The 72,089-nt window shown below is 43.7% G+C and overlaps 1 protein-coding gene and 1 long non-coding RNA gene across 11 annotated transcripts; one reads left to right on the forward strand and one right to left on the reverse strand.

Annotated features, from left to right (window-relative positions):
- Nucleotides 1–17,715: 17,715 nt before the first annotated feature.
- Nucleotides 17,716–55,725, reverse strand: LOC147016346 (galactoside alpha-(1,2)-fucosyltransferase 1-like). 10 transcript variants are annotated; one of them, XM_085844949.1, is made up of 5 exons: nucleotides 55,473–55,675; nucleotides 55,176–55,313; nucleotides 39,930–39,965; nucleotides 28,576–28,773; nucleotides 17,716–18,901 (listed from the first exon to the last, which is right to left on the reverse strand). In XM_085844949.1, exons 4-5 carry the CDS (start codon nucleotides 28,691–28,693, stop codon nucleotides 17,970–17,972), a joined length of 1,050 nt encoding a protein of 349 aa, XP_085701075.1. In that variant the 5' UTR covers nucleotides 28,694–28,773; nucleotides 39,930–39,965; nucleotides 55,176–55,313; nucleotides 55,473–55,675; the 3' UTR covers nucleotides 17,716–17,969. The 10 variants fall into 10 exon arrangements, 9 of the variants coding, with proteins under 9 accessions (XP_085701075.1, XP_085701073.1, XP_085701074.1 ...); XM_085844947.1 differs by lacking the exon at nucleotides 39,930–39,965 and adding an exon at nucleotides 46,080–46,168; XR_015049028.1 differs by having other exon boundaries at nucleotides 18,671–18,901; nucleotides 55,624–55,722.
- Nucleotides 55,726–65,266: 9,541 nt separating this feature from the next.
- Nucleotides 65,267–65,911, forward strand: LOC147016347 (uncharacterized). The gene is made up of 3 exons (XR_015049029.1): nucleotides 65,267–65,380; nucleotides 65,478–65,652; nucleotides 65,750–65,911. It is a non-coding gene; the product is annotated as an uncharacterized LOC147016347 (long non-coding RNA).
- Nucleotides 65,912–72,089: the final 6,178 nt, after the last annotated feature.

The following is a 72,089-nucleotide window of genomic DNA, read 5'->3' on the forward strand; positions in this document are numbered from 1 at the left end:
CGGACCAAGTCCAGAATTTAATGGCATGATCCTTGGACCATACCTAACCCCCCCCCCCACCAAGTTTCTTCGAAATCCGTCGAGGAGTTTTTCCGTAATACTGTTCAAAAACAAACAAACAAACAAACAGAAAGGGGTGAAAACAGCAACCTCCATCCAACTTCGAAGATGGCGGAGGTTAACTAGAGGGGGAGCACTCGGCAGAGTGCAAAACCTCTGCCGCCAATACTGCTCGGTCACTCAAGTGAACCTGATATCCTATTCATTCAATTTGACGTCAACAGTGCTCACAGAGTTATAGTTTGCAACTTTCCCTTTAACATACTCAATTCATTTGTCATAACTAGCTAGATTCCTTGAGACAGAAATTGATTTTACGTGGGTATATCCACCTGAAGTTCCAAAATCAGCCGCAATTATAATTTTGGCATGTTTTTTGTTGGAAATCACTGATAACATGAAGAAATGCAACAAAAAAAAAATCGAAATTTTGTTGAAAAAAAAGTTGCAAAAATTTTTTTCTCTCCAACAATTTTTTTTTGGGGGGGGGTTGGAAATCACTGAAAACATGTAGAAATTGCACAAAAAAATTCTCTATTTTTTGGGGGGGGGTAACAATTTTTTTTTGGGGGGAGGGGTTGGAAATCACTTAAAACATGTAGAAATGCAAAAAAAAATTCCTCCAACAATTTTTTTGGGGGGGGGTAAATTTTTTGGGGGGGGGGGGTTGGAAATCACTTAAAACATGTAGAAATGCAAAAAAAAATTTTGTTTGGGTGGGGGCGGACCAAGTCCAGAATTTAATGGCATGATCCTTGGACCATACCTAACCCCCCCCCCCCCACCAAGTTTCTTCGAAATCCGTCGAGGAGTTTTTCCGTAATACTGTTCAAAAACAAACAAACAAACAAACAGAAAGGGGTGAAAACAGCAACCTCCATCCAACTTCGAAGATGGCGGAGGTTAACTAGAGGGGGAGCACTCGGCAGAGTGCAAAACCTCTGCCGCCAATACTGCTCGGTCACTCAAGTGAACCTGATATCCTATTCATTCAATTTGACGTCAACAGTGCTCACAGAGTTATAGTTTGCAACTTTCCCTTTAACATACTCAATTCATTTGTCATAACTAGCTAGATTCCTTGAGACAGAAATTGATTTGACGTGGGTATATCCACCTGAAGTTCCAAAATCAGCCGCAATTATAATTTTGGCATGTTTTTTGTTGGAAATCACTGATAACATGAAGAAATGCAACAAAAAAAAAATCGAAATTTTGTTGAAAAAAAAGCTGCAAAAATTTTTTTCTATCCAACAATTTTTTTGGGGGGGGGTTGGAAATCACTGAAAACATGTAGAAATTGCACAAAAAAATTCTCTATTTTTTTTTGGGGGGGTAACAATTTTTTTTGGGGGGAGGGGTTGGAAATCACTTAAAACATGTAGAAATGCAAAAAAAAAATTCCTCCAACAATTTTTTTGGGGGGGGGTAAATTTTTTTGGGGGGGTTGGAAATCACTTAAAACATGTAGAAATGCAAAAAAAAAATTCTCTATTTTTTGGGGGGGGGGTAAAAAAAATTTGGGGGGGGTTGGAAATCACTTAAAACATGTAGAAATGCCAAAAAAATTTGGGGGGGGGGTGGGGGGGACCAAGTCCAAAATTTAACGGCATGATCCTTGGACCATACCGAAACCCCCACCAAGTTTCGTCGAAATCCGTCGAGGAGTTTTTCCGTAATACTGTTCACAATCAAACAAACAAACAAACAGAAAGGGGTGAAAACAGTAACCTCCATCCATCTTCGAAGATGGCGGAGGTTAACTCGAGGGGGAGCACTCGGCAGAGTGCAAAACCTCTGCCGCCAATACTGCTCGATCACTCAAGTGAACCTGATATCCTATTCTTTCAATTTGACGTCAACAGTGCTCACAGAGTTATAGTTTGCAACTTCCCCTTTTACATACTCAATTCATTCGTCATAACTAGCGAGATTCCTTGAGACAGAAATTGATTTTACGTGGGTATATCCACCTGAAGTTCCAAAATCAGCCGCAATTATAATTTTGGCATGCTTTTTTTGTTGGAAATCACTTAAAACATGTAGAAATGCAAAAAAAAATTCCTCGAACAATTTTTTTGGGGGGGGGGTAAATTTTTTTGGGGGTTGGAAATCACTTAAAACGTGTAGAAATGCAAAAAAAAAATTGGGGTTGGGGGGACCAAGTCCAAAATTTAATAGCATGATCCTTGGACCATACCTTAACTCCCCCACCAAGTTTCGTCGAAATCCGTCGAGGAGTTTTTCCGTAATACTGTTCACAAACAAACAAACAGAAAGGGGTGAAAACAGGAACCTCCATCCATCTTCGAAGATGGCGGAGGTTAACTGGAGGGGGAGCACTCGGCAGAGTGCAAAACCTCTGCCGCCAATACTGCTAGGTCACTCAAGTGAACCTGATATCCTATTCATTCAATTTGATGTCAACAGTGCTCACAGAGTTATAGTTTGCAACTTTCCCTTTTACATACTCAATTCATTCGTCATAACTAGATAGATTCCTTGAGACAGAAATTGATTTTACGTGGGTAGATCCACATGAAGTTCCAAAATCAGCCGCAATTATAGTTTTGGCATGTTTTTTTGTTGGAAATCATTTATAACATGGAGAAATGCAAAAAAATCAAAAATCAAAATTTCATTGAAAAAAAAGTTGCAAATTTTTTTTTCTCTCAATTTTTTTTTGGGGGGGGTTGGAAATCACTTAAAACATGTAAAAATGCAAAAAAAAAAACAATTCTTTTCTCCAAAATTTCATGGAGGGGGGGTTGGAAATCACTTTAAAAGATGTAGAAATGCAAATTTTTTTTTTTTTTAGGGGGGGGGTAACAATTTTTTTGGGGGGGTTTGGAAATCACTTAAAACATGTAGAAACGCACAAAAAAATTCTCTATTTTTTGGGGGGTAACAATTTTTTTGGGGGAGGGGTTGGAAATCACTTAAAACATGTAGAAATGCAAAAAAAAATTCCTCCAACAATTTTTGGGGGGGGGGTAAAAAAAAATTGGGGGGGGTTGTAAATCACTTAAAACATGTGGAAATGCAAAAAAAAAATTGGGGGGGTGGGGGGGACCAAGTCCACAATTTAATAGCATGATCCTTGGACCATACCTTAACCCCCCGACCAAGTTTCGTCGAAATCCGTCGAGGAGTTTTTCCATAATACTGTTCACAAACAAACAGAAAGGGGTGAAAACAAGAACCTCCATCCATCTTCGAAGATGGCGGAGGTTAACTCGAGGGGGAGCACTCGGCAGAGTGCAAAACCTCTGCCGCCAATACTGCTCGGTCACTCAAGTGAACCTGATATCCTATTCATTCAATTTGACGTCAACAGTGCTCACAGAGTTATAGTTTGCAACTTTCCCTTTCACATACTCAATTCATTCGTCATAACTAGATAAATTCCTTGAGACAGAAATTGATTTTACGTGGGTAGATCCACCTGAAGTTCCAAAATCAGCCGCAATTATAATTTTGGCATGTTTTTTTGTTGGAAATCACTTATAACATGTGGAACTGCAAAAAAAAAAAAAAAACATCGAAATTTTGTTGAAAAAAAAGTTGCAAATTATTTTTTTCTCTCCAACAAATTTTTTGGGGGGGTTGGAAATCACTTAAAACATGTAGAAATGCAAAAAAAAATTCCTCGAACAATTTTTGGGAGGGGGTAATTTTCTTTAGGGGGGGTTGGAAATCACTTAAAACATGCAGAAAAGCAAAAAAACAATTTTTGGGGGGTTGGGGGGGACCAAGTCCACAATTTAATGGCATGATCCTTGGACCATACCTTAACCCCCCCACCAAGTTTTGTCAAAATCCGTCGAGGAGTTTTTCTGTAATACTGTTCACAAACAAACAAACAAACAGAAAGGGGTGAAAACAGGAACCTCCATCCATCTTCGAAGATGGCGGAGGTTAACTTGAGGGGGAGCACTCGGCAGAGTGCAAAACCTCCGCCACCAATACTGCTAGGTCACTCAAGTGAACCTGATATCCTATTCATTCAATTTGACGTCAACAGTGCTCACAGAGTTATAGTTTGCAACTTTCCCTTTTACATACTCAATTCATTCTTCATAACTAGCTAGATTCCTTGAGACAGAAATTGATTTTACGTGGGTAGATCCACCTGAAGTTCCAAAATCAGCCGCAATTACAATTTTGGCATGTTTTTTGTTGGAAATCACTTATAACATGTAGAAATGCAAAAAAAAAAAAAAAAAAAAAATCGGAATTTTGTTGAAAAAAAAGTTGCAAATTTTTTTTTCTCTCTCTTACAATTTTTTTTGGGGAGGGGGGGTTGGAAATCACTTAAAACATGTAAAAATGCAAAAAAAAAATTTCTCTATTTTGGGGAGGGGGGTAAAAGAAAAATTTTTGGGGGTTGGAAATCACTTAAAACATGGAGAAATGCAAAAAAAAAATTCCTCTAACAATTTTCTTTGGGGGGGTAAATTTTGGGGGGGGTTGGAAATTACTTAAAACATGTAGAAATGCAAAAAAAAATTCTCTATTTTTTGGGGGGGGTAAAAAAAATTGTGGGGGGGGATTGGAAATCACTTAAAACATGTAGAAATGCCAAAAAAAAAAAAATCGAAATTTGGTTGAAAAAAAAAGTTGCAAAATTTTTTTTTCTCTCTTATAATTGTTATGGGGGGGGTTGGAAATCACTTAAAACATGTAAAAATGCAAAAAAAAACAATTTTTTTCTCAAAAATTTTTTGGAGGGGGGGGGGTTGGAAATCACTTAAAAGATGTAGAAATGCAAAAAAAAAAATTTGGGGTTGGGGGGACCAAGTCCAAAATTTAATAGCATGATCCTTGGACCATACCTTAACTCCCCCACCAAGTTTCGTCGAAATCCGTCGAGGAGTTTTTCCGTAATACTGTTCACAAACAAACAAACAGAAAGGGGTGAAAACAGGAACCTCCATCCATCTTCGAAGATGGCGGAGGTTAACTTGAGGGGGAGCACTCGGCAGAGTGCAAAACCTCCGCCACCAATACTGCTAGGTCACTCAAGTGAACCTGATATCCTATTCATTCAATTTGACGTCAACAGTGCTCACAGAGTTATAGTTTGCAACTTTCCCTTTTACATACTCAATTCATTCTTCATAACTAGCTAGATTCCTTGAGACAGAAATTGATTTTACGTGGGTAGATCCACCTGAAGTTCCAAAATCAGCCGCAATTACAATTTTGGCATGTTTTTTGTTGGAAATCACTTATAACATGTAGAAATGCAAAAAAAAAAAAAAAAAAAAAAATCGAAATTTTGTTGAAAAAAAAGTTGCAAATTTTTTTTTTCTCTCTCTTACAATTTTTTTTTGGGGAGGGGGGGTTGGAAATCACTTAAAACATGTAAAAATGCAAAAAAAATTCTCTATTTTGGGGAGGGGGGTAAAAGAAAAATTTTTGGGGGGTTGGAAATCACTTAAAACATGGAGAAATGCAAAAAAAATTCCTCTAACAATTTTCTTTGGGGGGTAAATTTTTTGGGGGGGTTGGAAATTACTTAAAACATGTAGAAATGCAAAAAAATTCTCTATTTTTTGGGGGGTAAAAAAAAATTTGTGGGGGGGGATTGGAAATCACTTAAAACATGTAGAAATGCCAAAAAAAAAAAAATCGAAATTTGGTTGAAAAAAAAAGTTGCAAAATTTTTTTTTCTCTCTTATAATTGTTATGGGGGGGGTTGGAAATCACTTAAAACATGTAAAAATGCAAAAAAAAACAATTTTTTTTCTCAAAAATTTTTTGGAGGGGGGGAGGCTGGAAATCACTTAAAAGATGTAGAAATGCAAAAAAAAATTCTCTATTTTTGGGGGGTAACAATTTTTTTGGGGGGGGGGGGGGTTGGAAATCACTTAAAACATGTAAAAATGCAAATAAAAAAACAATTTTTTTCTCAAAAATTTTTTGGAGGGGGGGTTGGAAATCACTTAAAAGATGTAGAAATGCAAAAAAAAATTCTCTATTTTTTGGGGGGGTAACAATTTTTTTTGGGGGGGGGGTTGGAAATCACTTAAAACATGTAGAAATGCACAAAAAAATTTCTCTATTTTTGGGGGGGTAACAATTTTTTTGGGGGGGGGTTGGAAATTACTTAAAACATGTAGAAATGCACAAAAAACAATTTTTTGGGGGGGTAACAAATTTTGTTTGGGGGGGGTTGGAATTCACTAAAACGTGTAGAAATGCAAAAAAAAAATTTTTTTTTTGGAGGGGGGGGGACCAAGTCCACAATTTAATGGCATGATCCTTGGACCATACCTTAACCCCCCCACCAAGTTTCGTCAAAATCCGTCGAGGAGTTTTTCCGTAATACTGTTCACAAACAAACAAACAAACAAACACAAAGGGGTGAAAACAGGAACCTCCATCCTCTTCGAAGATGGCGGAGGTTAACTAGAGGGGGAGCACTCGGCAGAGTGCAAAACCTCTGCCGCCAATACTGCTCGGTCACTCAAGTGAACCTGATATCCTATTCATTCAATTTGACGCCAACAGTGCTCACAGAGTTATAGTTTGCAACTTTCCCTTTTACATACTCAATTCATTCGTCATAACTAGATAAATTCCTTGAGACAGAAATTGATTTTACGTGGGTAGATCCACATGAAGTTCCAAAATCAGCCGCAATTATAATTTTGGCATGTTTTTTGTTGGAAATCACTTATAACATGTAGAAATGCAAAAAAAAAAAAAAAAAAAAAAATCGAAATTTTGTTGAAAAAAAAGTTGCAAATTTTTTTTTTCTCTCTAACAATTTTTTTTGGGGGGGTTGGAAATCACTTAAAACATGTAGAAATGCAAAAAAAAATTCTCTATTTTTGGGGGGGGTAACAATTTTTTTGGGGGGGGGGTTGGAAATCACTTAAAACATGTAAAAATGCAAAAAAACAATTTTTTTCTCAAAAATTTTTTGGAGGGGGGTTGGAAATCACTTAAAAGATGTAGAAATGCAAAAAAAAAAAATTCTCTATTTTTTGGGGGGGGTAACAATTTTTTTTGGGGGGGGGTTGGAAATCACTTAAAACATGTAGAAATGCACAAAAAAATTTCTCTATTTTTTGGGGGGGGGGTAACAATTTTTTTGGGGGGGGTTGGAAATCACTTAAAACATGTAGAAATGCACAAAAAAAACAATTTTTGGGGGGGGTAACAATTTTTTTTGGGGGGGGGGTTGGAAATCACTAAAACATGTGGAAATGCAAAAAAAATAAAAATTTGGAGGGGGGGGACCAAGTCCACAATTTAATGGCATGATCCTTGGACCATACCTTAACCCCCCCACCAAGTTTCGTCAAAATCCGTCGTGGAGTTTTTCCGTAATACTGTTCACAAACAAACAAACAAACAAACACAAAGGGGTGAAAACAGGAACCTCCATCCTCTTCGAAGATGGCGGAGGTTAACTCGAGGGGGAGCACTCGGCAGAGTGCAAAACCTCTGCCGCCAATACTGCTCGGTCACTCAAGTGAACCTGATATCCTATTCATTCAATTTGACGTCAACAGTGCTCACAGAGTTATAATTTGCAACTTTCCCTTTTACATACTCAATTCATAAGTCATAACTCGCTAAATTCCTTGAGACAGAAATTGATTTTATGTGGGTAGATCCACCTGAAGTTCCAAAATCAGCCGCATGATAATTTTGGCATGTTATTTGTTGGAAATCACTTATCTTCTTCTTCTTCTTCCTCTTTCGGCTTGCTCCCGCTAGGGGTCGCCACAGCGGACCAACTGTCTCCATTTTGCTCTATCCTCCACATCTTCCATTGACACTCCAACCACCCGCATGTCCGCCCTCACCGCATCCATGAACCTCTTCTTTGGCCTTCCTCTTCTCCTCCTGCCTGGCGGCTCCATCTTCAACATCCTTCTCCCGATATACTCCGTTTCCCTCCTGTGCACATGTCCAAACCATCGCAATCTCGCCTCTCTCACTTTGTCTCCAAACCGTCCTACCTGCGCTGTCCCTCTAATACACTCATTTCTTATCCTATCCATCCTCGTCACTCGCAGCGAGAATCGCAGCATCTTTAACTCTGCCACCTCCAGCTCTGCTTCCTGTCTTTTTGTTAGCGCCACCGCCTCCAAACCATACAACATAGCTGGTCTCACTACCGTCTTGTATACTTTCCCCTTCACTCTTGCAGCTACCCTTCTGTCACAAATCACTCCTGCAACTCTTCTCCACCCACTCCATCCTGCCTGCACTCTCTTTTTCACTTCTCTCCCACACTCTCCGTTACTTTGGACAGTTGATCCCAAGTATTTAAACCAATCCACCTTCCCCACCTCAACTCCTTGCAACCGCACCATACCACCACCACCACTCCCTCTCATTTACGCACATGTACTCCGTCTTTCTCCTACTGACTAACATTCCCCTTCTCTCCAGTGCGTGCCTCCACCTCTCAAGGCTCGATTCAGCCTGCTCCCTACTCTCCCTACAGATCATGATGTCATCCATGAACATCATGGTCCAAGAGAGACTCAGTCCTGATCTCGTCCGTCAACCTGTCCATCACCATTGCAAACAGGAAAGGGCTCAGAGTCGATCCTTGGTGCAATCCCACTTTAACCTTAAACCGGTCCGTCATTCCTACCGCACACCTCACCGCTGTCACACTGTCCTCATACATATCCTGCACGATCCTCACATACTTCTCCACCACTCCCGACTTCCTCATACAATGCCACAACTCCTCTCTTGGCACCCTATCATAAGCTTTCTCTAAATCCACAAACACACAATGTAACTCTTTCTGGCCTTCCCTATACTTCTCCATCAACATTCTCAAAGCAAACATCGCATCAGTGGTGCTCTTTCCTGGCATAAACCCATATTGCTGCTCACAGATCGTCACCTCTCCTCTCAACCGAGCTTCCACTACTCTTTCCCACAACTTCATGGTGTGGCTTAACAACTTTATCCCTCTATAATTTCCACAACTCTGCACATCACCCTTATTCTTGAAAATCGGAATCAGTACACTTAATCTCCACTCCTCCGGCATCCTCTCACTTTCCAAGACTTTATTAAACAATCTGGTTAACAACCCCACTGCCATCTCTCCTAAGCACTTCCATGCCTCCACTGGTATTCCATCTGGGCCAACCGCCTTTCCACTTTTCATCTTCTTCATAGCAGTCCTCACTTCATCCTTACTGATCCACCCCACTTCCAGATTCACTATCTCCACCTCTTCCAACCTTCTCTCTCTCTCATTTTCTTCATTCATCAGCTCCTCAAAGTACTCCATCCACCTTCTCAACACACTCTCCTCGCTCGTCAGCACATTCCCATTTGCGTCCTTTATCACCAGACCTGCAGCACATCCTTCCCAGCTCGGTCCCTCTGTCTTGCCAATCGGTACAAATCCTTTTCCCCTTCTTTTGTATCCAACTTCTCATACAGCTCGTCATATGCCTTTTCCTTGGCCTTAGCCACCTCTCTTTTTGCTTTTCGCCGCCACTCCTTGTACTCCTGCCGACTTTCTTCATCTCTCTGACTATCCCACTTCTTTTTAGCCAACCCCTTCTTCCTTATACTTTCCTGTACTTCCTCATTCCACCACCAAGTCTCCTTATCTTCCTTCCTCTGTCCAGATGTCACACCAAGTACCTTCCTAGCTATCTCCCTCACAACTTCTGCTGTCGTTGCCCAATCATCCCACCCATCTTTACCACCATCCAACGCCTGTCTCACCTCCTCCTAAATTTCACGCAACAGTCTTCCTCCTTCAGCTTCCACCATCTGGTCCTTGGTTCAGCCCTCACTCTCTTCCTCAACCTCACCTCTAAAGTCATCCTGCAGACCACCAATCGATGCTGTCGAGCTACACTCTCCCCTGCCACAACCTTACAGTCACTAATCTCTTTCAGGTTGCATCTCCTACTTAAGATGTAATCCACCTGTGTGCACTTTCCTCCACTCTTGTATGTCACTCTGTGTTCCTCCTTCTTCTTGAAATACGTGTTTACCACTGCCATTTCCATTCTTTTTGCAAACTCTACCACCATTTGCCCTTCCACATTTCTCTTGTTGAGACCGTACCTCCCCATCACCTCCTCATCCTCTTTATTCCCTTCCCCAACATGTCCATTGAAATCTGCTCCAATCACCACTCTTTCATCCTTGGATACACTCTCCACCACTTCATCTAACTCACTCCAGAAATCTTCTTTATACTCCATCTCACACCCCATATGTGGGGCATATGCACTGATGACATTCATCATCACCCCTTCAATTTCCAACTTCACACTCATCACTCGGTCAGACACCCTCCTCACCTCCAATACCCTCTTGACATGATCTTCCTTCAGGATTATCCCGACACCATTTCTCCTCCCATCCACACCATGGTAGAACAGTTTGAAACCACCTCCAATGCTCCTCGCCTTACTCCCCATCCACTTGGTCTCTTGTACACACAGTATGTCCACCTTTCTTCTCTCCATCATATCAGCCAACTCTCGCCCTTTGCCAGTCATCGTCCCAACATTCAGAGTTCCAACTCTCACCTCCACACTTCTACCCTTCCCCCTCTCCCACTGCCTCCGGACTCGCCTTCCCCCGTCTCCTTCTCCTCCTTCGCCCAGCAGTAGCACAATTTCCACTGGTACCCTGCTGACCACCGGTACCGGTGGCGGTCGTTGGTAACCCGGGCCTCGACCGATCCGGTATGGAAATTCGTTTTGTTGTCCGCATAATGATTTGGCATAGGTTTTTACGCCGGATGCCCTTCCTGACGCAACCCTGGTCGCCTCTTACGACACAGGAATATGGTACACCTATTTTAACTGGGGCATACACCGGGCCCAGTACAACTGGTACTCATTTCACCGACCTCGGAAGGATGGCAGGCTGAGTCAACCCCCCTGGTGTTTTTGACTTGGTTTTATATATATTTATATATATATATATATAGATACATATATATATATATATATATATATATATATATATATATATACACATTATATATATACACATTATATATATACACATTATATATATACACATTATATATATACACATTATATATATACACATTATATATATACACATTATATATATACACATTATATATATATATATATATATATATATATATATATATATATATATATATATATATACATATACATATACATACATATATTAATTCAGTGTCCCAACGGGGCTTGAACTCAGGACCTCTTGGGTCCCAAGCCACTGCCCTTACCACTGCGCCAACACCAGGCTGGAAATCACTTATAACATGTAGAAATGCAAAAAAAAAAAAAAATAATCGAAATTTTGTTGAAAAAAAAAAACTTGCAAAATTTGTTTTTTCTCCCTCACAATTTTTTGGGGGGGTTGGAAATCACTTAGAAGATGTAGAAATGCACAAAAAAATTTTCTCTCAATTTTTTTTTGGGGGGGGTAACAATTTTTTGGAGGGGGGTTGGAAATCACTTAAAACATGTAGAAATGCAAAAAAAATTCTCTATTTTTTGGGATGGGGTAAAAAAAAATTAGGGGGGGGTGTTGGAAATCACTTAAAACATGTAGAAATGCAAAAAAAAATTGGGGGGGGGGACAAAGTCCAAAATTTAATGGCATGATCCTTGGACCATACCTAACCCCCCACCCGGTTTCGTCGAAATCCGTCGAGGAGTTTTTTCCGTAATACTGTTCACAAACAAACAAACAAACAAACAAACAAACACAAAGGGGTGAAAACAGGAACCTCCATCCTCTTCGAAGATGGCGGAGGTTAACTAGAGGGGGAGCACTCGGCAGAGTGCAAAACCTCTGCCGCCAATACTGCTCGGTCACTCAAGTGAACCTGATATCCTATTCATTCAATTTGACGTCAACAGTGCTCACAGAGTTATAGTTTGCAACTTTCCCTTTTACATACTCAATTCATTCGTCATAACTAGCTAGATTCCTTGAGACAGAAATTGATTTTTCGTGGGTATATCCACCTGAAGTTCCAAAATCAGCCGCAATTATAATTTTGGCATGTTTTTTGTTGGAAATCACTTATAACATGTAGAAATGCAAAAAAAAATAAAAATCGAAATTTTGTTGAAAAAAAAGTTGCAAATTTTTTTTTTTCTAACAATTTTTTTTTTGGGGTCAGGTCAGGTATGGGAGCATATGCCAGAACAGCGCGTCGCTGCGTCCACTTTCCGCCGGTACTCCAGGGGCCTCCGTCTGGCCATCCCCCAGGCAGATGCCAGGCCCATCCCCATCTCCTTGAGATGATGGTCAACCTGCTGCAACCATGAGGCACGTGGTCGGCCCACTGGCCTCCTCCACTCATGAGACTCCCTCGCTGAGAGAATCTGGTGAGCAGGATCAGCGTCAGGAAAACGAGCCACATGTCCATACAGCCGCAGCTGACGCTCACGGACTATGCAGGTAACAAATCTCATCCGAGTCTCTCTCAGCAACCGCTCGTTGGACACAAAATCCGACCAGCGATAGCCAAGGATTCTCCGAAGAGACCTGGTACCAAAGGAATTAAGTCTCCGTCTCAGATCCTTGGTCAAAGTCCAAGTCTCGCACCCATAGAGCAAGACTGGAAGTACCAAGGACCTGAAGACTCGGACTTTCGTCCTCCCGCACAGGTACCGGCAGCGCCACACCCCATGATCCAGTGAATCCATGACTCCCCAGGCCCGACCCAGACGTCTATTGACCTCCGGCTCACAACCTGCGGAGACATGAATATCACTGCCAAGGTAAGTGAATCTATCCACGACCTCAACATCCTCACCACAAACAGACACAGACAGGACAGCAGCATCCAAGATGTCACCGAAAGCCTGGATCTTTGTTTTGACCCAAGAAATCCGTAATCCCAACGGCTCCGACTCCTCATTCAGCACCTCGAGGGCCCCCAAGAGGATGTCTAAAGTCTCCGCAAAGATGACTGCATCATCTGCAAAATCAAGGTCCGAGATCTTGACATTGCCAAACGATGCACCGCAACTTGATCTCTCCGACATCCTCCCAAAAATCCAGTCCATACAAGTGCTGAAAAGTGTGGGGGCAAGTACACACCCCTGACGAACTCCAGTAACAACTGGAAATAAGTCAGAGATGGTACCACCACACTTCACAGCACTCTCAGTACCAGAGTAGAGTTCAGACATCAGATCGATCAGTTTTGGTGGCACCCCACGAAGACCAAGAATCCTCCAGAGGACATCCCGATTCACTGAATCGAACGCTTTACAGAGATCAACATAGGCTGCAAGCAGCCCCTGCCGAAACTCTCGTCTGCGTTCGGTGAGGACACGAAGTGCAAGGATACGGTCAATCGTTGACCTCTTTGGTGTAAAGCCTGACTGCTCTGGACGCTGGTGCTCAAGCAGATGGTGGCGAACCCTATCAAGAATTATCCGAGCAAAGACCTTGCCCGGCACTGAGAGCAGCGTCACCCCTCGGTAGTTGTTGCAGTCTTGGCGATCACCCTTCCCTTTCCAGAGAGGGACAACAAGGCCCCTCTTCCAGTCAGTTGGGATGATGCCTGTGTTCCAGGCAGAGCACAAAACTGCATGCAACGACGCGAGTGCAGCATTTCCACCAGCCTTGAGAAGTTCGGCATGGATGCCACAGATCCCTGGAGCTTTGCCCCGTTTCAACTGGTTCACCGCAGCCCGTGTTTCCACAAGCGATGGTGGACCACAGTTGATTCGAGGGTCAGCAACAGGGATTGTAACACCCTTGACGTCCAACTCGACAGCTGGGGGATCAGCCTGGTACAACCGCTCAAAGTAACCAGCCCAGCGGGCCTTCACTTCAGACTCCTCTGTCAAGAGCCTACCACTCTCTGCTCGAACTGCAGTGCTCCGAGGGATGGGCTTGGATGAACGTAATGCGCGAATTCCCCTGTAAGCGGGACGAGAATCACCTGTCCACAGGTGATGCTCTACCCCCTCACAGATTCCTCGCACATAGGCCTCCTTGTCCACCCTCAGTGCACGTACAGTTTTACGCCTCAGCTCCCTGAACAGCTCAGCTCTGCCATTCAGCCTGGCCCTGCGACTCTGGTCAATGGTATCCAGTGTCCCTTGAGAGACAAAATTCTTCTTTGCCCTGCGGTGAACTCCAAGGCATCCACCGGCAACATCAAGGACGGTGGTCTTGAAGGTGCTCCACAACTCTTCAGGACCCCCAAAGCACCCAGACCCCCCAAGTGTCCACTCAGCCTGTTCGCAAACTCCTCAGCTACTCTCTCATCCCTGAGCTTGGCAACATCCAGCCTAGGCTGGGATGGTACCATTCTCCAGGATTTAAGGTGCAGCTTTAGAGTTGCTACAACAAGCCTGTGGTCAGTATTGAGGAACTGAGCACTCCGGTAGACCCTGCAGTTCTGGATCATCCTCCAACGACCGTCAATGAGGACATGGTCAATCTCCTTTGCCACACCGCCAGCGTTGGAATACCAAGTCCAGCGATGAGCTTGCGGGCGCTGAAACCATGAACCAGCCACCCTAAGTCCATGACTTCTTGCAAAGTCAAGGAACTTAGTGCTATTCTGGTTCATAGTTCCTGACCCATGGGGACCAACACACACCTCATAACCATCCCTATCAGTTCCAGTCGATGCATTGAAATCCCCCAAGACTAGAAGTGTATCTCGTCTGGGGCACTGATCAACCACAGACTCGAGTGTGGCGTAGAATGCGTCCTTCACGGTAAGATCACTCGCCTCAGTCGGAGCATAAATAGAGACCAGGGAAATGACACCTAAGGAGTGACGAATCCTTAATCTCATAATACGCTCGTTGACCGGTGTTACCTCAATTATCATTGGGGTCAGCTTATTGGACACAGCTACAGCAACTCCTTGGGTATGGTAACCATCAGAGCGACCAGACCAATAGTAGGTGTAACCACCCACCATTATCTCGCCGCAATCCGGTCTCCGAACCTCAGAGAGAGCTGCAATCCCGATGTCCAAACGCTTGAGCTCAGATGATAACAGAGACAGGTGATCATCCTCTCTTAGGGATAGGACATTCCAGGCACCCACCCGAAGGGACCGCCTCAGGTTAACCCAAGGAGACCGCCGTCTGGTGGACGACACCTCAGCACCACTCCGACACACTCTCCCGCAATCTGACCCAGGGATGTTACCCCGTGGTTTCCCTCCTATCAAAGATTGGGGGTCCCGAAGGCTTTGCCCCAATCCCATCATCCGGTGAGCTGCCCTGCGAAGGGAAGCTGCACAGGAGGTACTCCCACGGAGTGGGTTTTCAGATTTTTTTGCGTTTTTGCGTTTTGCGGAATGAAGCGTTTTACGGTGGCTGGAGTGCAAATCCTGCCACCAACCTCCTAATAAGAAGTAACCCAACTGCAGGAGGACGTCCGCAGACACAGTTGGGCACTAGATATGGATGGCCGTTGGCTCACAAGGAGCTCCTCCGCCCTTTGACAGGTTTTGTTTTTAATCCTGCTGGGTGTCCATATCCAAACACCCTCCTCACCAGAAAACCTGGTGGGGGAGACGGTTTAGTCGCCGACAACCCGACCATGGAACAGGTTAGTACAGGTTTACATGGTACCTGTAGCAGGTCACAGATCGAACCTGACCTGACAAAAGGTCAGGTTTTTTGGGGGGGGGTTGGAAATCACTTAAAACATGTAGATATGCAAAAAAAAAATTCAAATATTTTTTCAAAATGGCCGTCATAGCGGCCATATTTGATTTTGGACTAAGTCCAAAATCTCGTGGCATGATCCTTGGACCATACCTCATCCCCACCAAGTTTCGTCGAAATCCGTCAAGGAGTTTTTCCGTAATACTGTTCACAAACAAACAAACAAACAAACAGAAAGGGGTGAAAACAGTAACCTCCGATCTTCGATGGCGGAGGTTAATATGAAGTTATAAACATCAATTAGATACAGAAGAGGTAAATAAGAAAGCATTAGGAGCTTTTGATGATGAAAGATATATTTTAGAGAATGGAATCAATGGTCTCCCTTATAAGTGTTAGTGTTAAGATATTGGGTTGAGGATTTTAAACGGGCTACCGCCGTCTTTTACTGATTTATAAATGAAAGAACCAAGCAATAACCAAACCAAAGAGTGAAGATTTCATCAACCTTGGTATTTAAATGGGAAACATAATGAATGTGAGAAATATCAAATAAGTCTTATTGAAGAAATAACCAGGGTAAAAGTAGATAAAACAAATAAGAGGATAAATTTAACAACAAATAACGAAGTAAGCTAACAGCTTGGAGGATGTAAAAAAAATAAAAATAATAATCCTTGAATGGACTGAAAACTTTGATTGTTATCAATTGAACAATGAAAAAAACAATTTACTACAATCTCAAAATGATATGTGGCTCAGGAGGTGGTCAGACAAGAGCATTAAGAGAAGTTATTATAATTTCATCTCTGCTAAACAAAGATACTTAAACCAAGAACCAAGTTATTCTTTGTGAATATACTCGATGGAAATGTATGTTTTAAGAAAATCAAGTTATTCCCTAAAGTCGAACATGGACAAATATTTGTTGGTTCGCTCTTTGAGTATAATGAAAATATGAAAGGACTGTGATTATGTTGGGGGGAAGAAGTGCTTTAAATCAGTCTCAATTTTTCATTTGCTTGTATGGGAGGGGGAGGAAGTGAGTCTCCCATTTTGAGCTTTTGGGGTTTGGGTCAGATAGTTTTTCCCTTTTTCCCATTCATTTGAATGGGAATCCCAGAAGCAACATTTATCAACTCTTGGGCCTATGATGACCTTTTGACCTTTGACCTCAAAAACAATAGGCTTCTTTCTTATGACAAACTCTACCATGTGGTGAAGTTTCGTGAAAATCGGTTTCAAATAGTGACCTGTACGTGACAAACAGACAGACAGAATAACAAAATTGACAAACCAATATACTTGAAAAAATCTTAGATTTTGCAAGTAATAAACCGGAATTACACTTTTTGCTTTTGAAAGACGTCATGAAGTATGGCAAACGAGGTATGTTACTGTGAACATCCCACTTCGTTTAAGAGTGAAACATTTGTACATCGTCAATGATCCCATCGTGTCATAAACCCTCATCCTCACCCCATCCCTCCAAACTGAAGGGTCAAAGATCATCAACTGAGGGTGAGATTAAACATAATTACAGTTTGATTCCAGGACAACAAAACATTACCAGGTCGGCTTGTTTGTTGTGGACTTCTTCTTTGGTTAAATTTTAGTAATTTCTCAATAAAATTCCATTTTCTTGCACCAATTTACAGGAAGCGACCTTCCATGCACATGTAGGAAATCTTGGTCCAGAGTGAACCCTTTTCCCAATGATATTCCTATTGAAAACTTATCCCCTTTTGTAAGGCTCGCGGGTTCTAAATGGACTTTTGGCCCTTCGTGCTGGAGTAACCGGTTGCTGCTGCTTTTTCCTTTTCCCGATATGAATGACTAAGATGGCTCTTGCACGAATTGTCCACAAACAGATCAAAATTGACGAAGCGCAGAAGCTGTATGAGATGGAAACATGAGTTGACGGAAAAGTTTCCCAACGGTTAAACAAAGCTCGTGTGTGGCCCATCCAGATCCAGCAGTCCACATGACGTATCAAGTGACCATGGGAATAGTTGAATATCGTATGGACTGGAGGTTTTTCAAGTATTTATTTAAATCTTGTGTTATTTCAGTTCGGCATTGCAGCTTAAAAGTCTGACATATAATAAAATGGCAAAATCTCACTCTGAAATCCATAACATTAATCCCTTTGCTGTGAATCCAGTTTTGATTGATTCAAAATAAAATTTACAGTCCAAAACAACTCAACTATGCACAAAGGCCTCAATCAGCACACCTGAAGGCATTTAACTGATAACTAGTAATTGTTTCCTAAAGGTTGTTTCAACATAAATTGAACAACCACTTGAGCCCTTTACATGGGGGTCTAAAAGACAAAACATTCAAGTTGGCTGCAATTCCCATCCAGTTTGGTAAGTAGGCCTTGTCTTCTTTAAAAAGAAGCCTGAACCGTGACTCTGGGAGCGTGAAGTTTGACAGGTAAATGGCATCGCCGCCAGCAAGGTATGCTGCCCAAAAGCCGAAGGTACCGACGGTGAAGATGGTGTGGTTGCACATGGATAACACAGCGAGATCCCTCTGCGGCTCGGCTTGGTTGTTGTTGCCCACAAAGATCACGTCACCGCGAGCGACGTCCACGTGCTGCATGCACCAAGCCATGTCGTCGCTCGCCACCATGAATAGAGCATCCGCATAACGAGTGCGGAAAACATCCATGGCCTTGCGAAGGTAATCTGCGTCGCCAATGACCCCTTTCCAAACATCAGGCATCACTCTGACATAGTCCCCTCGACGTACGTGGACGCCGATAAAGGTGGCCGACTTCCGACCGTCCATGGCTTTTCGAAGGGTGGCTGTTGCATAATCCCGGAGGGGGGGCAGAAAGTTGAATTCGCGTCGCACAAACGAAGACATGTGGTGGTAGAAGGTCCATGAGCAAGGGTAGCCCGTGAGTTTGACGTATGGTGCACGGATGTGTTTGTACTCGTCCATCATCCAGTCATTGAGAGGAACTTCTTGCCAAGGTGTCCTGTACGATTCCATGGATGTCATGACCGCAGCACTTACCTCAAAGATGGACTTCAGATGGGCGCCCATTTTAGGCATGAGGAGTGGTCTCCCACCGTTTAGCATAGAAAGAGCGAGGAGGGTGGCATATTCACCCATTAAATTCCCCAGTCGGCCTTGTGGTTGGCATGTCCATGAACCAAGGGGCAGTTGTTTGCCAACCATCTTTGTTTTCCACATCATCCAGACTGTAGGATACAAAAACAATAAAATCAAACTGGGAAGAGAACCATGAAGATCTAATTGTACAATTACATGCCAACCTGTTATTACACCACTTGCATCGTAAGCCAACACGTCATCACATTACTGTGTGACACCATCTCTCCATCATCGCTGGAACCTCAGCCATTCCAAAAGCTTCGCTCAGACCGACGACAGGCACAAAGATCAATCCATCATTTTGACAACCATCTAACTCTTAGCATAACGCAGACATTCCACTTGGTGCAAACGGTCAAAACACACACACACACGCACGCACACCTCTTTGGGGTAGCTACAAGCACCGGTTTGATAACAAACACCGTCATGGCCTTTACCACCTTCCAAATGGACGATGGATCCCAAAGCACCAGCACATTAAAAGCATTCTCTTAATTATTTTGTCAATACACTCAGTCAGTCAGGTTTCTGCATGTGTTGATATGCTGTGAATGTAAAGACTGATTTGATCATCATGATTTGTTCACATATTGCCATTAGAGCAACTTGTCATCATGGTTTGGAGAACAGCACCCAACAACGTCATTTCCCACAGTGTAATGGAACTCGGGCAGGTCGATTCATCAGTGTGCGCATCGTCCCTCAGATGGACGTTAAGCTGGGCACCCCGTCTGCCAGCATGAGTTGTTGGACGTTAAAAAGATCCCAAGGTGTCCTTCGTGAAGAGTAGGTAGGTTATTGCCGGCATTCTGAACAAACTCCAAATTCCTGCCCTGACTTCGGCAGAGTGGTGACCCAACCAGGATTGTAACCCTGGTCAACAAACTGCTTCGGCACAAAAGACGCTCTGTAAGACTCATACTTGATCAGATCCGAGTTGGTGGAACACGGTATTAAAAACTTTTATATTCACACAACTCCTCAAATATCCATCAATTGTTCATCACAAAATTAGTGATTAAATGAACCAGACATTTTAACAATCACACGAGTCATTCCAAGGTTTGGTGAGGGTTTGAGTAACGATGAAATGGAGGGGTGGATGGGTTAGCACAACTATTATCCCAACACAATATTCACATCTACTCATCAAGAGCTTATGTGACCATGGATAGATTAGGCCTTTGAATCGCTGAACAATTTGCCCATTATAATTATAGATAAAAAAATAAAATAATCAAAATAAAACTCAAACATTAAATTGAACCATGCCGTTCTCCGACACTCAAACATTAAAATGAACCATGCAGTTCTCCGACACTCAAACATTAAATTGAACCATGCCATTCTCCGACAGGTCAGGTCAGGTATGGGAGCATGTGTCGGAGCAGCGCGTCGCTGCGTCCACTTTCCGCCGGTACTCCAGGGGCTTCCGTCTGGCCATCTCCCAGGTTGATGCCTGGCCCATCCCAATCTCCTTGAGATGCTGATCAACCTGCTGCAACCACGAGGCACGTGGTCGGCCCATTGGCCTCATCCACTCACGAGGCTCCCTCGCTGAGAGAATCTGGTGAGCAGGATCAGCATCAGGAAAACGAGCCACATGTCCATACAGCCACAGCTGACGCTCACGGACAATGCAGGTAACAAATCTCATTTGAGTCTCTCTCAGCAACCGCTTGTTGGACACAAAGTCCAACCAGCAATAGCCAAGGATTATCTGAAGAGACCTGCTACCAAAGGAATCAAGTCTCCGTCTCAGATCCCTCCGTGGTCAGAGTCCAAGTCTCGCATTCATAGAGCAAGACTGGAAGCACCAAGAACCTGAAGACTCGGACTTTCGTCCTCCCACACAGGTACCGGCAGCACCACACCCCATTATCCAGTGAATCCATGACTCCCCAGGCCCGACCCAGATGTCTATTGACCTCTGACTCACAGCCAGCAGAGACATGAATATCACTGCCAAGGAAAGTGAATCTCTCCGTGACCTCAACATCCTCACCACAAACAGGCACAGACACGATAGCAGCATCCAAGATGTCATTGAAAGCCTGGATCTTAGTTTTGACCCAGGAAACCCAAAATCCCAGTGGCTCCGACTCCTCATTCAGCACCTCGAGGGCCCCCAAAAGGATATCCAGAGTCTCCGCAAAGATGACTGCATTATCTGCGAAATCAAGGTCAGAGATCTTGACATTCCCAAACGATGCACCGCAGCTTGATCTCTCCAACATCCTCTCCAGAATCCAGTCCATACAAGTGCTGAAAAGTGTGGGAGCCAGTACACACCCCTACCGAACAGTAACAACTGGAAATAAGTCAGAGATGGTATCATCACATCGCACAGCACACTCAGTACCAAAGTATAGTTCAGACATCAGATTGATCAGTTTTGGTGGCACCCCATGAAGACCAAGAATCCTCCAGAGGGCATCCCGATCACTGAATCAAATGCTTTACAGAGATCAGCATAGACTGCGAGCAGCCTTTGCCGAAACTCACCTGCGTTCGGTGAGGCCCCGAAGGGCAAGGATACGGTCAATCATTGACCTCTTTCGTGTAAAGCCTGACTGTTCTGGACGCTGATGCTCAAGCAGATGGTGATGAACCTGATCACTAATTATCTGAGCAAAGACCTTGCCTGGCACTGACAGCTAAAAAGGCCTCAAAGAAGACCTATAAAGAACCCAAAAATAAAAGAAAAAAAGTCACCGAAAACCCTGACACTGAGAGCAGTGTCACCTATCGGTAGTTGTTGCAGTCTTGGCAATCACCCTTCTCTTTCCAGAGAGGAACAAGGCCCCTTTTCCAGTCAGTTGGAATGATCCCTGCGTTCCAGACAGAGCACAGAACTGCATGCAATGACACGAGTGCAGCATTTCCACTAGCCTTGAGAAATTCAGTATGGATGCCACAGATCCCTGGAGCTTTGCCCCATTTCAACCGGTTCACCGTGGACTGTGTTTCCACAAATGAAGGTGGACCATAGTTGATTGGAGGGTCAGCAATAGGGATAGTAACACCCCTGACATCCAACTCGACAGCTGGTGGATCAGCCTGGTACAGCCGCTCAAAGTAACCGGCCCAGCGGGCCTTCACTTCGGACTCCTCGGTCAAGAGCACACCACCCTCTGCTCTCACTGCAGTACACCGAGGGACGGGCTTGAATGAACGCAATGCATGAATTCCCCTGTAAGCAGGACGAGAATCACTTGACCACAGGTGATGCTCTACCCCCTCAGATTCCTCGCACATAGGCCTCCTTGTCCACCCTGGGTACACGTACAGTTTTACACCTCAGCTCTGCCAATCAGCCTGGCCCTGCGACTCGAGTCAGACAAAATGTCCCTTCAAACAAAATTCTTCTGCGCCCTACCAGGAGTTCCAAGACATCCACCGGCAACATCAAGGCTGGTGGTCTTCAAGGCACTCCACAACTCTTCAGGATCCCTCAAAGCACCCAGACCCCCCAAATCTCCATTCAGCCTGCTCCCAAACTCCTCAGCTACCCTCTCATCCTTGACCTTGCCAACATCCAGCCTAGGCCAGGATGGTACCATTCTCCAGGATTTAAGCTGCAACTTCAGAGTTGCTACAACAAGCCTATGGTCAGTTTTGAAGAACTGAGCACTCCGGTAGACCCCGCAGTTCTGGATCATCCTCCAGCGACCATCAACAAGGACATGGTCAATCTCCTTTGTCAAACCACCAGCGTTGGAATACCAAGTCCAGCGATGAACCTGTGGGCACTGAAACCATGAAGCAGCCACCCTAAGTCCATGACTTCTTGCAAAATCAAGGAACTTAGTGCTATTCTGGTTCACAGTTCCAGACCTATGGGGACCAACACACGTCTCATAACCATCCCTATCAGTGCCAGTCAATTCATTGAAATCCCCCAAGACTATAAGAGTATCTCGCATTTTTTAAAATGTTTTATGGAATGAAGGGTTTTTCGGTGGCCAGAGTGCAAATCCTGTCACCAACCTCCTAATCAGAAGTAACCCAACTGCAGGAAGACGTCCACAGACAGAGTTGGGCACTAGATATGGATGGCCGTTGGCTCACAAGGAGGTCCTCCGCCCTTCGACAGGTTTTGCTTTTCATTCTGCTGGGTGTCCATATCATACACCCTCCTCACCTCAAAACTTGTTGGGGGAGACGGTTTAGTCACCGACAACCCGACCATGGAACAGGTTCATTCATACAGATTTACAGGGTACATGTAGCAAGTCACTCTTTCATTCCTCTTTTTTCCCGCCTTTGGAATAAACTCCCTCACTCTATTCATTCCCATTATTCCCTCCAGGCCTTCAAAACAGCTGTTCACCACCACCTCTTATCATCCCCCATCCAAATCCTCGATCTCTTCTACCCCCGAAAATCCACCCAAGCCCACTTCCTTCAAATTCCCTGCTTTCCTTCCTGAAAGTCCCTGTAATGTCCATGTTGTATTCCCCATGTTCCCCGCCCCATCCCTCTCCCTTCCACAGATCTCCTGATGTCCCTGTTCCCCACCGTTTTGTCCTTCCCACTCCCTCCCCTCTTGTCTCATGCCCCCTCTTGCTGTGCGTTGTGTGTTAGCTCTCACACGAGCCTCGACAAGGTATACAAAAAAAAAGTCACATCTAATCTGACCTGACGTGACAAAATTCTCTGACACTCAAACATTAAATTGAACCATGCCATTCTACGAGATCTCTCCAATGAGTTATTTTGTTATCGACCATCATACAAGGCCACGCTGGCAGCCGGTCGGGCGATTCAGGGAGATGGTAACCCGAGTGCAAAACCTGTCGTCGTCGTGAAAATATCAACATTTGGCCGATTGCCTGTAAAAGGTACAGATTGCAAGGCTTCTTGCAAAAAAAACACGCACCAACAAGAACTTTGTTTCGAGCATGTTAAATGCCACTTTGGGACCCATTTCAACACCTTGCACTGAGGGGTCTTGGTGATCGTCACAACCAACTTCATCCGATCGCCAAATTAATCAGGAGGTGCTTGTCTACTGCTACAAATACTGCTACTGTGGATCGTACTTTAAGCGCTCCAATTGATCCCATCTTTTGTGGGGTCAGACAGGGGAAAGTTTTTCTCCCCCAGTCTTTCACGAACCAACTGGTCAGGCTTGACGATCAAATCATTTTTGGTAGGAATTAGTAATCTGTTCACGGTCCTGGTGATAACTTACCTACTCTTCATCAAAGACAATATGGGATATTTAACATTCATCAACTAATGAGAGCACACGAGACACCCGGCTTAAGATCTGTTTCAGGAATGTCACTTTGTGATGCAGTGCCCTTCCTTGGTTTACGAATCAGAAGCTGATTACTGACAGCTGAAAGGTAAGTGCAATTACCTGTTCAACATCCAGCGGAACGATGACTCACAAATTGGTGTTTGTGTCGTCGTCGCTATTATTATACACATACCTCTCAGTTGGAGAAAATTGTCCTTCATGATGGGATGCGTCCCTGTAAAGTCGGGAATCAAACACTACAGGTTCACAGAACTCCTCAAGGTAAGTGGGATACCATACAATGCCGCTTCGTCTTCACAGCTACCCTTCGGGCCTACACTGTTTTACAGCCAATCTGGAGAATGACAGATTTCCTGACTATTCAAGAAGTGTAACAATGATAGAATTCCCATGCAGGTGCAAATGTACCTTTTTTTTTGTAGGTTTACATCTAATGTATGAGTATATGATTTACCACCATGCCAGCTGGTTTGGGGCCAACTTTGCAACTAAGCAACCGTGGATTGCAGCAAAGGCCTTCTGGGAATCTGTGGGTCGACACACAATCATTAACTTCCCAACCCATATTTCTACTACTGGCATGTCCTCCCTCCTGGACCGAGTAATGATTAACCTTCCATCCAGTGTCTCCTGTTCCTCCTCTGCCCCTCCTTGTCCGACCATCTGCCATCGTAAGGGAACAACCTCAATGACGCAGGTTATGTGCACGAAAACCACCATCACGGCACACAGTTCGCCATTTGATGGGCATGGCCAGTTTGTTCTTGAAGAGCACACATTTTTGAAATGTACCGAGCACACTTACCAGGACCAAAATGACAAAAAGGGCGAGGGAATTCCGGCGAAATTAAAAATGCAAGAAGAAGTATAAATAATTTGGAATTTTCACCAAAAAAAAAATGAGTACAGGATTTATGAGCTGTGTACTGTATGTACAGTGTGCACAGTGTGCCTGAAATTAAGATATTTTTAACAACAAAAATTAAACGAAGAGCTACAATAACTCTAAATTTCTTTTTTTCTGAAAACTTGTGGATTTTTACCTCCGAATGTGGGTGGACACAGGTTGCATTTTCATCCCTATCAGTCTGTCTCTGTCTGTCTGTCTGTGCACAATATCTCAAAACGTTATGGACGGATTCAGACGAAACATGGTGGATGAGTTGGTTAAGTGACAAGAACAAGTCGATTCAATTTCGGTTCAGGTCCGGATGCAGATCCACAACGTCAACTGTTCAACCTGGCATAGGTATGTGCTCTACCGAGTGCCATTCTCGGTATTCATGCAAATTGCAAACCAGATCATGCAAATCATTAATCATTGCTACAATCAGCATTTATTTAACAACCTTTCCATTTATTGAACAAACATCCTCAAACTCATCCTCCTCTCCCCAATTTCATCACAACACCTTTCATTCATCTCTTAGTCTTCAAAAAGATCACGGTCATTATTGTTTTCAGACCAACCTTCATCTTCAGCATTATCATGAGAAAGATTTGGGACTGCGGCCATGTAGTTTGTTGTCGGGATGCTTTCCGAAACCAATCTTCCACAACCTTTCCACTGCAGTTGTTTTTGTTGAGCATAGACACTACTGTATCCAGATGTATACGAGCAGTTCCTCATCTCGCACACCAACACCATCAAATTTTACAATGACACCACTACCGCAATCAGGAAACACCGAAACAGCAGGTGGTTCACAAGAACTTCCTTGTACCTGTTATGGTGCTTTTGTTTATTTATTTTGCTCAACGCATCACTTTCACGGTTAATGCTATTATGTGACGGGTAGGGGGGGTAGAGGGGGGAGGGAAAGAGTGTTGTGGCAAGGAATTACAGAAGGCATGACAAGAGTGGCCATAACCCCAGGAATTTTGGCGAGGGAGAGGGGAGATTGAGGATGGGGACAATTCCAGCAGATGTGACATCCAGTTTAATGTCCATCTGAGAGACGGCAAACACATTGATGAATCACCCTGCCTGTGAGTATCTCTTAAACTATTAAACTAAGAGACACCGGGATGACAGCTTATTGCTGGGTCGGGATTCGAACCCAAGCGAGACAGCTTAGAGTGAGCGTGCGTACCTCTCGGCTTTCCTGCTGTGATGTGGCAATTCATTACTTCATTGCAACTGAAAACATTATTTATTCATTGTGATCATATAATTTAGTTTGCCTTCCTACCTCTGGTATCGAACCGCGGTATTGCTCTTGAAGCTTGAATAACGCACGCCAAGAGGCTTCACGAAACAGTTGAAGAAACTTTTAAAAACGAAACGTTTAATTTTTATTTGCATTTGTCTTTGCCGAAGTGACGGGTTGTATAATGGAAGATCGTACAAAAAGGGGAAACGTCGTGGAAAATATAATTTCACATTTTCAGCATGCCAGCGACCGCCTGTTTCAGCGCAGAACAACATGTGCCCAACGAATGCGAGTGACCCCTGAACTCTGCTCAAGTCGATCGACGTACAGTATTCAGTGACAGTGAAAATATTGTAGAGCACTCGTTTAAAGACTCCAACAAAACGGTTGATAAGAAATGGCTCACTTGGCACGTGATTTGTAATCACCGAACCGTCATATTAAACATACACCTCCCGGGGACGCCACAAATGTCAAATATGTCCCAATTGGACAAATGAACACTTTTCTCGGAGTCAGAACTGCTGCCAAGTTCAATTCTGGAGCTGAAATTTTGTGATTCTTCTTAGTTTAAGAGATACTCATGGTGAACTTATGTGTGGAAATTAAATAAAGCCACGTACACTGGCATCTCCAGGTGTTTATAAGCATTGCAATGTACCCAGCGACTCATAGTTATGATGAACAGGCATTCGATAATATGATTGAGGAAAGTGGAGAAAAAAAACTTCATCGTTAAGAAATCGTTGAGGCCCGTTCCAAATCAAGGTAAGGTTGAGCAGGCCAAAAAACATGGCGGCTTCAGACCCCAGTAAAGTTACCCAGGAAATGCCTTGAGACCCCATAGGGAGTGGTGGCCGAGGATCTCCTGATGAAGGATAAAATTAAATAAGGCCGTTAATTATCTTCATAAGGGGTGTTTTAATTAACCCAAACACCCAATTTTCACTCTTGCACTTCCTTGGAGTTCCCTCAGTATGCATGCAAAGTTTCAGGCTGTGAGGTTTCATGGTTTTGGAGTTATGGAGGAGACACACACAGGCCCATTTGTTAGTATAGACGAGCAAATATAACCCGTCACTTCGCTGATGGGAATATGGGAATATTGAAGGAGGGGAGGGAGAGAGGAGGAGGGGAGTTAAGAGGTGCGAGAAAGGGGGGAGAGCGACACCTCACGAAACGTCGTTATACACTATGGGAGGGGTGGGGGTGGGAGCGAAAACGAGGGGAGAATTGGCGAAGGGGAAGGTGTTTGGGATGAGGCAAATGTGAGGGGACGAGGAGTTCGAGGGACGATAGAGGGGAGGGAGAGAGGGGCGGGAGAGGAGGGGATGGGAGAGAGGGGATGGGAGAGAGGGGAAGGAGAGAGAGGGGAAGGAGAGAGAGGGGAAGGAGAGAGAGGGGAAGGAGAGAGAGGGGAAGGAGAGAGAGGGGAAGGAAAGAGAGGGGAAGGAGAGAGAGGGGAAGGAGAGAGAGGGGGCGTCACAATTCAGGAGAGGGGGAGAGAGGAGGTGGCGAGAGAGGGAGACGGGAGAGGGAGTGTGAGAGGGGGTGAGAGTGGGGGCGAGAGAGGAGGGGAAGACTAGGGGTGAGAGAGGGGACAGGAGAGGGGGGGTGAGAGTGGGCGCGAGAGAGGAGTGGGAGAGAGGAGGGGCGAGACTAGGGGGGAGAGGGGGCGTCACAATTCTTCTTCTTTGTTTGATATGATGTCACAATTGACGCTGGGGATCTGAGTATGTTTCCCAAGTTATGGCCATTTATGATACGGTTGGTCCGATCTAATTGAAACAATGCCCCAATCCAGTTGTCGTTTATGAGAGCGAAGGAACGAAGCTGCACCTACGGGCCCGCACTAGTATATATAAACATAACAGGAGATCATGGTTTTTGGGATTATTTGTGGCTTCAACAAATAATGCTAAGCCCAACTCTAGAGATTTAAAATCAGTTGGGAAAGAGCACACTGAGCTTTAAACGAAGTTTCCTTCATGGTCAGCATCATCAGCAAGATCATCCTTCATGATCAGAATAAACAACGGGATCAATTCCCCGAGAATTGCTGGCACCCACCAGACCAGCCCCCCCCCCTCTCCAAGTGCAACCACCAGTTATCGAGCAGTTTAGCAGTGCGTAAAAATCAAAACAAACACAAACACTGGATAATTATACACAGTGGTGTATTGATTGTATATACAGTCAGCCAATGTTCTGCACATTAACACCGACTGTTCAGATGTGCCCACATACCCCTCGATGGACAGTCATAACATTGCACAGACATTTGTTGTACCACTGGGTGGTGGGTCGATCGCCCTCACATATACAGTACTCTCACCGAATAAAAAGGTGAACGCTGTGAGGAGTAAACAGACGAGTGTTCGACAGCGGCGAAAAGCGAACACCTTCATCATGTTTAGGAGTAAAGTCGTTTTATGGACCGTGCGTTGCAACATCCCTCCGTCCTGCTGGTGAGAAGTCTCAAGTTCTGATTGGCTGGCTGGGGGAGTAATCCAAATTCAGCTTGACAGGTGTGCTGGTGGGTACAAAGAAAAAGTGACAGGATTAGGTTCTCAACTCTCTCGGTATAGGAAATCCAGTATCCTATGACCCCAAACCTTGATCTTCTGCAATTGTGGCTTTTTTGAGACATTTGAGCATGGCCACACCAAACTCCTTTTTTTTCTTCATACGAGTATATACAGATTACAGACTCGAGGCTCATGGAAGAGCGAGAAAACTGAACAGATCAGGAAGCAACAAAACAAAAGGAACAGTGGAGAGGGGGGAGGGATACCAACAGCAGGATTGAGGGACAAAATAGCAGGAAATTTGGACAAATGAGGGATGTGGAGTAGGGCAGGATGCATGGGGTAGACAAGATGGACACAGAAGGGAACTTTCAGGAAGTAAAAACTGGAAATTCACAAAGAAGAGGGAATGGAGTGGGGGGGAGTGGGGGGGGCTTGAATAATTCCAATAATCCAATAATCCAATAAGTTGGAATAAGATTCCAATAATCTTGAAGGCCTTGGTTTCCACAATGTCAAACTGAGCAAGATGTGAAACACGGGCACCAGCCTGGAGGGGAGAGCAGTACTCCATCAACCTGCAGATTAAAACCTTGTAGGTGGACAGGAGTTCTGAGTGCTGAGGAATGACTTTATACGACGGATGATGCTCATTCGGCAAATGGATTTGGAGGCCAACTTTGAAACGTGGTTTGCCCAATAATGATGATGGCTGATAGTGAGACCGAGGAGTTTGAATGATTGAACTTCCTCAAGAGGATTGTTCACAAAATAGATTGGAGGGTTTGCTAGCTCGTCCTTTCAGAGAGATAGAGAGTGTGAGAAATTTGTCAGGATTCAAACACATACTGTATTCCAAGTGTTTGACCAGCTTGTGAATCTATCGAGGTCTGAAGAGAGGGAAGAAGCTGCAGCCAGCCAGTCTGAAGGATGAGGGACGTCATGACAGAAGATGGAGCCATCAGCAAAGAGATAAAGGTGGTTTTCCAGAGAGTCGGAGATTGTTGATGAAGATGAGGAATATGACTCGACCCAGAACACTCCCTTGGGGCACATCAGCCTTGACAGGGAGAGGAGAGGAGAAGAAAGGATTCGGTTGAGTGCCACACGTTGGCTACAACAGTAGAGGAAGGCAGCAAGCTCGGTGTGGAGTTGGCCTTGGATGCCATAGGCAGACAGATTGGAGAGCAAGGCAGGATGCCAGACTATATGAAAAGCACGAGATATGTCCAGAGAGATGGTGTTGATCTCACGTGTGACATTGAGGGCCTCCATCCATTGTTGGGTGAGTAGAAGTAGCATGTCCAATGTGGAGTGACCAGGTCTGAAACTAAATTGGTGATCTTAGATGAGGTTGTTGGAGGAAAGATTCCATGACTTTGTTGATGATTGGAAGCAAGTTGATAGGTCTGTATCAGTTATTGCTCCTTTTTTATTTTATGTATTGCGGTGATGCTGGTAGATTTCCAAGCGCATGGAAGATGACCTAGCACAAATAACAGGATGAAAAGGTCAGAGAGAGGATGTGCAAGAGCAGCAGAGCAGGTTTTTAGGACAAGTGAACTGATGACTCTGCAATTGGACCAGATGGCGAGTGTTGAAAGAACCTTCTCTATCTTCTCCGGTGCAAAAGACAGAGTCCAGGAGCAGTTGGGCACGACAGGGAAGGATGGGCCCAGAGAGAGAGGGGGGTTAGGGATACAAGATTTGGAAGCAAACACAGAATTGAGGCAATCAGCTTTCTCATGAGCGGAGTTGGCTGTGGTGCCATTTTAAGAGAGGAAAGGCATGGAAGGGGAGCACACAGCAGAGACAGACTTATCAAGGTACCACCAGGTTTTAGAGGAGGGAGTCAAGTTTTAAAGTTCAATCTTGAGGTTGGACAGATGTTGTTTCCTGGTTCTCCTGACAGTGAACACTTGTTGCAGGCTTTGTGGAATGCACCGAGATTGCCTTCGGTCAGATTTGCCTTCCAGGTAGAGAAGGCAAGTTGTTGCAGAGCAACTGCCTCACCACAATATTCAGTATTATTCTTCTTTTCAATTCAATATTCTCTAAGCTCACCCCCTTGGGTTTTGCAAAGAAAACATTCTTGTGTTTTAGCTTCTTGGACCTTTCATGGGATCTTACTTCTACTGCCCTCATCACTAGCACATGCAGGGATTGATCTTTTTTCAGCTCTGTGTAACTTTGTGTTGTTAAATAGAAGCCTGCAACTCTCATGATATCGTGCCTTGTTTTGTCTCAAGGTTTCCTCAATCCCACCACCTTCGTCAAGTCATGCAGCTTGATTGGTAGTGCATTGAGTGAGTGAAATAGAGGAATATTCCTTGCCAAGTTCATATACCCATCATCTCCTCTTTTGGCAGGATTGGCCTGGGGGGACTTTAGATCTTCTTTCTTAACCTCCTGCAGGGGTTTCCTTAGAAGCCGGTTACCGGGGACCCGCAGCCGTCTACTCAGAGAAAAAATGTCAAAGGTCACCGCCTACTTCAGCAACGATTTTTCGTTTTTTCTTTTCAGTACCTGAAGCTGATGACCATGGATTTTCAGAGTATGGTGCAGATTACATTGACCTACTTGGTGGTCAGTTATTTGAGAAAACTGGTCAGCAGAAAGTTGTTGCTGAGTGGCAGAATTTTAAGTTTGAATTAAATTCATGGAAAAAACATGTGCCTGCTGAAGTACTTTCGTTAAAATCTAACCTCACACCAACAGAATGGGTACTTAAACAAATCTTATCCAAGAAGCAGGAGTACAATCACTTTTACCCCAAACTGGTAGAGCTTGCAGAAATTTGTATGTCTCTGCCAGTTTCCAATGCATGGCCAGAACGGGGAGCCAGGGCCCTTAAGCATATTGAGTCAAGAATGAGGTCAGCAATGAAAAATGACATGCTAGATGCCTTGTTCACAATCTCAATCAATGGTCCTCCAGTTGACTCAAATGATGCCAAATTCCTTATCCGACATAGTGTACTTGACTGGCGTAGTCAAAAACCTCGACGGAAGCTCCAAAATCAACGACTTGTTAGCGTACCATCAACTTCGTTTGCATGTCCCCAAATTCTCTTGACTGATGACTTGCCTGTCGAATCAGAATTGTCCCCTCTGACTGAAAATGAAGCAGTGCGACAATTTAATGTAGAAGACATTTCATCTGACAGTGACAGTGACCCCAATTGTGTTGCTTAACTTGCTAAATGACTATAGGTTAAACACTGTTAAACAGAACTGTAAACATCAGCTTCAAGAATTTACACAGAACATATACAATTTGTTCTTTGTTAGGGAACGTTTCTTCCTCCCAAATACATTTTAAGTTTACTACCTTTCAATCATTGATTATTCAATTACAAATAATGTCATTTGTTCATTCCTGCTAGAACAATATCATAAAGATGTTGGATATGTTTGCAACTGAAAATAGACTGTGAATTCATGGCTACTTTGATCCTGAAATTTGGACAACATTGTTTTGAAAGTTGAGGATGTTGAATGTTTGCAGCACAAAAATATCTAATAAACTTTTTGAATGTGAAATCTCATTTATGAATTAATTTTTCTTTCTATAAAACATATATAGTGACTCAGATTCCCAAAAGACTTGACTTTAATACTAAAGATTGATTGAAATATTGTTTACCTTGATATGAGTTTGTCATTGGTTTGACAGCAGAAATGCAAGATGAGTATAACTCCGAGAATGTTTTGTATAGATATCAAAAATATCACACTTCCTTGATTACTGGAATTAAATAATATCACTATACGTTTATTACTTCAATCAAACTTTAGATCCTGATGTATACAGAATTTCCAGTGTTAATAGTTTGGTTTGCACATTTCACCCAACATTATTATAATAATCTAATCCTTCGTACTCGCAGCATTCATACAGCAAACCCTGAACACTCACAGAAGTGCAATGGAATATGGTTTCCTTAATGAATGCTAGTTCATCTACACTATTATTATGTAACACACTTACTTCAGATTGCTCACTGTACTCCACCATGTGCAGCATCATCTCCCTATTAAGAACTAAGGTATGGCCCAAATGTTGCTAAAATGCCTCTCTTTTAAAGTGCTTAGATACTCCATCTTCCAGACACCTTGGTGTGCCCTAAACCATGGCCTTAAATTAATGAACCCTGTTTAAAAGCTGCTTGAACTAACTATACAGTATAGCTAAATTTCAGTCAACCAGTCAGTCAGTCAGTATGTTAATGCAACCACATCCAGTATAGGCCTAACCACCTGTTTTGTGGAGTTTTCCACCCCAACAGCATGATGATATGAGAACTATTTCATGTCAGAAATCATGCTAGAATGCATCTCCAACCATCTAGGATCCTCCGGTTTCGAGGGCCCTAGGCGGGCCCTAGACCCCGGCCATACAGCTGTGCTCGCTTTGCTTGCGGTGATGGTAACCTGCTACTTTTTAATGGTAGCCTCCTACTCCAAAAAATAAGGAAACCCCTGCTCCTGACATAGGCAACACTCGGTCCAGACAGTGTTCCATGATTTACCAGTAGAACTCACGTCCATGGCCAGTATGACGTTCAGGGTCGAGGGTTTATCCTTTTACCACCCTGTACGAGATACAACTAGGTTTATGCATCTGCCCTACACCTAGTCCGATCGTTCATCCAGTGTCATAAGTCCCGTGTGATCTGTACACCATCTAGACAACTAAAACCCCGTTATCCTTGACTCGGCTCTCCCGCGCTGGCACTTCCTGTCGATTCAGGTGCAGCTGCCTAACTGATCCGGGGTTGATTAGGCAACATTTGGGACACTAGTATGTTGTTGCAGTATGATGCCAACAATGATGCCAACATACAATTCCTACTTAACTGACACTGAACCCCATGCTGAGTTTCACAGCAGTGATGTCACCAATGTGCCTTGGTAGTGCCCGACAATCACTCCTTCAAGAAATTCTTACTTGGCGATGAACTGGAAATGTTGATTCAAGGACTGGTAAGTGGTCTGGATTCAATAAGCACATCTGTTTCATCAACTTCATACACTTCTAAAATTTGGAGCTAGATGTACTCCATCACATGCAGAGACCTTCTGTGTGCTACCCTCATCTAGTTTAGCCCGCGAGCCAACGTGGTTTACCAGGGTGTGGCCGATGCCGTGCACTAGCAACTTCTTGGAGCCATAGATGAGGGTTGGGCCAGTGATGAGGACCAGTGCCAGTAGTGGATCCAATGGATGTGGCTGACTACTGAAACAAAGGTACTACCTCTAACACTACACCCCTACACCCCATGCATAAGTAGCTACTACTACATACATGTTGTCATGCAAACATATGAAAATCATAAACAAATGTGCAAAATCAGAGAAAGTGTGTGCCGGGGGCTTTAAAAACAGGAAAATACACTCCAGCCGGCTTGAAAACATAGGAATCCACACTTAGATCATGCAAATCGGACAACTACAAATACTTCTAAGCAAAAAGTCAACTTCGGGAGCCTAACTTGGCGACCATCTTGAAAAATGGCCGCCATCTTGGATTTTCAAATGGCCAATCAGTCAGATTTGTTCAGAAAGTCCTGCAGAACAGAAATGCCAATTTGATGCTTGTATCAAAATTTGCACGATTTTTCTACTATCTACTACACTATTTGTGATTTGTCATTTGTCATTTGTCCCCCCCCTTCCCCCGCCGCTGTGTTTGTGATTTGTCCCCACCATATTTCCACAGAGCGCTCAATGTCCGCCAACAACCCCCTTCTGGTAAAACTACCAAAATCACAAATCACTGCTCACCTTCACTCTTTCATTCCTCTTTTTTCCTGCCTTTGGAATACACTCCCTCTCTCTGTTCAATCCCATTCTTCCCTCAAGGCCTTCAAAGCAGCTGTTCACCACCACCCATCCAAATCCTCGATCTTTTCTACCCCCGTTAATCCACCCCAAACCCACCTCCTTCAAATTCCCTGCTTTCTTTCCTGAAATTTCCTGTAATGTCCATCTTGTATTCCACATGTTCTCCGTCCCATCCCTCTCCCTTCCACAGATCTCCCAATGTCTGTTCCACACTGTTTTGTCCTCACTCCCGCCCCTGTTGTCTCATGCCCCCCTTGCTGTGCATTGTGTGTTAGCTCTCATACGAGCCTCGACAAGGTATACAAATAAATAAATAAATAAATAAAAATCACAGAATTTGCCATTTTCTGCCAAAAACATGTTTTCACTCATTGACACCAACAGTCAGTGCAGGCATTACCTTTGTCATCTTGCTGAATGTCTTAGCTCATCGCATATCAAGTTTGCAGGCCTCATGAGCAGTATCTTGGATGTTATTAACAATTTTATCAGATCAGAGACCGATTTCAGAAACGAGTGATTTTGACCCAAAATGTCTTGGAGCTCCATAATGTGCAAGATTTCAACATGACAACAAGCAGATTCGGATTCTTGGTGGGTCACAAGAATCGATTTCTGGCCACATTTCATGTCCAGGGCTCATGGCCTAATAGGACAATGTTGAGGAGTTAGAAAGTACAATATTTTGGAAGAAAGAAGCAAAACGAGGGAAATGGCGACAAAAGGGACACAGAAATTTCACAGCGGCTATCCGAGAAGGCCTTGAACAACAATATAAACGAATTTGACAAATACAGCACAATAAGGTACGATCTCACACGGAAAGACCGTGACAAATGTGGCCGCTAAAAGTTTGAACACCAACACGATGCCTTTCTTCATTAATTACCTCCACCACCGAAGGTGAAGTAAGTTATGTTTTCACCCTCTTTCTGTCTGTTTAATACAAGGAAATCTGACACAGGTGGAGGCCATTCAGCCCATCATGCCTGCGTGAACACCACACAAATTTATCAATGCAAGATCTAAGGGAAAAAGGCAAAAAAAAAAGTTTTTAATTAATGATATAATTGTATTTTTTTTGTTTGTTTTTTAGTTTTTGAAGTTTTTGTATTTTTTTTTCTTCCCCTGAGGGGAGGGGGTATGGGCTTGGTTAAAAACACGCATCAATCACACAACCCCCCTTGACAAGACCCATACACATGGACACAATCACCCATCAATGCTCAAACTACCTAAAAGTCCGATCAACATTCCAATTACCCCTCTGTCCCCATAACTTCCAGGTACCCATCAAATTCTAATTTAAACTTATCTCCTGTTTCAGCTGGCACTACCTTTCCAGGGAGATCATTCCATACATTAACTACTCTCTGAGTGTAAGTCCCCTTCCTTACTACTGTCTCAACTCTCCTCTTATTTACTCTCAGGCTATGTCCCCTGGTCCTATCACTGTCTACTCTGTTGAATAATTCATCTGCGCTTATTTTATCTTCTACCTTTCATTATCTTAAACATCTCTATCATATCTCCTCGTAACCGCCTCCTTCCTAGTGTATAAAGCCCTGTCTCCTTCAGCCGCTCCTCATAGCTGAGTCGAGCTCGGCCCGGAATCAATCTCGTAGTCCTGCACTGAACCTTCTCTGTGGCATCTATGTCACTCCGGAACTGTGGTGACCAAAACTGCACACAATATTCTACATGTGGCCCTCACTAAATTCCTGTTCAATGTTAACACCACCTCTTGATATATAAATGATGCCCTCTGAATACAACCTTAAACCCTGTTTGCTTTACCTATAGCTACCTGGCACTGTGCTGCCTGCTTACCTTCCGTATCTATTACCATCCCCAGAACCTTCTCCTGTGTGACACGCTCCAAAATTAACCCTTGCATCCTGTAATCTCTATTTTCATTGTTCTTTCCCATCCCCAACACCTTACACTTGCTCAGGTTAAGCCTCCATTCCTGCAACAACAACCTCAGCCATATGTTCAGCAGAGACAGACATCGCACGAGGAGAGGCAGTAGTCTTTCCAGGGAAAGTCAGAGAAGAAGTTTCGTAAACCAGTCCAGTCAGCATTATTAAAATGCCAATAATGGCGTTTCGACGGAGCAGTCAGATGAGAAGAAGTGGTGGTAAGTAGAGTGATGGTCACAAGATTGTGGTCAGAAGAACCAATTGGAGGTGAAATTGTGTAGTTGTAATGCGACGGATTGGAAGTGATGAATAAATCCAAAGTATTTGTAGTGTGGTCATGACGATCTAGGATATGGGTCGGGTGGGTGATAATTTGTTCCAAATAATTAAGAATGAAAAATGTAAGAGCTTCAACCCCCCACACCCCCAACATCCATGTGGGACGATTTCAGCCACTCCCTGTGGTGCACATTGATGTCTCCAAAATGGAGAAATTCTGCTTGAGAATGTTCAGATGTCATGGCCTCATGGGAAGAGTTGAGATAGTCAAAGAAAGCTATAAAGTTTGTAGAATTTGGAGAGCAGTAAGTGAAACAGAGAAAGACAGTGATGGTCGGGAGACAAATCTTCAGCCAGATGAGATTCGACGTCCACAAGGTGTACAGCAGGCGTGTTGATGTTGGAGTAGACACAGACTCCTCCTATGAAGAGGAATCATGAGTGAAGGTTGTAGTTCGAAATGTTGTAAGAATTAACATGAGCGTCATGTGATAATTGGGTCTCTGGGAGAAGCAAGATATTAGGAGAGGAACTTGCTAGATGAAGTTCAACAGAGGAAAGATTCGAAGAAAGACCATGGATGTTGGTGAAATGAATTGAAAAAGAGTCACGTTGGTTCAAAATGCAAGGATCTTGGGAGGGACCGATGCTGCTACTACTGCCTGAGCACCCCCTCTCGTTGGCAGCAAAGAAAGGCAGATCACCGGCGATTCTTCGCACCCCATAATGCCGGGAACTCGGGGCCATTAACTTTTCGGCCTTTATTGGTTCACTAAAAAGTAAGTGACCACTATATTCGTTATTGTTGTGTGTCTGTCTGTCTGTCTGTCCTGAGCATAGCTCCGTGGGTTTTGATCCGATCCTGATAAAATTTTGGTGGGAGGTTTATATCATGTGGTAGTTGTGTTTTCCTGAGAATGGGCGTGGTGCGCCCATTATGGGTGGAGCCACGCCCAAAAATCATGTGTTTTTAGGGGGTAGCCGATTTCAATTTGCATCTTCTCCGAGGAGGTTTGTCGAATCTGGCAGGGTTTTCAGTATTTGGTTAGCCCAATGGAACCTTCATAGCCCCACGGAGCTCTATTTTTCATTTTCGTCCCAAGGTCAAGGTCACAAGGTCACGAACTTAGAAAATTGCAAATTTTGATATAAAAATCATACGACCGCCCAAACTTTGAGAGGGAGGATGACAATATTTTTTATGCATAATCTTGAGGTCAATCCCCACCTAAAGTCTTGAAACCATTTTGCTCTATCTCGAACACCTTGCCCATGGCGCCCCCTTCAAGTTTGTTTTTACGCTGATTTCATCAAAGTATGGATAATCCGAGTAGTGCGAAATGCCATATAGCCTATATGACATTATATTGTTCCTGGAATGTTCCAGATGAAGTTTTGCACCAAAGGTCATAATCCTTGACCTTTGACTTTTAAAGTTCACAAAGGTCAAATTTTCAAAGTTGTGGGAATCGAACCAGGTTTTCGACTTTCTTCGACGAACTAACTCCAATAAGCTATAGCACGTATCCTGTTTCCTTACTTTAATGTCCACAACATTGTTTTGTGACCTTTAAAGGTTATGCAAAGGTCAAATTTTGAAAGTTGTTGAACGAAACAGGGTTTTTGACATTTTGCAGCTAATAACCTGTCACTCGTACCACATCATGTTGATCATTTTTATAACTTGGTCAAAAATTATCACATTGTCTCATCCTTGACTTCTGAAACAATTTACATCGTCAAATACCGCTCGTGAACCATTGCAGTCTCCAGACTTGTCATATTTATATTTCATTGCAGGCTGTCTGAGGGAAATGAAAGGAAAGAAAAATAAGAGTGAGAATGTAAAGTGAGGAGGGGAAATGAGTGAGTAAGAAAAATGTATGATGAAAAGTGTATGATGTTTGTTTGTAAGAAAGAGATATTAAAGCTAGCCCCGTAGCTACAGTTTGAGTGAGACAGAAAGTAAGACCACGGAACCTGACACGGAGAGTGTAAGATGGCTCCGGGCACCACTTTAATGCTCCCAAGTCAGAACGCTTGTACCACCCTGAGCGGTTGCTCTCTACAACCTACGACCTAAAAGACCAGTCTAATCGGATGGGTGTTTTTTCGGAGACACCATCTCCTTACTGTATGGCCGTTGGCTCCCTAAAGGAGCTCATTCGCCCTTTGGCAGGTGTTGTTTTTCGTCCTGGCAGGGTGTCACAGTCACCCTCCCCACTGGCAAGCCAGTGAGGGGTATCGGTTTAATCACTGACAACCCGACCATGCGGCAGATAACAAACACTGGGTTGCATGTTACCAGTGGCAGTCAAGAAACCTGATTGACCTGACACAAGTCTATCTGTAGGATATCTCAAAAAGTTGTGGATGTATTCTGATGAAATTTTGTGGACAGGTTGGGTGTGTGACAAGGACGAAATGAGTAGATTTTGGTGAAGATCCAGATCTGGATCTAACTGCTAGAATTTTTCAGTGATTTCTTCACCATTGAGATATAGGGCCAAAAACGACATGTAGCACAATATCTCAAAACGTTGTGGACAGATTCGACGAAACTTGGTGGGCATTTTGAGTGTGTCACAAGGAAGAATTTATTCAATTTTGGTGACGATTTGAATCCGAATACAGATACGAGATTTATTTAACTTTTTTAATGATTCTACACCATTGAGAGATGGGGCCAAAAACGATAAAAACGTGATATTTCAAAAATATATTGGGCTCGATATGTTCTCATGGATCAAGCATTGTGTGGCGGAGGTACGCGCTCTACCGAGTGGCCTTCTAGTTTCATGAATGTTTTGGTCTGATAGGAACACAACATAAGAAAAGTGGCAGCAACATGCTGTAAATACAATAGAAACAATAATCAGTGAAATTTATTAACCCTGATTTAGGACAATAAACCTCTTTGGCAGGCAATACATTTTGATCACACATTTATACCAACATTTTGCACTCACATTAATGGTTACGTTTTCTGATTTTTATCCAATAACATCAACCATACTGGAATTTAACACACAATTCCACAATGGTTGCTACCACGGATCTCCTCGAGATAATTTAATAACTCTGAATCAATCAGTACAAAGTGAACATACTTACCGCTCCAACGAGACCTTGAAACCGACCCACCACAACCTGTCTTGGCGGAAGTCAGGGAGGAAGTGCCATGCCTTACATTCCGGCAGCAAATAAATTTAATTTCACTTTACATTTTATCAACTTTGGACGGGGGCTCTGCACTGGGCAGGGTGTAGAGCAGCCCGGAATCATGGCGAAACCCAAATCCTGATCCCTGTGTCGTAAGAGGCGACCAGGGTTGCGTCAGGAAGGGCATCCGGCGTAAAACCTGTGCCAAATCAGTATGCGGATCATAACGGATGATCCGCTGTGGCGACCCCTAACGGGAGCAGCCGAAAGATGAACAACAACACATTTTATCAACTTTGGCACAAATCACGACAATTCAATATATATGGCAATAAAAATCCATCGCTACATCTTAAACATCTTAAACGAGTGACAAACCAGAGAGTTGGTGTCAAAGCCACCCAATGCTCGCCTGTTTATACATTTATCGTTTTTAAAAGACTAGTCTAATAATATTTTTTTTATAAAGCATTGCAGTGAAGTCTGATCCAAATAATTTTAAAGCAATATATATGTGTTATGATGATATGCTAGGTGGTCATATTTGAACCATAGTTGAATATTTAATCAACAGTCAATAGTTGTGTGTTAATCAGCTGTCAGGATTCAAACCTTGCTTGGAGTTGTGTATTATTCAAACCTTGCTTTAAAATGTTGCTTTAAATGTTCCATGTTACCAATGTTCCATACCACCCACTGTTTTTGGACAGCGCCCAACTCAGGTCAGGTATGGGAGCATGTGCCAGAACAGCGAGTCGCTGCGTCCACTTTCCACCGGTACTCCAGGGGCCTCCGTCTGGCCATCCACCAGGCAGATGCCAGGCCCATCCCCATCTCCTTGAGATGATGGTCAACCTGCTGCAACCATGAGGCACGTGGTCGGCCCACTGGCCTCCTCCACTCATGAGACTCCCTCGCTGAGAGAATCTGGTAAGCAGGATCAACGTCAGGAAAATGAGCCACATGTCCATACAGCCGCAACTGACGCTCACGGACAATGCAGGTAACAAATCTCATCCGAGTCTCTCTCAGCAACCGCTCGTTGGACACAAAATCCGACCAGCGATAGCCAAGGATTCTCCGAAGACACCTGGTACCAAAGGAATTAAGTCTCCATCTCAGATCCTTGGTCAGAGTCCAAGTCTCGCACCCATAGAGCAGGACTGGAAGTACCAAGGACCTGAAGACTCGGACTTTCGTCCTCCCGCACAGGTACCGGCAGCGCCACACCCCATGATCCAGCGAATCCATGACTCCCCAGGCCCGACCCAGACGTCGATTGACCTCTGACTCACAGCCAGCAGAGACATGAATATCACTGCCAAGGTAAGTGAATCTCTCCACGACCTCAACATCCTCACCACAAACAGACACAGACAGGACAGCAGCATCCAAGATGTCACCGAAAGCCTGGATCTTCGTTTTGACCCAAGAAACCCGTAATCCCAGCGGCTCCGACTCCTCATTCAGCACCTCGAGGGCCCCCAAAATGATATCTAAAGTCTCCGCAAAGATGACTGCATCATCTGCAAAATCAAGATCCGAGATCTTGACATTCCCAAACGATGCACCGCAACTTGATCTCTCCGACATCCTCCCTAACATCCAGTCCATACAAGTGCTGAAAAGTGTGGGGGCAAGTACATATCCCTGACGAACTCCAGTAACAACTGGAAATAAGTCAGAGATGGTACCACCACACTTCACTGCACTCTCAGTACCAGAGCAGAGTTCACACATCAGATCGATCAGTTTTGGTGGCACCCCACGAAGACCAAGAATCCTCCAGAGGACATCCTGATTCACTGAATCGAACGCTTTACAGAGATCAACATAGGCTGCAAGCAGCCCCTGCCGAAACTCTCGTCTGCGTTCGGTGAGGACACGAAGGGCAAGGATACGGTCAATCATCGACCTCTTTGGTGTAAAGCCTGACTGCTCTGGACGCTGGTGCTCAAGCAGATGGTGGCAAACCCTATAAAGAATTATCCGAGCAAAGACCTTGCCCGGCACTGAGAGCAGCGTCACCCCTCGGTAGTTGTTGCAGTCTTGGCGATCACCCTTCCCTTTCCAGAGAGGGACAACAAGGCCCCTCTTCCAGTCAGTTGGGATGATGCCTGTGTTCCAGGCAGAGCACAAAACTGCATGCAACGACACGAGTGCAGCATTTCCACCAGCCTTGAGAAGTTCGGCATGGATGCCACAGATCCCTGGAGCTTTGCCCCGTTTCAACTGGTTCACCGCAGCCCGTGTTTCCACAAGCGAAGGTGGACCACAGTTGATTCAAGGGTCAGCAACAGGGATTGTAACACCCTTGACGTCCAACTCGACAGCTGGGGGATCCCCCTGGTACAACTGCTCAAAGTAACCGGCCCAGCGGGCCTTCACTTCAGACTCCTCTGTCAAGAGCCTACCACTCTCTGCTCGAACTGCAGTGCTCCGAGGGATGGGCTTGGATGAACGTAATGCGCGAATTCCCCTGTAAGCGGGACGAGAATCACCTGTCCACAGGTGATGCTCTACCCCCTCACAGATTCCTTGAACATAGGCCTCCTTGTCCACCCTCAGTGCACGTACAGTTTTATGCCTCAGCTCCCTGAACAGCTCAGCTCTGCCATTCAGCCTGGCCCTGCGACTCTGGTCAATGGTATCCAGTGTCCCTTGAGAGACAAAATTCTTCTTTGCCCTGCGGTGAACTCCAAGACATCTACCGGAAACATCAAGGACGGTGGTCTTGAAGGCACTCCACAACTCTTCAGGACCCCCCAAAGCACCCAGACCCCCCCAAGTGTCCACTCAGCCTGTTCGCAAACTCCTCAGCTACTCTCTTATCCCTGAGCTTGGCACCATCCAGCCTAGGCTGGGATGGTACCATTCTCCAGGATTTAAGGTGCAGCTTTAGAGTTGCTACAACAAGCCTGTGGTCAGTATTGAGGAACTGAGCACTCCGGTAGACCCTGCAGTTCTGGATCATCCTCCAATGACCGTCAATGAGGACATGGTCAATCTCCTTTGCCACACCGCCAGCGTTGGAATTCCAAGTCCAGCGATGAGCTTGTGGGCGCTGAAACCATGAACCAGCCACCCTAAGTCCATGATTTCTTGCAAAGTCAAGGAACTTAGTGCTATTCTGGTTCATAGTTCCTGACCCATGGGGACCAACTCACACCTCATAACCATCCCTATCAGTTCCAGTCGATGCATTGAAATCCCCCAAGACTAGAAGTGTATCTCGTCTGGGGCATTGATCAACCACAGACTCGAGTGTGGCGTAGAATGCATCCTTCACGGCGAGATCACTCGCCTCAGTCGGAGCATAAACAGAGACCAGGGAAATGACACCTAAGGAGTGATGAATCCTTAATCTCATAATACGCTCGTTGACCGGTGTTACCTCAATTATCATTGGGGTCAGCTTATTGGACACAGCTACAGCAACTCCTTGGGTATGGTGACCATCAGAGCGACCAGACCAATAGTAGGTGTAACCACCCACCATTATCTCGCCGCAATCCGGTCTCCGAACCTCAGAGAGAGCTGCAATCCCGATGTCCAAACGCTTGAGCTCACATGATAACAGAGACAGGTGATCATCCTCTCTTAGGGATAGGACATTCCAGGCACCCACCCGAAGGGACCGCCTCAGGTTAACCCAAGGAGACCGCCGTCTGATGGACGACACCTCAGCACCACTCCGACACACTCTCCCGCAATCTGACCCAGGGATGTTACCCCGTGGTTTCCCTCCTCTCAAAGATTGGGGGTCCCGAAGGCTTTGCCCCAATCCCGTCATCCGGTGAGCTGCCCTGCGAAGGGAAGCTGCACAGGAGGTACTCCCACGGAGTGGGTTTTCAGATTTTTTTTGCGTTTTTGCGTTTTGCGGAATGAAGGGTTTTACGGTGGCCGGAGTGCAAATCCTGCCATCAACCTCCTAATAAGAAGTAACCCAACTGCAGGAGGACGTCTGCAGTCACAGTTGGGCACTAGATATGGATGGCCGTTGGCTGACAAGGAGCTCCTCCGCCCAACTGTTTCTTGGAAACTAAGCTCTTATCACCCTTCCTGTTGTTCTGTGGTAGTGTGCCCTTAGTGTGACCTTGGAGGGAACTGTGGAACTGTTCCTTCAGTGTATGCTGCCCACACATTCCTATTCTTAGTGATCACTAGAGTTTTGCCTTTGTTATCAGCAGGTGCCAGTGTAGGAGTGTAAGAAGCTTGGAAAGTTGTTAGTTTGCAAGACTTGCATATCTGAGAGTTGTGTAGGCGGCTTGGAAACTGTTGGGTTGCATATCTGAGAATTGACCTATTCAACTTCCCCTAGGGCCCCTAGGGCGGGGGGAAAGAAGCCCACTGCCACATTTATTTCTTTATTTCTTTATCCCTTAGCACACACTTTTAGTCCACACCCAGTTTTGCTTTTGTGTGATTATATATATATATATATATATATATATATATATATATATATATATATATATATATATATATATATATATATATATATGATGGTTTTGAAGCATATTCTCAATGTGATTCGGGGGAGCCTGACTGAAGGGTCACTGAGTCACATTCCGCATGCGTGTGGTCTTCGGAAATAAAACGTGTAATTCGAGGATCCTCATCTGACTCTGTCATCTTACTCGGCCGGGTGGAGAGTCATAACAATTGGCGACGAGGATGGGATTCGACTGATGCTGGCGGTGTGGACGGCGGGACTCCACTTGGTGTACAGCGATCGCAAGGGTTCAGCTAAAAGGTACGTGGTGATCGCACGTAGGGCACCTAAAATAGGGAGCCCCAGTTAGGTGAGCGCTGTACACTTGGTGGGCAGCGCCCTGCCGGACGCAGCTCCAGGATCTGCTCGAATCAAGAACTGTAACGGTAAACACATATGAGGTGATTCGAATGCGGTTTGTCTGAAGAGCACAAAGGGGGGGCTGGCAGGCAGTGTTTGGAACCTGGAAGGGTAGAGGATAAAGGTATCCGTGTGAAATCAGGAGGGAACAGGTTGGAATCCTGTACCATAGAGGGGGAAGGTTGGAGGCCTTCATTGGAATTTGAGGCTTAAGGCGGTTGATTGAAAGGGATTTCGGTCCCGACGTAAAAGGAGAAACGATTTACAGCTATTAGGCGGTTGATAAGATAAGAACAAAAGATGGGGAATAAATCTTCAAGAAACGAGAAGATACCAAAAGGAACAACATTGAGAGTTATCAGTGACAAATATGGAATCGATAACGTAAAGGGAATACAGGACTGGGTGAAATGGACCGCGGGGAGAAAATATCCCTTTCCGCTGACTGGATCCTTAGATCCAAAGATATTGAACACAGTGAGTAATGCACTGATAGAGGGCAAAGCAGGAGGCCCGAAACAAAGTGGACTACACTGGAAAGCATTGGCCGCGTGGCTAACGGAGTCGCAAGTCGAGACAGAGCATAGGCGACTTGGACTAGAAGGGACTGTGAACCAACGGAAAATGCAAGACGAGGAACGACAAGGGAGACTAAAGTAGGCGCTAGACCAGCTAACGGAAGTTAAGACACAGGGAGAGGACAAACAGAAGGAACTAGACCAAGTGCGAGCGCAGCTGATGGAGGTCAAGATACAGAGCGAGGAGAGACAAGAGAAGTTGAAGCAGGCGTTAGCACAGATAGCAGAAATCAACGACGACGTGGACCGAAAGACGACAACACGACTTGGGACGAGAAAAGGAATTTACCCCGTCTTAGAGGGGGACGGAGCAAGAGGAGGGACCGACATTCACCAGTTCCCTATGATGCAAGCAGCAGGGGGAGGTTGGGTTTGGAGATCATGAACCCCACAAGACATTAGGGGAGTAAAAGCTAGCATGGAAGAATGCATAAAGAAAAACCCAAGAAGGGCAATTCAGATATTACACGACCAGATAAAAATGCAGGTGGCAACCAGGACAGACATAGGGTTTATCTGCACTGCTGTGCTGCCCAGCGTGGTTTGGAGTCCGCGTTTGGCAGCCTGGGGTGTTAAACTAGAAGGAGAGGAAGATACCACTTTAAACCGATAGTACCCAGAGGGAGCCGACCGAGAAGCACAGGCAGTGTACAGGGGAAGGGTACAAACCCTGATGGAAGAACTTGCAACGGAGATGGCCCCAAGGGTAATGGATTGGCAGGCAATACAGGATGTCACACGGAATCCTAAGGAATCACCTGGGGAGTACAAAGCACGACTGTATGAGCAGATCGAACTGCACTCGGGATTTAATAACATAGCACAGACACCCCTCCATTTCCTGAACACTATGTTTGTAGATGGACTGTGTGACGAAGTAAGGCGAGAGTTGAAGGCGGACATGCCAGGGTGGAAAACGGCTGAAGTGGATGCCGTGTTTGAAAGGGCGAGACAGGCCTGGCAGACTAGAGAAGAGGAACGGAGGGGAAAGAAAGATGCCAAAGCTCTAGTTGTAAGAAACCTCGAATTGAAAAGCCGTAAATACGAAGAGAGGGAAGGCAGGCCTCGCTGGGAAAATCCAGATTGGGAACCCCGGTAAGAAGCCGAACGGGACCAGCGAAGACCTTGGAACCGAGAGAATGATCCGCAAAGACAGGGAGAATGCTTTAACTGCGGTAAATACGGGCATTGGAGCCGGGAATGCAAGGCACCGCCTAAACAACGAGGCTGGGGCTCACGGCCACCGCAACAGCAAGAGAGACCAACGGCGCCCCCTAGAGAACATGAGAGGCGAGGGGAAGCAGCAGGAAGAAACTATTGACATGAGGACATCATGGTGGCTCCGCAAAGAGAAACATGGAACGTAAGGGAATTGACCACGACCTTAAATGTAGAGGGGAGACAAGTAACATTCCTGGTAGACACAGGGGCCACCCGGTCAACACTAAAACAAGGAGAGATAAAGAACCTGCCACTCTCAGGCAAGTCAGTGAGTGTGGTGGGGGTTTCGGGACGGAGAGAGGATATCCCGATTTCGGACAAATTACGAATTGAAGTAGGTCCCCTGCGGGCAGAACATGCATTTTTGGTAGCTCAACACACCCCGATGAATTTGTTAGGAAGAGATTTGTTGTGCAGAATGGGATGTACGATAACGTGCAAGCAAGACGGAGTCTTCATAGATGCTCCGCTAGCATTGCAAGAGGAAGTAATGACCCTCATGATGACCGAACTCGGACCGGTAGTCTATTGGTTGCGGATTGTGTCACAAGAGGGGAGAGATAAACTGACTAGGGATTGGGAAAGTGCGAAAAGATTGCGGGACGTAGAGGAATGGTTGCGTAGCAACGACATTGAATTGAAAGAAGTGGAACTGCCTTTGCACTGTACGGTCTATTATGACGAAACAGGGCAGGATTTTGATTACTCGGATAGAGTACATGAAGAGTACGCCGCCACACGCACTTTAATGACAACCACTTTTTTTTTTTTTGTATACCTTGGTCGAGGCTCGTATGAGAGCTAACACACAACTCACAGCAAGGAGGCATGAGACAAGAGGGGCGGGAGTGGAAGGGACAAAACAGTGGGGAACAGACACATTAGGTGAACTGTGGAAGGGAGAGGGATGGGGATGGGACGGGGAACATGGCGAAGAGAAGATGGACATTTCAGGGACTTTCAGGAAGGAAAGCAGGAGAAATGAAGGAGTGGGCTTGGGTGGATTATCGGGGGTAGAAAAGATCGAGGATTTGGATGGGGGAAGATAAGAGGTGGTGGTGAACAGCTGTTTTGAAAGCCTGGAGGGAAGAATGGGAAAGAATAGAGTGAGGAAGTTTATTCCAAAGGCGGGAAAAAAGAGGAATGAAAGAGTGAAGATGAGCAGTGATTCGTGATTTTGGTAGTTTTACCAGAAGGGGGTTGTTGGCGGACCTTGAGCGCCCTGTGGAAATGTGGTGGGGACAAATCGCAGAGAGAGCAGGGGGGCAAGGCTGGAGAGGAGTCGGTAGAAGACAGAAAGACCACCGACCAACCTGCGGTGATTGAGTGAGAGGCCCAAAGACTCAGCTTCATTGCGGGAGATGCCGATGATCTTAAATGCCCTGGTTTCGACAGCGTGAAGCCGAGAAAGGTGGGAGGCAGGAGCACCAGCCCAGAGGGGAGAGCAGTACTCCATCAGGCTATGGACAAAAGCTTTGTAAGTGGTCAGGAGCTCAAGAGGGCCGAGGAAGGACTTAGCACGACGGAGGATTCCCAGTCGGCGACTGGCTTTTGAGGCGAGGTTGGAAATGTGACTTTCCCAGGAAAGGTCATGGCAGATAGTGAGACCTAGAAGCTTGAAAGAAAAGACTTCTTCCAGAGGATTGTTGAGAAAGTGGATGGGGGCGTTTTGTAAACGGTCCTTTCGAAGAGACATAGTGAGAGTGTGAGATTTGTCTGGATTGAAAGACATGTTCCACGTGTTGGACCAGTTTGTGATTTTATCCAGATCTGCAGTGAGCGAAGAAGCTGCTGCTTGCCGGTCTGAGGGATGACAGATGGTACGGCAGAGGGTGGAGTCGTCGGCAAAGAGAAATAGAGGATTTTCCAGAGAGTCCGAGAGATCATTGATGAAAACCAGAAAAAGAACAGGGCCCAGAACGCTACCTTGAGGAACTCCAGCCTGCACAGGAAGAGGGGATGAAAGAACTCCATTTAGGGCCACACGTTGACTGCGACAGGAGAGGAAGTCTGAGAGCCATGAGTGGAGATGGCCTTGAATACCATGGGAAGAGAGTTTGGTGAGTAGGGCAGGGTGCCAGACTGTGTCAAAAGCACGTGATATGTCCAGGGATACGGCTCGGATTTCCTGTCTGGCATTGAGGACCTCCATCCATTGATGGGAGAGCAGAAGCAGCATATCCAGGGTAGAGTGACCTGGTCTGAAACCAAATTGATGATTGGAAATCAAGCCATTGGAGAAGAGGAAGGATTTCATATCTGAGGCGATGATGGATTCCATCACCTTGCTGATGATTGGGAGAAGGCTGATTGGTCTGTAGTTATAGGGATCTGTTTTTGCACCTTTTTTATGCAGGGCAGTGATGTTAGCAGATTTCCAAGCAGATGGCAGATGACCTTGGGCAAATGAGAGGGTGAATAGAACAGAGAGAGGGTGAGCAAGAGCAGAAGAGCAGGCTTTGAGGACACGTGGGCTGATGCCGTCTGGACCGGTTGCAGAATCTGACTCGAGGTTTGAAAGCAAGCTCTCCACCTTGTCAGGAGAAAAGGATACAGAGTCCAGGGACAGTTGGGTGCGACTGGGTAAAGTGGGTAGAGATAGAGATGGGTTTAGGACACAAGATTTAGCTGCAAACACTGAGTTTAGACATTCAGCTTTATCACGTGTGGAAACAGCAGTGCGGCCATTTGAGGTAAGGGAGGGGATGGAGGGGGAACATACACCAGAAACAGATTTGATTAAACGCCACCAGGATTTTGAGGAGGGAGAGAGGTTTGAGAGTTCAGACTTGAGATGAGAAAGATGTTGTTTTCTGGCTCTCCTGAGGGTAGATACACACTTGTTCCGAGCTTTGTCGAAAGAACTGAGATTGCCCTCAGTTGGGTTTGCTTTCCATGAGGCAAAGGCAAGTTGTTTCAGGACAACTGCCTCGCCACAAGCTTCAGTAAACCAAGGGCGGGAGGAAGGGTAAGACAACTGAACACGAGAGGGGATAAATCTGTGCATGAGGGAGAGCAAGTTTCTTTGAAAGAATTCCCAGGATGAGTTGATGTTTGAGAAAGTAGTGATAGGAGACCAGTCTGTAAGTTTGATGGCTGCTCGGAGACCCTGCCAGTCGGCTTGAGTGAAATGCCAGACTCGACGGCGGTGAGGTGGTTCTCTGATAACAGCCAGAGAGATGTCCACTTTGACAAGGACGTGGTCAGAAGAACCAATTGGAGCGAAGGAAGAGCAGCAGATATTGTCAGGGAAATTTGTCAAAATCAGATCCAGAAGAGATGGAGTACCATTGGTTGAGATCCGGGTCGGGAAGTTGACCGATTAAGTCAGTCCCAATGAGTCGCAGAAAGCTTTTGCTGAGGTGCCATGGCAGGTGAGAGAGGTACCCACACCTAGCCAACTGGCGTGATGACAATTGAAGTCACCACATAAGAGGAAGAGAGAGTTTGGATGAGAAGATAGAAGATGGTCCATGTTTTCGGATAGTGAGGTGTAGATGGAGTCATCACTGTTAGGTGGACGGTACAGTACACATATAAACATGAGGTGGGAGTGGAGGGGAAGCCGAAGCCAGAGGTATTCCTGGGGGTGTGGGGGAGTGAGAGCAGTGCATGGAGAGTGAGGAATAGAGTCTTTGATGAAGATAGCAACACCTCCACCAGGACGAGGCTCAGGTCTGTCAAACCGTAAGAGGGAGTAGCCAGGGAGAGATACTTGGGAGTCAGACACGTCTTGGGAGAGGAAAGTTTCTGTTAGGCAGATAATGTCTGGTTTGTCAGTGGCAACCTGTATGGAAAGATCTGAAAGGTTTGAGCGAAGGCCCCGGATATTTGAGGTCCACACTTTTAATGAAGAGGAAGGGGAGGAGGCTTTGGGTGCAGGATGTGGAGGGGGAGGGGGAGGGTAGGACAAGGGACGAGGGGGGCAGGTAAGGAGGGTTGCTGAAGGAGTGTGGGGTATTGCAGAACAGCGAGGGGAGGGGGCCGAATGAGGAGGAGAAAAGGCTCTGTGGTGCTGGGGGAGAGGGGGGACAAGAGACAAGGAAGAAGGCAGTTGAGGATTTGAGGAGGTGGAGTGAAGAGATGGAGGTGAGAGGGCAGTGGAGGGAGGCAGGTTGGTGGATGAGAGGGGGGGCAACTTTGAGGATCGATCCACTTTGAGGATCCACTTTGTGGATCGGAAAAGAGGGAGCGGCAATGGAGGTGGAACTAACCGCCAAGGAATGTGAGCTAATGAAGCACAGAGAAGGACTTAGCCCGCACGTCTCAATGGCGTAAAGGTAATGGTCAGTAAAGGACATAGTGCCGGAGAATTGGGAAAAATTATGACCAGATTGAGATGCGCCTCGGAACCACCAGGAAGGGATAGTGAAACCCAGAGCATTTTACAGGCCAGTCGACGGGGGGATGGATGGAAGGTACGCTTACCTGATCAGATTTTGTCATGTATGCTAGAAAGACATGAGATGAACAGCGAAAGGCCCCGCCGCCAGGCCAACAGGGAAACGACAACAGAGGAAAGATTACAGGAAGTACCTGTTGAACTATGGACACGACATCCGAATGATGTGGGCAGAGTGCTGGCCGCAACGCCCGTGTCCATCCAGATAAAGGAGGGGATATCCCTGCCTCGAGTGGCTCAATACCCATTGCGCAAAGAGGCAATAGAGGGGATCGCTCCGGTGATAGCATCGTTACGCGACCAAGGGATGATAATACCTACTAAGAGCCAATGCAACACACCAATCCTGCCGGTGGAAAAGCCCGGAGGAAACAAATGGAGGTTCGTACAGGATCTGCGGGCAGTGAATAAGTGCGTGAAAGCGTCCTTTCCCGTGGTGCCACACCCGGTTACGATACTGTCAGGGGTGCCGTCCACCGCAACGCACTTTTCCGTGGTAGATTTGTGCTCGGCGTTCTTTAGCATACCGCTAGCAAAGGAGTCGCAACACTTGTTTGCCTTTAGCTACGACAGACAACAATACACCTGGACTGTACTTCCGCAGGGGTTCTGTGATAGTCCAACGCTCTTCTCGCAGGCTCTGAAGGAGGACCTGGAGGACATAGAGCTCCGGGAAGGATCAGTCATGATACAATATGTGGACGACCTGTTGGTATGTTCGGACAATCAAACGAAATGTGAAACGGACACTGTAGCGCTGTTAACAGCTCTCGCCCGAAAGGGCCACAAAGTCAGCAAAGACAAATTGCAGTTCTCGCAGCCAAGAGTGACGTATTTGCGACATATACTGGAGCAGGGGCAGAGAAGCCTCGGGGCTGAACGGGTGGAGACAATCCGAGAGCACCCAAAACCCACTACATTGCGACAATTACGGCGGTTCCTCGGAATGACGGGGTACTGCTGGCAGTGGATACCTGATTACGCAGTTCGGGCGCGATCACTGTACGACATGGTAAAGGAGGCAGAGGGGGATAAGATCTCTTGGACGAATGGTGCGAACAAAGACTTTGAAACATTGAAGCAGGCCTTATCAAAAGCACCAGCATTGGGGCTACCGAACTATGATCTTCCCTTCACCCTATTCGTCCACGAAAGAGGAGGGTTCGCCCAAGCGGTGCTGACGCAAGAACATGGAGGAAAGAATAGGCCGATTGCGTACTGCAGTAGTCATTTGGACCCGGTCGCCGCCGCCTATCCCGGGTGCTTACGGGCAGTAGCAGCAACGCAATACGCAGTAACCGCAACAGCAACGCTGGTTTTGAGTTCTCCGCTGACCGTGAAGGTGCCGCATGATGTGGCGGCGCTGATACGGAAAAACAAGACACAACATATATCCGCGGCACGAGCAGTTCAACATGATTTGAACTTGCAGTTGCAATTGTTGCAGTTGCAAGTTGCAGTTGCAGGCAACTAATATAACGATCGAAAGATGTTTGCCACTGAACCCAGCCTCCCTAATGCCAACGGGCGATGAGGGAGAGGCACATGTGTGCGAACGAGTGCTCGTGGAAGAGACAAAGGCTAGGCGCGATCTACAGGAAGCTCCGATCGAGAATGCGGAATTGGAACTGTTCGTAGATGGAGCGGCGAGGAAGAACCGATGGGGAAAAACGATCGCTAGCTTTGCAGTATGCACCGCAAGCGCCACCTTGAGGAAACAATTGTTACCAAAGGGATTTTCAGCCCAGCAAGCTGAGCTGGAAGCGTTGATATGCGGATGTGAGCTGGGTGCGGGTAAGACATTGAACATATACACAGATTCCAGGTATGCCTGGGGCATCTTACATGACTCCGCTGCCATTTGGGCCTTGCGTGGCTTTAAGACGTCCTCCGGGAAGGTTATTCGACACGGGGACCTGATCAAACGACTAATACGAGCAGCACAAGAGCCGCAGCAGATTGCGGTGATTAAATGCAAAGCTCACACAGGAGGGACAGATGAAGTGTCAAAAGCCAATGAAAGAGCAGATTTAGCGGCAAAAGCAGTGTTCGATGAGGAGGAGGCGAACCCACAACCAACGACCGAACTTTACGTGGAGCAAATGATAGACGGCACACAAACGCAAGAACAGCTGAAGGTAGAAGCCATCATCCTGGTGTTTCCCATGCAGAGCGAGGCATCAAGGTGTGCCGTCCCTCTGATGGATGTGAAACTGGGCGTCTCGTCGGCCAGCGAGAGTTTGCGGACATTAAACATCCTATGGTGTCATTCGTAATGACTTGGCGGATCGTCACCGTTGAACGCTTTCCATGTTGATAAAGCAATCCACTTGACCACCATCGACTCACCGCTGGATTCGGTGTACAGGACTCGAGAGAATTATTATATTAATACGCTAAGCTATATTTTGTGGACGTATCTCCTCCGAAACCGCCAGACGGATTGTCGACTCTTTCGGCATGTGGAGTGCTCTGTGGTATAATGTACATCATGGGCTATGTGAGATCGCGCCAGACAGACAGGTTTGAGAATTTTTGGAGATTTTTTAATTTTTTACATTTATTTGCACGGCGAAGTGTGACGTCACCGCTGAGAGGCGTAATGACGTCATGACATCATCGGTCATTCGCTGACTGCCACTCCTGGAAAACAGCATCTGCAATGTAAAACCCTCTTCTGCACATGCTGACGACCTCAGAAAGTGCATTTGACACAAAAAATGTAACAAGTAACATTGTATATAAAGAAATTCTATAAATTACATCGTGAACACTGGAGATATTGACGTCATAACGGACCCTCACTTTATAAAGCACGCGGAGCGCGGGTTTGGCTTGGATAGGATTGCCGCAGACGGGATAAACCGGTGAATTCTTAGCTTTTTAACCTCCTCCTCATACCTGGATCTCCTCTAAAACCCCTCTTTCACCTCCTCCATGGAGTTTTGGGTTTTCTTGTGTCCAGGGTGGAGGCTCGTGGAGAGCTTGAACATGGAACGGATCAGGACATAATGGGAATACAAAAGGAACAGTGGTGAGAGGTGGGAGGGGAAAAAAAAGAAGAAAAAAAGAGGAACTAAATACTAACAGTAGAATTTAAGGCCAAGATAGAGGCAGACTTGGACAAGCAATGGGCGTGCGGAGGAATGGGGGACGGGAGGGGGTGTATCGGGTGCGCAAGATGGAAATTCCAAGAAAGGAAACAAAAAAACTGGCAATTTGGAATGAGAAGGAAGGATTTTGGTGGGGTTAAAGAGGGTGGAAAATATCATGGTTTTAGATCGGGGATGATACGAGATGGTGGTGAACAGCCGTCTTGAAGACCTGGGGGGAAGAATGAGAATGAAGAGAATGTGGAAGTTGATTCCAGGTGGACCATGTGTACCCTGCAGAAACCTGGGGGGGGGGAAGCATGGAAAGAGGAGAGGGTGCAAGACCAGAAGGGAGATGGTTCAAGCCAGAGAGACCACTCACCTGTCTGTGATGGTGAAGTGATAGGCCCATAGACTCAGCTTCATCGCGGGAGATTCCTATGATCTTAAAGGTCTTGCGGTTCCCACGGCGTCAATCTGAGCAAGATGGGGGAGCCAGCCCAAAGCGGAGAGCAGTACTCCATCAACCTGCGGATGAAGGCCTTGTCGGTGGGTAGGAGTTCAGGTGTGCCAAGGAAGGACTCTGTACGATGGAGGATGTCCAGTCGACGGCTGGCGTTGGAGGCCAACTTTGAAATGTGGTTTTTTTTTCTCCCAAAAAAAAGATCACGGCTGATAGTGAGTCCATTGATCAATTAATTATCTGACTGAAGTGTGGAAATGTTGCAGTAAAATAATTAAATTAGCCTGCCCTCTCACTGTGCTATTTATTCCTCAATGACAATGGGCCTCCACCTGGGTTAACCTGTCCTCCACCCCTTATGAACTCAAACAATGCCTTATTGTGATTATTGGAGGTAAAATCAATGGAGGTAAAAATTACACCCCACGTTGTGCCCCGCAAACAGTAACCATGGAATTGCCCCCCCCCCAAAAAAAACACAAACGGTCTTCATTCACACTGCTATAAATACCTGCACAGGTGTGCAACAAAAGTGATTACAATTCATTTCACAAGTGCAAACCGTCAAACCGTGAGACGTGTCCTACCTGCGGTCCGTGAAGGTAGCTTTCCGTGGGGGATCCAGGTGAGATGCGAATGGAACCCTTCGGCGGTGACCTTCCAATCGTTACTCTTCCCGACAACACAGGTGTTCCCAAGCGCTTTGAACTGCGGCGGAAGGATTCCTGCGAGCAGAACCAAAAATAGTCATGACGTCATAACGGCTCAGTCACGCAGACCAAAAAAAAACAAAAAAAACAAAAAAAACAACAACAATAAACGAATAAGTGATCGTCACAAAAAAAAACGGGGCGTGGTCCGTGCGGCCATCACACGCCTCTCACCGTCGCCACACAAACCGAGCGGGCGCCTGTGGAACCAAGGACCAAGGTAGATTCAATGAACACCGGATGATGAGGGAAGGGACGGCGTGTCAGGGTGTCAGGAGCACCAATGGTTCCGAGTGACGGACGGATCTATATTTAGATATCGTACCGCATCGTTCATGTCACGTGTCCAAGGTTGTCGCACTCGAGGCGGGGCTGAAGTGAAGTGAGGGAGGGGCGTGGTTAACCGTGTGGGCGGGGGGGGGGCTGGACAGGTTGCGGTTCCCGCCGATCAACGGCTCGGGACCGACCTTCCGATTGGTCAAAACCCTCATCACGTGTTTTTATGGGATTAAAAAAAAAACAAAAAAAAATAACCCGTGTGTATTTATTTCTAATATACTCCACCGAGTGTCCTGGTTTCAATGTTGTTTCCTCATCTCGGGAGGATCCCATAAAACATTACCTCACAACCCTTTGCTTTCAGCCGCTTTCCCAATATCCTGAATCTATTTTTCAAAACCTCTGAGTAAACTTTCCCTCAATCATTCGCACCGAGGTGAACCACAACCAACTTGTTCCTGCCACGACCCGATACAATATCGTTTACCCTTCCTTCAATGTCCCAAACTCCCGCTCTTCAAAACTGCACACAATTCCATGTGTACGATCCTTCCTCAAGAAACAAGAATCGACATATTTAATGGTCTCATCACCCACAAACACTGTCTCCCAAACCTCATGTCGACCAATTACTATTGCTGCACCATCACCGCTGCCTGCTCCTGCTGCACCATCACCACTGCCCGCTCCTGCTGCACCATCACCACTGCCCGCTCCTGCTGCACCATCACTACTGCCTGCTCCTGCTGCACCATCACCACTGCCTGCTCCTGCTGCACCATCACCACTGCCTGCTCCTGCTGCACCATCACCACTGCCTCTTGTTGCAGGTAAATAGATTCTTGACATCAAGCGCATTCATCAAGATATCGTGGTTCTCAGAGATTAATTTGTAAGGAAACCCCCGAGAACTGCGGATGAACTTTGGGAAGGGATGAGAAACAAGTTACGAAAATAATGGAAAGGAGATTGCCCAAAGATGACGTCATGAAGAAAGAGCCACCTGAGGATAAGCAGACAAAGAAGATGACAGATCCAAAGGGAGATTATACAAAAGCAAAAAACCCAAGTAACAGAGACGCCAAGTCACAAAGAAGACAAATAACGAAGAAGCCAAATAAGGAAGAAACCAAATAAGGAGAAAGCCAAATAAAGAAGACAAATAACGAAGAAGCCAAATAACGAAGAAGACAAATAACGAAGAAACCAAATAACGAAGAAACCAAATAACGAAGAAGCCAAATAAGGAAGAGAAATAACGAAGAAGCCAAGTCTTCTTCTTCTTCTTCTTCTTCTTCTTTCGGCTGCTCCCGTTAGGGGTCGCCACAGCGGATCATCCATATGATCCGCATAGTGATTTTGGCACAGGTTTTATGCCGGATGCCCTTCCTGACGCAACCCTGGTCGCCTCTTACGACACAGGGATATGATACACCTATTTTAACCGGGGTATACACCGGCCCAGTATACTGGTACTCATTTCGCCGACCTCGGAAGGATGACAGGCTGAGTCAACCCCCTGGTGTATTAATTCAGTGGCCCAACGGGGCTTGAACTCAGGACCTTTTGGATCCCAAGCTGCTGCCCGGACCACTGCGCCAACACACCAGGCTAACGAAGAAGCCAAATAAGGAAGAGAAATAACGAAGAAGCCAAATAAGGAGAAAGACAAATAACGAATAAGACAAATAACGAAGAAGACAAATAAGGAAGAAGCTAAATAAGGAAGAGGACAAATAACAAAGAAGCCAAATAATGAATAAGCCAAATGATGAAGAAGCCAAACAAGAACAAAGCAAAGTAATGAAGAAGTCAAATAAAGAAGCCAAGTAATGAAGAAGCCAAATAAGGAAGAAGACAAATAAGGAAGAAGCCAAATAATGAATAAGCCAAATTAAAAAAAGGAGAAATAACGAATAGGACAAGTAACGAAGAAGGCAAATGATAAAGAAGACAAGTAATGAAGAAGACAAGCAACGAATAAGACAAATAATGAATAAGCCAAATGATGAACAAGCCAAATAATTAAGAAGTCAAATAATGAAGTAGACAAGTAATGAAGAAGACAAATAACAAAGAAGCCAAATAATGAATAAGCCAAATAACGAATAAGCCAAATGACGAAGAAACCAAACAAGGACGAAGCAAAGTAATGAAGAAGTTAAATGAGGAAGAAAACAAATAATGAAGAAAACAAATAATGAAGAAGACAAATAAGGAAGAAGACAAATAACAAAGAAGCCCAATAAGGAACATGCCAAGTCATGAAGAAGCCAAATAACGAATAAGCCAAATAAAAGGATAAATAAGGAAGAAGACAAGTAACAAAGAAGCCAAGTAACAAAGAAGTCAAATTATGAAGAAGACAAGTAATGAAGAAGACAAGTAAGAAAGATGACAAATAATGAAGAAGACAAGCAACGAATAAGACAAATAATGAATAAGCCAAATGATGAACAAGCCAAGTAATGGAGAAGTCAAATAACGAGGAAGCCAAGAAACAAAAAAGTGAAATAAGGAAGAAGTCAAGTAACAAAGAAGCCAAGTTAAGAAGCCAAATAATGAATAAGCCACCTAATGAATATGCCAAATGAGGAAGAAGCCAAATAATGAATAAGCCAAATAACGAGTAAGTAAAACAAGCCAGTAGGTGACGAGGGATCCGCTAGGATCGAAGCGCTGGATACGATGCTTTTCATTCTGACCGATCCACCGACGAAGATTCATTGCCAAGACGTATTGGTTCACATACAATTATTCCTCTGCCTGGCAAGATTTTTCCTATTGCGTATTTTGCCAACTGGCACTCCTCATAAAAAATGACGGGAAATAGACACCCTATTTTTGAAGGACTACCATTTGAAAAATAAAACCTAAATCAAAAATCGGCTCGAGTAAAATTTTCTAAATATCTCGAAGCGTTTAATTCCGAAGTCTCATTTCTCTACATTCAAAACTGCAGGACAAGTATTGAAAATACTGTACGCGGTTTTTCGGCCACTGCACAGCAACGGGTGGTTGCTAGGCAACGAAATTCAAACGCGCACATTCCCAGACCATATGGCACCTGTTGGCAAAGATTCATCGAAATTGGTTCGCTGGTTCATGCTGTGGAGTCTCGCGTTGCAGACACACACACACACACACACACACACACACACACACACACACACACACACACACACACACACACACACACACACACGCGCACACGCACGCGCACACACACACACACACACACGCACACACACACACACACACGGAAAACCCGACAATAAGGGATATCTAGCATATATAGCGAATCCAATAAGGAAGAAACCAAATTACGAAGAAGCTAAATAACAAAGAAGCCAAGTAACAAAGAAGCTAAATAACGAAGAAGCTAAATAACAAAGAAGCCAAATAACAAAGAAGATAGGTAAAGAAAAAGACAAGTCATGAAGAAGACAAATAACGAAGGAGCCAAGTAACAAAGAAGCTAAATAACGAAGAAGCTAAATAACAAAGAAGCCAAATAACAAAGAAGATAGGTAAAGAAAAAGACAAGTCATGAAGAAGACAAATAACGAAGGAGCCAAGTAACAAAGAAGCTAAATAACGAAGAAGCTAAATAACAAAGAAGCCAAGTAACAAAGAAGCTAAATAACGAAGAAGCTAAATAATGAAGAAGCTAAATAACAAAGAAGCCAAGTAACAAAGAAGCCAAATAACAAAGAAGATAGGTAAAGAAAAAGACAAGTCATGAAGAAGACAAATAACAAAGGAGCCAAATAATGACAAAGCTAAATAACGAAGAAGGTAAATAACAAACAAGATAAGTAAAGAAAAAGACAAGTAATGAAGAAGACAAATAATGAAAGAGCCAAATAATGAAGAAGCATAGTAACAAAGAAGCCAAGTAACAAAGAAGCTAAATAACAAAGAAGCTAAATAACGAAGAAGCTAAATAACGAAGAAGCCAAATAACGAAGAAGTCAAATAACGAAGAAGCCAAGTAACAAAGAAGCTAAATAACGAAGAAGCCAAATAACGAAGAAGCCAAATAACGAAGAAGCCAAGTAACAAAGAAGCTAAATAACAAAGAAGCTAAATAACGAAGAAGCCAAATAACGAAGAAGCCAAGTAACAAAGAAGCTAAATAACGAAGAAGCTAAATAACGAAGAAGCTAAATAACAAAGAAGCTAAATAACGAAGAAGCTAAATAACAAAGAAGCTAAATAACGAAGAAGCTAAATAACGAAGAAGCTAAATAACGAAGAAGCTAAATAACGAAGAAGCTAAATAACAAAGAAGCCAAGTAACAAAGAAGCCAAATAACAAAGAAGATAGGTAAAGAAAAAGACAAGTCATGAAGAAGACAAATAACAAAGGAGCCAAATAATGACAAAGCTAAATAACGAAGAAGCTAAATAACGAAGAAGACAAGTGAAGAAGAAGACAAGTAATGAAGAAGAGAAACAACAAAGAAGCCAAATAATGAAGAAGACAAGTAAAGGAAGAAGACGTTGTTTGATATAGGAGACTGCAACATAGGACGTGAAGTACCAAAGCAGGACCACCAATAAGAACTACACTAAGGAAGATGTGAGTGATGATGTCAACGTTAACTCGAAGATGAGATTCTAGGCCTTTGTCAAAAGCAAAGAGTCGTCTGGAATCACGTCACTGAAGAAGGGATTCCTCAGAAGGGACAGCTTGAGTAAAGCAGAGTTACTCAATGAATGGTTCCAGTGCACATTCATAGCGGAGGATACGAACAGTGTGCAGGAGCAGTGCCCAGGCCCTGACTCACGGATCCACAATATCACATTGCATCCCAAGTTAAATTATTGAACAATCTGAATACAGACAAAGGCAGCGGGCCAAACTCGACACCAGCCTTCATCCTCAAAATAACGGCCGACGAACTCGCCCCATCACTGTCAACCAACCATTATCCAGCTGTCTCTTGATGGAGGTGAATTGTTGAAGACTATAAAAAGCATGCATTGTTCCCATCTTCAAGAAAGGAGATAAACTCCTGCCTGCAAACCACTGCCCTGTGGCACTGACTAAGATTACATGCAATCTGCTGGAGCATTTCGTCCATGGTGGCATCATAAAGGAATACGGACCGTTCGACAAACTCTTTGACGACCATCATGGTGTCCACAAGATCGCTCGCAATCAAACCAGAAGAGACACCAAGTCGACACCATTCCATTGTATTTCAGTAAGAATTTCAACAAACTACCCTACTCCCACTTATTACATAAACTACTCCACAATGGAGTTCGGAGAGGCACATCCGTGTGGATCATGAAGGATTTTTTTCAGGAAAACAAACACAGGAGGTCTTACTGGCAGGTATACTCTCCTCTCAGGTGTGGTGACGGGAGTCCTCCAAATTACAGAGATTGTATCTCTGTTCTTCCTCACCTTCATTAATGACCTCCTGGGGTGTGTTCATTCCTCACACCAAACTTTTTTGCCTCCTCTTTCAGACGATATCAGATAAGGAGGACCACAGAGAACTCCAAGATGACCCGTCATGGCTTGAGCAGTGGAAGAACAGGTAGAAGATGGAATTTCACTAAAGATGGAATGAAAACACTTTCATAAGGATCATGTCAAGCAGGAACCGATCAGACTTACCAAACAGAATAGTCAACAAGACGCTTCAGAACACCGAAAACTCTAAATGCCTTCGTGTCACTTTCACAGGTAGTGGGACCTGGTCTGAACACCTTGATAGTCACCGGCAAGGCCAACGGAACGTTCGCATTTCTCAGAAGGAATGGAGATGATTGCAGTCCGAAGGTAAAGGTGGCCTCCATAACACCATGGTCAGATGTGGGTTGGAGTACTCATCAGCAGCATGGGATCCGTATCTCCAGAAACTACAAGTCCAGAGAAGGGTCACTACGGTGATAGGATGTCGGGATGCGTGGAGGAAATGCCGAGCAACTTCACATGGAGAAGCCTGGTGGACAGAAGGGAAGCAAACACGATGAAGTACAAGATAAACAAGTCCAGGTATATTTTACAACATGGTGATGTATCGACTCGAGGATCCCAGCGCTTCTTCCACGAGGCGATCGAACACCCGGCACTCACACTCTTTCTTTCCGTGGACCCTCCGTGATCAGAACCAGTTACCAACATAATGTACCATGACCTGTTCACCGGAATCATTTAAGCCAAATATAAATCATGTCTAAGGACCATGGATGTACATTGTCATCGAGTCACGAACCTACAACACTCTATGAGAGCACCTCCACGGTTCATCATTGGAAGACGAAGAAGAGATTTAAGAGTGGCCAGAACAAGGGTATGGAGGAAGACAAGGTAACTGTAAAAAGGAGGGTTTAGAAAGAGCTTCCTCTCATCCATGATGGATACTCCGAACCACATCCGATCAGCATGAAAATGGCAGCCATATTGGATTCACCCGAAAACCTATAAAAATCTTCTCCAGAACGGCTTAACAAATCGAAGGGAAACTTCACGCAAGTGTTCCCCAAGCCATGGGTGTACAAGTGGCACGGAGCAAGCACTCATTGGGGATGAGTGTGGCATTTTTATGACGTCATAGGTGCTTGCCTTCGTTTTGACGTCATAATTGCATATGAAGAACGCTACATCCAATCAGTATAAAAAATTTTGAGGGTCATCGAGGGATAAAAAGGTGCACAAAATTTTTTACCCCATGGGGTCTAAGCGCCGCTCACATTCTCTCTTTTCTTGTGTACAGTTCATTTGAACATCTATTTCTCCATTATTCATGAACAGAATTCGATGAAAATTTACAGGCATACACTAGACACATATGCGCAGGCACTAACTGAGCCCAAAGTGCGATTGCGGCCCTTCGGGCTGAGGAACGGCCCATTTTGGCCCATTTTAAAAAAAAATTGTTATTTCTCGGTTATTAGTGAACGGAACTGAACCAAACTTGACAGGTATATTCTAGAGACCATTGTGCTGGTCTCACTGGTCAGCACTTAAATGTGCTGGGCGATGCCCAATGCAAAATTAAGTCGCAAATGACGATATGAAACTAGCCTCACCCTTGTGAGGTGTTCTGGTTTCTTTTTCTGACGCGATGAAAATCTTACCAGATTTATAAACTATCCGTCGTCCGTGCTGTCACACGTTATAACGAAGAAGCCAAATAACAAAGAAGCCAGATAACAAAGAAGCCAAATAACGACAAAGCTAAATAACGAAGAAGCTAAATAAGAAGGAAGCCAAATAACGAAGAAGCCAAGTAACAAAGAAGCTAAATAACGAAGAAGCCAAATAACAAAGAAGACAAATAACAAAGAAGACAAATAATGAAAGAGCCAAATAATGAAGAAGCACAGTAACGAAGAAGCTAAATAACGAAGAAGCCAATTAATCTTGTTCTTCATCTTTTTTCTTTTTGATCTTGTACATCATCGTGTTTGCTTCCCTTCTGTCCTCCAGGCTTCTGCATGTGACGTCGCTCGGCATTTCCTCCTCGCATCCCGACATCCTATCACCGTAGTGACCCTTCTCTTGACTTGTTCTAGATGCTGAAGACATGGATCCCATGCTGCTGATGAGTACTCTAACCCACATCTGACCATGGTGTTATGGAGGGCCACCTTTACCTTCGGACTGCAATCATCTCCATTCCTTCTGAGAAATGCGAACGTTCCGTTGGCCTTGCCGGTGACTGTCAAGGTGTTCAGACCAGGTCCCACTACCTGTGAAAGTGACACGAAGGTATTTAAAGTCTTCGGTGTTCTGAAGCGTCTTGTTGACTATTCTGTTTGGTGGGTTCCTGCTTGTCATGATCCTAATTTAAAAGTGCTTTCATTCCATCTTTAGTGAAATTCCATCTTCCACCTGTTCTTCCACTGCTCAAGCAATGACGGGTCATCTTGGAGTTCTCTGTGGTCCTCCTTATCTGAGATCGTCTGAAAGAGGAGGCAAAACATTTGGTGTGAGGAATGAACACACCCCGGGAGGTCATTTATGAAGGTGAGGAAGAACAGAGATATAATACAATCACTGTATTTTGGAGGACTCCCGACACCACACCTGAAAGGAGAATATACCTGCCAGTTAGACCTCCTGTGTTTGTTTTCCTGAAAAAAATCCTTCATGATCCACACGGTTGTGCTCTTCCGTACTCCATCGTGGAGTAGTTTATGTAATAAGTGGGAGTAGGGTAGTTTGTTGAAATTTTAACTGAAATACAATGGAACGGTGTCGACTTGGTGTCTCCTCTGGTTCCATTGTGAGCGATCTTGTGGACACCATGATGGTCGTATGGTCCGTGATGCTTCATGATGCTACTTTGGACTATATACTGCAGTATCTTGCTTGTAATCCAAGTCACTATGTTGCATCTAACCCCCCTTTTTCCCATGATGTGTTTTTCTACCGGCACTGAAGAAGTCGCCGGGGGCATTATGTTTTCGGGTTCGCCGTCCGTCCGTACATCTGTCCATCCGTACAAATTTAATGTTTTTTCTACATCGTTTATCGGATTGACACAAAATTTTCACCATAGGTGCGACTACTCACGGAATGTTTAATTGATAATTATGACGTCATAGGTCACGTGCGGTAGCAGCCACGTTGGAAAAAAGGAAAAGCTTTGGACCTCTGCATCTCCGTAAACATTCCATGGAAAAAATTGAAACTTGGCACACGGCAAGTACTCCACACCTTGACTAATAAGTGTGTGTGTGCGTGTATGTGTATGTGTATGTGTGTGTGTGTGTGTGTGTGTGTGTGTGTGTGTGTGTGTGTGTGTGTGTGTGTGTGTGTGTGTGTGTGTGTGTGTGTGTGTGTGTGTGTGTGTGAGTGGGGTGAGAATACTGATTCTGGCTCACTTTTCCCCATGTAAATGAATGGGGATTTTCAGCGATTTATATTTTTTTCCCTAAAAATAAACCCCCTTTTTATCCCAAGGTATATTTATTTGTCTCCCCTTTTAACTTGGAGGTTGAACCTCATTGAATTGAACACCTGGGGGTTGAACAGCTCACTCATTGAACCTATAAAGATTTGTTCATTCTCAAATTCCTTCAATAGTTTAATTTTCTTTGCACAATAATCCCCATCTAAAATATTGACAAACAAAACATTTGAATCTTTATATTTTTTAAGATACCCCTTTTGTGCCATTACGAAATGATAAACTTCTCTTAATGCTCTTGTTTGACCACCTCCTGAGCCACAGGTTATTTTTTGTTAAGCCCCGCCCACTTTTCTTTAAGCCTCGCCCACTTTTGTTAAGCCCCGCCCACTTTCCACAAGGTATTCAATAAGCCCCGCCCAATTTTCTTTACGCCCCGCCCACTTTTGCTAAGCCCCGCCCACTTTTGCTAAGCTCCGCCCACTTTTCATAAGGTATTTTTTCTAAGCCACGCCCACTTTTCCTAAGCCCCGCCCACTTTTGCTAAGCTCCGCCCACTTTTCATAAGGTATTTTTTTCTAAGCCACGCCCACTTTTCCTAAGCTCCGCCTACTTTTGCTAAGCCCCGCCCACTCTTACATCATTTCAGTTCATCTCTGACTCACAAAGAAATCACTAGAAAATTACAGGATGTTATGGTTTTGAAAAATTTCCCAATGAAGGCTTGCCTAGGCTTGCTCAGGGAATTTCCAAAGGAAACCACACCCACCAGTCTTTCTCTATAAAAGCTTCAAACCCAGGCTCCATTTTAAACATTTGTTCTTGCTGGCAATGGTGTTCTGTGTGCTTGTCTCGAACTGTCTGTCTTCTATGGAACTAAACCTTCAAGTTGATGAACTGGATTCAAACCTCTTATCTATTGAGGTAAGATTTTTTATTTTCCTATTTTCAAACTTTGATTGAAGCATACTCATTTAATAATTAAATAACTTAATTAATACATTATTATTTTCTCTCACAGGAAATTGTGTCTGAAATACGAAATGAAAATACTGCTTTGCTACAACTTGGGGGAAATTGTTGGCTTGGTTGAAGACCTTGAGTGGGATGACTTTGGTGTTCCTTGGAACTCTCTGTCTTCTATGGAACTAAACCTTCAAGTTGATGAACTGGATTCAAACCTCTTATCTATTGAGGTAAGATTTTTTATTTTCCTATTTTCAAACTTTGATTGAAGCATACTCATTTAATAATTAAATAACTTAATTAATACATTATTATTTTCTCTCACAGGAAATTGTGTCTGAAATACGAAATGAAAATACTGCTTTTGCTACAACTTGGGGCGAAATTGTTGGCTTGGTTGAAGACCTTATGAGCGACCAAGACCCACAGAACGAGTTCGTCCTTGATGACCCAACCAAAGAGTTATACCTTGAGACCAGCAAAATCCTGAAAAAGAGTTTTACAGCAATAGTACTCATTGTGAGTTATCAAGACAATACCCACTGAACAAGTTATACCTTGATGAGCCAGAATACAAGTTTTACCTTGGAGACTCACAAATTTTGAAAAAATCAGTAAATGAGTTCTGCCTTGATGGTTTAAATAACTACCTTGGAGACTCAGGAAAAGGGTTCTGCCAAGATGGTTCTAAATATGGGGCCTACCTTGGAGACTCACAAATTTTTAAAAAATCAGTAAATGAGTTCTGCCTTGATGGTTTAAATAACTACCTTGGAGACTCAGGAAAAGGGTTCTGCCAAGATGGTTCTAAATATGGGGCCTACCTTGGAGACTCACAAATTTTGAAAAAATCAGTAAATGAGTTATCCTTAAGAGACTTTGTAAGTTGGTTTTACTTTGAATACTTGAAATGTGGGTTCTGGATTGATAACTCACAATGTGATACATATCTTGGAAACTCAACGGGAATGTGGTTATACCTTGAAGACTTGGAAAGTTGGGTTTATGTTGGACACTTGAAACTTTTTTGGGGGGCTTTTATTTATTTATTTATTTATTTATTATTATTATTATTTTATTTATTTATATTTTGGAGACTTTTGGAGTTGCTATCACTCTTTGGGATCTAAACCTATCGATGTAGTTCTTTGTCGGATGGTGCTTGATGGGAGCAAGATCAAGAAAGTTCTGGGAAGAAAGTGCAGGCTTACTCCCCCTTTCTACGTCATCAAACCTGAAAGCCTTAAAAGACAGAATTGGAAGAAAAAAAAACGTAAAAATATATATATATATAGGTGGAAATCTCATTTTGAAAAAGACATTGTGTTGGGCGAGGATTGAGTTAGGGTTGAGATTTTGAATGTGAGGGTTGGGGTTGAGATTTTGAATGTGAGGGTTGGGACACACACACATACACATCAACAAACAAAAGTTAAGCCTTGACTATTCAGTTGAGGATTCTGTGTTTGGGGTTCACAGATCTAAGAACGTCCCCCTTGACACACATTATATACTGTTATACACCTCGGACTTGGCCCTCGAGTGTCCACAACGGTGTATAGTAGGAGGGAGTGAAGCGCCAACCTATTGCTCCCATTACACACACACACACACAAACAAAAGTTAAACCTTGACTATTCAGTTGAGGATTCTGTGTTTGGGGTTCACAGATCTAAGAACGTCCCCCTTGACACACATTATATACTGTAATACACCTCGGACTTGTCCCTCTAGTGTCCACAAAGGTGTATTATATGCTTAGTTTTGTCTTTTGTAATTCCTGTGAATAAAATGAACCTAAAATCTTCATGCCTTCCAAATCATATATTTTATAAGTCCAAGGAACTGTATCTATTACATCAACAATTTTAAAAGTTCTTTCGTCCATCGTTCAGTAAAACCCTTTTCAAAATGAGATTTCCACCTATATATTCTTACGATATCACCAACTTTGAACTTAGGTTTTCTGACATTAATCTCTTTTTCATATTTTAATTTTGTAAATGTTTCTGATGGCTTCATATTCGTTGACGTGTGAATCGTGTCATTATACTTATCCACAATATCCTGAATAAAAGATAACCATTGTTGTGAACCGAGTTGTGTGAATTTTTTATATAGTCTCTCTTTTAAGGTACGATTAAAACGTTCAACAACAACTGCCTTCCCTTCATTAAAGGTACTGTATAATGTAATACTGTTATTTTTTAAAAAATTCATAAATGTCTTGTTATAAAACTCTCTACCCTCATCAGTCCACAATTTCTTAGGTTTTCTCTTACTTTTATTAAATATCTGTTGAAAAGCTAACACAAGAGTATTACCTGTTTTGTTTTTAAAGGGACAACCCACGCATATCTACTCCTCAAATCAATAACGGTTAAAGCATACTTGTACCCCTTATCATTATTGAGTTCAATCAAATCAGCAGACCAGATATAATCAACTTCCTTGGAATAAACTTTCCTTCTCTGAAACTTTGTGAATATTGGTTTATGTAATTCATCAGCTAATTGCTCTTCAGTCTTAATGGCATCATTAGAGCCTATAAGTTTTTTGAATTTCCAAGTCCAAGTTTCAATTTAGCACTAATCATCTTCTTCACGATGAACCTATCAACTTTTTCTCTCAAGGTTGGATTTTGTATCAGAGACAAATTATATAACATTTCTCTATCGGCTTCATGCTTTTCTTCCAACGTTGTGGTATTCCCATAATCAATATCGTGTCTCATGCACACTTCATCAACTCTATTGATTGGTTTACTCCAGGATTTAGGATTGTCTGCCTCATCTAATCTTTTATCCAAGTTTGTGCCTGGACCACAGAACGAATACCCTGGAAGATGTAATTCCCCTGGTATTCCAGTAGTTGTAAATTTACTTCCTGATAAAAACTTTTGTATATCTCCTCCGAGTTTGTGTTTGGAGATAAATTGATTTTTTTTTGAACCACACACCGAACATATACCTTTTTGTATAACCCTGTTATTTTTACTTTTAATATATGAAATATTTTTAGTATTAGTTTTCTTTTTACATTTGAGACAATAACTCATTTATTTATGAGAAAAATTTCTGCAGAGTGCAAAAACCTTTTTAGTTTCCAACATGCACATTTGAATCTTAATTTTTAAAACATAAAGAATCCTTAGAAATGCCTTCACTCTCTCCTCCATTTATTTAAGAAAAAACTTGAATTAAAATACGTCTTCTCGATGTCGATAGTCTTGTCGAAAGTATTGTAAATAGACTTTTTAATTCTTTGTATTCCTCCCTGGTGAGATAAGTTAATTTCTTTAATACCTCTATTCTTTTTTGAATCTCACTGGTTTCCATATTTTGATATGTATTCATTCTCTCTCTTTCCTCCCTCTCTCTCTTCTCTCTTTCCTCCTTCTCTCTCTCCTCCTCCTCCTTTTCCTCCTCTTCCCTCTCTTCTTCAACTCCTTCCACATACTTTACTATACTTGAATCGTTTACACCCCATAGAATATTATACATATATTCATCAGGATTTCTTGTTATTCCTGTATCCAAAATAATTTTTTTACAACAGGATACCAATAAAATTTCTTTTGAATTTCTAAAAGAGCCTTACCTTTTCTTAACCTTATAATTTTTTCATTATTTAACATTCTAATTAAATCTAAAGTTGTTGGTTTATCAACATCAGCATAATGCCAATCTTTTATTGAAAATACCTCATTCTTATGTTGTAGAACATATTTATTAAAATACCGAATACCCTTTTCTTGAAGGTATGCTTGAACACAGAAATGATAATTTTCTTGAAGCCTTCTTGCTGTCATTTATGTATTAGAAATATATGTTAGAATAATATTATGGCACGAAACACCTCCCCATCTTCCCATAGTTAAATCATTTTGTATTTCCTTACTTATTATATATAATCCTGTTTTTCTGTTTTCATGAGATAAACAAGGGCAAAACCATTATTATATTTACCCTTATTAAATTCTTTTATTTGTTGTTTACTAATCGTGGCTCCACAAAACTCATTCTCGATACCAAGTGGATAATATTCTTCCTTACGAGACTGATTTAATTGTTCCAGGTCTTCGAGGTTAATTTTAAATGACCAATTATACCTAAATCATTCATATCATACCCCCATTGTTCTATTCTCATACAAACGATACGCCCTTCTTTATAAAAATTTATTTTAATTCGAACTGTGAATTCTGTATGACCTGGAGATAATATCAACACTTCTGTATCTTTAGAATACACAGCCGTTTTATTTAAGTATATATATTGTGATAAATCGCTTAATCTCACCAAGTCATTCGCGTCAGTCGGGCTTGGATAATTTTTAATTTATAAGCATTTTTCATGTTAATATTTTTTGTTTATATTATATTTATGTCGTTCAGCCTGTGCCTTTGTGTAATAATTTGATAAATCAATATCCAGTTCTTGAGATACACCAAAGATAGAACCATCTTTACCAACATAAGTCATTTATATTAGATTAAAAATAATATCATAAAATTTTTTATTTTTGTTGAGTTGAAATAACACATATAGACATAATTGACCACAACACTTGGAATTTAATTCTTGGACTTGAAATGTTTGATAAACACCATTCTGTAAGAATTTTATGACTTCAACAGGTGGTGGAAGACCAAAACTATCAAAATAATATTTGTCTTGACTATTAAAAATACAAACCCAATGAGAACCGTTCCCATCATTATCTTCTAAGTTCATAATAATATTCTTTGTATGTTTCGACACATTTGTTAATTCATCTCTCATACAAATAACCACATTATGAATTTTTAATTTCTTACAATATTTGGCAAGTTGTAAATTTGATGTTGTATTCTTTCCAAATTCTTTCAACCACTCATCAATGCTCATTTATTTATTAGAAAGATATAATCCATTACCTCTTTTCGTTAATTTTACACCTGCTTGTGCTATAGAAGAAAGCATATCTCCAACTAACAATCTCGCTTTATCAGGCAGACCTTCAAGTTTTTCAGCAAAATCTACAATTACACCACTTCCACTAATTTGTTTCTCCAACTCTTTGTTATGTCTTTCCAATTCTTTTGAGCCTGAGTTGAGCCTTCCTTTCGTTGGCAGTTTTGACCGCTGTTGAAATACCACCCGTCAATGCTCCAACCGCACTTAAACCAGCAAATAAAGGAATTAGAAATGGGAGAAATCCTCCACTCGTCTCTCTTATTGAATATTTTTTTCAACATTGGTTTTGTCATTTTAATTTTAAGTGAGCCAGTGTCATTCAAGATTTTAACCTGTTCTCTTGTGAGCAAAACATCAATTCTTACTGCTCCTTTTCTCTGAATTGTATTAACGTTAATCGTACAAGGCTTTTGATTTTGAACACAAGATGATAGTTTATGAAGATTGATTTGATTAACATATACCCCAGTTGGTACTTTGCCACTCATTTATTTAACAAAAAATTATGTGAGACTAATCATCACACCATTATCTGTATTAATCTGCAATTCTGTTTCTTCCAAAAGCAAACAATATGTATCAACTTCTTCACTCTCTCCTCTTTCAATGTATAGGGAAGTATCCACTCGATTAGACTTTATAGTTTCTTTTTGAGCGCTCAGGTCAAACGTATAGATTGTATACAAACTTTTAAATGCTGTCATATCCAAAATAGGTTCTTTATTTCCATTACTTTCACACACCTTTTGGTAAGACTTGTATGCTTCAGCAAAATCATTTTTTTCCCAATTAATTTCCAATCTATCTCGTGGATAAAATGTTCCATCTAGAGAAACGCGAAGTTGTTTCACCTTAGCATTATCACTCAATGCATTATTCTTATCAGTCGCAGTATCACCATCTGGCTTTTTAAAAATCATCCACAGATATCGTGGCTTTCCTTCCAGAACACCCAAATTCCACGTGTAAGTAGTTTGATTGAGTTTAACGTGTTGACATCTTCTTTTGAGGTATGATACACTGAGTGGTTTTTTGAGTTAAGTCTTCGATTCAACATCTCTTCTGTTTTAAGATTAGGAGTATATTCACTGATATACCAACTCATCTCCTCAATTACAAATTTATTCTGATCACCAAAAGCATTACCAACACCAAAAAGCAATCTATTTTCATTATCATTCCTTTGTAGTTGAAATCTAATTTTAAGACCATACAGAACTTTATCATAATCACAAAATCCAAATATACCTTTAAGAGGAACTGCCACAGTAAAACTATTTTCTGCTTTTGTATCATCATTATACATTCCTTTCCTTTGAATATATCCAGGGTCTGTGTTTGTTCCCGTTGACATATCAGGAATAAAACCTTCGACAGACCCCTTTCCCATTCTATCACTGAATGTATAGAGTGTAAATTTCATCATTTCAGATACAGCAGAGACATAATCAACCGCTTCAACTTCTTGTGTTCCAATATACAATCGCACACTATCAAACATTTTCCAGAAGAAATCATTTACAAGTGTAGCGTTTGTGTTATTCCCAACCTTAGTGAATTTAAATTTACACAACAAGAAACTTTCGGAGAGATTCAAATAGGTTTGTTGATTATTTATTTCAAAACTTTTTGTACCATTTGTATTCCAGTCTGTTCCAGTTATTGCATTTACCTTGAAGTAATCTTCTTTTTAGTGGAGTTTGAGATAA

This window comes from Eptatretus burgeri, chromosome 11 (genome assembly GCF_056783735.1).
Source record: "Eptatretus burgeri isolate ZD-2024b chromosome 11, Ebu_testis_v1, whole genome shotgun sequence".
Taxonomy (NCBI): Eukaryota; Metazoa; Chordata; class Myxini; order Myxiniformes; family Myxinidae; genus Eptatretus; species Eptatretus burgeri.

Coding starts and splice junctions, on each gene's coding strand:
- LOC147016346 (XM_085844948.1), bottom strand. CDS start 28,693: ATGTTGCAACGCACGGTCCATAAAACGACTTTACTCCTAAACATGATG. Junction 18,902..28,575: donor AGCGTTCACCTTTTTATTCG/GTGAGAGTACTG, acceptor TGTATCCTACAG/TCTGGATGATGTGGAAAACA.